The following is a 71,736-nucleotide window of genomic DNA, read 5'->3' on the forward strand; positions in this document are numbered from 1 at the left end:
AGAGTTGTTTTTCTTCTATTGGCTGATATTTTTTATATTTACCCATTTTTCTAACTGTAAATTCTCTTTCTTTTCAGATTTTGTGGGACTAAATGTTGTTACTTCACTGACAGTATATGTCTTCATGCTTCTTAAATGTTTTCATTGTTTTCAGTTCAACAAAAAACTTTCAGTGTATTTTTATTGGCCTCTTTTATGTATTTTGCTTTGCAGCCTTCAGATAGTTTTCTTGCAGGGTAGCTCAGTTCATCTTCCTATTAACTCTGTTCACTTTCTTCACCCCCTCTGACAAAGAGCTCCCTTGCAGCATGATGCTGCCTTGATCACGTTTAGCCTCAGGAATGGATGGTTTGTTCAGTGAGATGTGCGTTAAGCAAGTGTAAGTCTTTATGCAAAAGACCTGGTTGAGCTGTCACATAAACAAGCAATAAAATACACCAACATCTGTGGCTCTAATGTTATGAAATGTGAACATCTCAAGAGGTATGAATACATTTGCAAGGCACAATGTCTGACAGCTAGTGATCTTGTTGTCTCTGTGATGATTGATGCTATTCACTTGAGGTCATGCTATATGTGGAGATTTTTTTGTGCCACTTTTCAATATTTATTGTTTTAGGCTACATGAATGTTAGATATTTTACGTTATTTACATTTAGTTTATATGATAGTTTAGATTTTGTCTTTAATTCTGTCTGAATTCTAATTTAACTAATAACCCATATATGCTGTCAAAATGCTAAAAGTCATAAAACCCGCAGATCTGTTTGAGCAGAAAAGACTCAGGTGTTTGAAACCTATTGAGGCGGCGCCCCCTAGTGGCCCACAAACTTTTAAGCCAGGGGTGTTTCGGGCAGCTGTTAGTTGTCTCCAACAGCAGATGTCAAACATAAACTTACAGCAGACTAAAGATGTAAACACGTGTCTTTTAGGCGCTCGTCTGTAGGCTGTTACTTAAGATGAAATAAATCAGACCATGAAGCTGCGGAATATTTTTAAGATTATTTCATTCGATTAGGCTATTACACAATTTTTTCCTTATTATTTTTTTAAATCTTTTTTATTATTATTATTTCCATTTTGAGCTTTTTTATAAAATAGGCTACTTATCTAATTTACGTCGATTCTTTTTGTTCTAAACCAAAATGGCCTCTGCTTCCTTTTTTTTTTTTTTTTTTTGGTAGGATTTTTATTTATTTATTTTTTCAGTATAATTTCATGTCGCAACTCCAGCTGCTCTAGCGCCCCGCTGCTCTCGGTGGGGATGTTGGCTCCACAGAAGTCCCGCCTGTATTTCCCTCTGGAGGAGTCTCAGCCTGCGCTCCCGACTGGGGATTGGAGCGGCCACTTGTCAGTAAGCCAGCTTCGCGCCGTGCATGTGTGCGTGTGTGGAGGGAAACCGAGCCAGACAGTGACGGTCGGATCGCTCACTCATCAGCTGTCTGTCAGGCCAGCACGCCACAAAGAGCAGCTTGACACCCGGCCGGTATGGAGGGAGAGATGCAGCCCGCGGATGAAGGGCCCTGCGCCCCGAAGATGTGCCGACAGCTGCGGGGTCCGTACAGCACCCTGAAGCCCTTCCAGAGCAAGCGCTCCGCGGGGAAGTCGCGCTTTGACCGGTCCGCTGCTTTGGAGCCGCCTGTGTTTGGCGACGGGCATCCCTTCACTTTCCATCCCGAGCAGCCTCATCCTTTCCAGCAGCAGCAGCAGCAGCATCAGCAGCGCCTGCAGCACCTCCACCAAAGCAGCGTCGCTATCAGCAGCAGCCAGCAGCATCACCCGCTGCCTCAGCAGCAGCACCACCGTCTCCCATGTGAGGCCAGGCCCAGCAGCAGGGTCCCGACATCCACCTCAGCGGCCACGGCATCCCTCGGCTCCCAGCGGCGCTCCGGCAGCGGTTCGGAGCCCCGGTTCTCCCCGGACTGCACCTACGGAATCAGCACAGGTGGGTGTGAAACTTGTCCAGAGTGAGCTCAGTTAGTTCCGCTCCCTCTTATATAGTGTCTTTTATTTAAATAATTATACTCCACCAGTCTTCGTGTCTTCCTTAAACTAAATATTCTTATGGGAGCGTGAAATATTCCCTTTATATCAACCATATTCAAGTGTTTATGTCTTATGCTCTACCAAAAGGCATCTCCAGAAGGTGGCAAAATCGGCGGCCAGATGGTAGTAATTTTGGAGAGGCACATAAAAACCAGAAGCCAGTGGAGGGTTTTGTTATGATGATATGGCTTTCAGCCCAGGGCAATATGAAAGGGGGACACCATGAGGAAAACAAACATCTGACAGTTTTCCTGTTATTTTCTTATTGCTTATTTATGTCCATTTGATGGGAGTGAACTCCCATCAAATGGACATTTGGACTAAATGTTTTTAGCATTGTAATTTAGCATTGGACTAAATGTTTTTTTTTTATAAGAAACCAGGACTACATTTAAAGTTGAATAGTTGCTCTCTCAACAGAGGTTGGTTTAAACTACATTCTAGGCTTATAAATCTGAGTGTGAAAACAAGAAAGAGCCTTTTTAGTGTACTTTTAGATTCTGAACCACTTTGAAACACAGTTTGAATCGACTGATAGACTGCCATAGACTGAGTTATTTAGCAGTGTTTACATATGCTTTACAACTGATATTGTGTTTTTCAACACCATATGGGAAAAACATTGGATTCTCAGTTTTCTCCAAAATGTTATTTAAATATGTCCAATCAATTTCTCTTGATAGTTATGCATTTCAGTTAGCATTAAATGTATATATATTGAATTAGTTCTTAATGTTTCTATTAAGTAATCTAATAATAAGCTTTTTGGCAAAGTGGTCTTCATTAGTGAAGTGTGTTTGGATGTGTGAAAGAGCATCTCACACCAATCGAGAGCTGCGGCTGCCAGAAGCATGTTGTCATGTGGAAACCCAACATGTAGATCACACCAAAGAAAAACATTCCTTTCTTAAACAATCTCATGATCTTTTAGTTTCGGTATTGAAATACTTATAGAACCCATACTTGTTTTGTTTCTTTTCTTTTTCACCAACACATAAAATAGCCCTATAATTCTACAATTTTGTAACAATCCAAATTCATTCACCTAAACAGTAAAATCCTGGTACTTTTTTAAATCCAGGAGTATGGTGAAGTGACATAAATTCACAAAGTGGTTCTAATGAAGACATAAAATGAAGGTACATGAAACACATAGGTCAAATTTCTTTTCAATTATGTTTGATGTATGCAGCATTTATCTAGCAACAAAAGATAACATATTTACTTGATTATGCTATAAAATGGCATTGTATGGCTAGAAAGTAAATAATACCGTCCCTTTACGCACTTAACATGTCTTCAGACTCTGGGAGGATGATTATTAATATAACATTTGGATGCATGTTGTTCTCTGTTTGTAGGAGAACAAACAGAAAGACCCCAGGCTGGGATTTGAACCCAGGACCTGCTTGCGACAAGGCAACTAACTGCCCCACAGTGCAGCCTTGAGGGGTTGACTCACTGTGTATGTTTTGTACTTACTTCCTAGATGTACACTCCTAAACTGTAAGCAGAGTCAATAAGCTGAGAGAAAAAAAACAGCATCTCCTAATCCTCATATTTTCCATTTCTTCCTTTGTTCCTCCTGACAGCAGTGATTGATTTACTTGTGTAATGGGAGCAATCGTGATCGAATCTCCTCTTCATGTGCACAAAATTACACTCTTTGCATCTCTCCCCTTTTCTCTGTGCACCATTACGAGTCCTCGCCGTCATCCTGTTGAAACACATTGTTCCCTGCTCATTTTTTTTTTTTTTTGTTTCCCCCTCAGCTGCTGTTCATTAGCAGGCTGCATACAGGCAAGAAATGTGTTCCCCATGTGGAGGGCTGGTCCGTGGGACCCAACATTTAGATGAAAGCGATGAACCTTATCCTGGCAGTTTCAAAATTAAATATTAGACACAGCATCCTTTAATCAGATTTTAATCTGGTTATCTCTACAGGCAGCAGAGGCTCTTCGTGCTGTTGCATTTTTTTTTTTTTTTTGCAGCTTCACAGTCAAGTTTTCAGACATAAACGGCTGCATATTAAATCGTTTTATTGCAAATGTGTGATAGCATGTCGAAAGATCAGTTTAACCCGGTTCTGTTGTTTGCATATGTTTCGACAAGCACTTTTCATGCCAAATTGAATCTACACACACCATGCAGGATGCACACTCCTCAGGTGATAATGGTACATCAAAGTGGTTTTATCTGCACAAATGAGACATGTTATTGTCTTTCTCCTTCCTGAGAAACTGGGCGTCCCTTTTTCTGTGAAGTGCAGCAGCAGAGACCCTGGAACCTGCAATCAGTTCAACACACAATAACCCAAATTGCATGGAAAAGCCTTTCCCAAAGAGTTGTGATTAAAACAAATGGGCCTCATAAATTTGCTTCTGCCGACCGTGTTGTTTTTAATGAAATTTTATGAGGCTCTCAGCTCCCAGTGCCACAGACCGGGAGAGGAGGGGGAGGTGGGAGCAGGGGTGAGGGTGAATGATATCAGACACATCTCCACGGGTAAACAGAGACAGCACGCATATTAATAAATGCGACACATCTGCGCCAGGCTGATAGACACGTCTGAGCGAGTGGCACCGTCGCCGCAGCGGCCATCCAGTACTCATCGGATCTATTTGTGTGTTTTGTTTGCAGCTACAGTAGACTCATAATCATTACGTGGAGGTGTGTGGGATCGTTTCGCCGAGACGTGTCCAGACTACCGGGGGAAATATGCGCACTGAGGCCTGAATCTGGACTATAACTATGTGCTGATTGTCTTGGTCACAGCAGATACGGCGACCTCAGAGTTTATTGACATCTGAATAAATCACCATAATAAAGCTGACATTTCTATGAACAAAGCAGCTCTCACAAGGCTTTTTGTGGAGCACTTTAGCTCAAAACCAGAAGAGAAAGTAGGTAGCATCTTATTTAGTATGTGAGCAGGTTTTCTCTTTCTGTTGCCTTTATTTGAAGATCAAATAATTCCCAGCTTGAGTAATTATTAAGTTTTCAAATGAGTACTTGCAGCCTAAGAACATCAGCACAATGAATTGTAAGGAAAGAAAAATGCTTATAGTTCATCTAAATTTCTGCTCTGCAAAACAATTCACACTCAAGGTTATGTTATAGACTCAAACGTCAAATTACTTGATTGGAGTTTTATGTCATAAATCAATACAACATAGTGCATATAGTTAAAAGGAAGGGACATTTTACTCCGTTATTTGTGAGCCTTTGTACGTCAGAGTGGATGGGGGAAATCTCTGAACAGCAGTTTTCAGGCCTTGCTACTGATTCTCTTTCGGATTTAGAGCTGAACTTTGAGACATTCTGACAGCTGATTGTGCTTTGATCTGAAGTATGTATTTTGTTATTATAACATAATATAGTGTTATTATGCCTGTGGTTGCTGTTTTGTGGGAAGGCAAACCTCTACCACAGTTTGAAGCTGGTTTTTCAGCTTTCGAAATGACTTCTGTCAGGACCAGCCTCTATTCAGCTCTATTCATCTTACCATAAACTCTGTTGACCTTCCCTTTCCCTGCTAAAGAAAATCATTCCCTCAGCATTATACCACCATCATTATATTTTACTGTGGATGTTGTGCTTAGGACTGATGCGCAGTCTTTTCCTCCACACATAGTGATTTAAACATAGCCAGAAATTTAGATTTTATTTTCTTTTTTATGTTAACAGAGCACTCATTTTCCAAACTGTGAACTGAACTCCTAATGGCTTCTTCTCTTTCTGTTCTTTTCTAAGGCCAGATTTGTTGAGCTCAAAACTAATTATAGTTCTATCCAGATTCTCCCACCTGAGTTGTGGAACACTGCAGCTCCTCCAAAGGCCTTTTGGCCTAAGATTTCTAATCCTAATAGAAAGAGTACATACAATACTCTTTCTATTTTAAAATAACAGATTAAAAAATGTAGTGTGACACGTCCAAAGCCTGGACTGCTGTTATCTAACTCTCCTTTAAGCGTCTGCATAACTTTATTTTTTACGGCTCTGCTGTGTTCTAACTCAATTATTGACCTGCAAAGCCAGTTGTACCGAAAATGTTGAACTCCATCCAGAAGTCACATGTTTTGCACCTGTAGAGATTAAATTTATAATTTGATCCTTCAGATACGCAGATAAGAACTGACCAAAAAAACAAACACCAGTTCTTCTCTGACTTCCCGTCCTCCTCCTGTGCCACAGAGAACCGTCTCATCCTAGATGCCTTCGCCCAGCAATGCAGCCGAGTCCTCAACCTTCTCAACAATGGCCGTCTCCTGGAGCCTCTGTCTTCCTCCCTCAGCTCTAACATCAAGCTGGAAGACGGGCGAGGGGACACTCAGGGTCTCCACTGCTCCTCTCAGGGGAAGCTGAAACCCCCAGAGAGCTCCTCCACCACCGACCCCGAGGACGAGGCCCAGCAAAGCCATTCCAACCAGCACCAAACCTCTGCAGTCCTCCGCATCTTCACGGACTCCCTGCAGAGCTACCTGCTCTCTGGGCCTCAGCAGCACCTGGCTGCAGGTCTCGAAGGGGAGCAGTGTGCTCCCGCCGAGCGCAGTTCAGACGTGGGGGGATGGGGGTCCCCGGCTCCGTCAGAGTCGTACGGACACCCGTCGTCCACGCTGCCAGAGGAGGAAGAGGAGGAGGAGAGCTGCTGCCCCCGCTGCCTGGAGCTGGAGCAGGAGGTGCTGTGTCTGCAGCAGGAGAACGAGGAGCTGCGTAACAAACTGGAGAACATTCCAGGTGCAGTAATCCAAGACCACAACCTCAGTCTGTTGTTAAATCCTGTTTTTCCCATTTCTTTCACTGTTTGTTTGCGTTTTGCTTGCTCTCGTTTGCTTTTGCTTTCTTTGTAACATTTTGGATTAATTTGGAGAAAGGTTCACAGAGCAGTTTTTTTATTTTTGGATTTTAAATGACAAAAGAGAGCAGGAAATAGCACAATCGTTGAAATTCTGTCTTGATCAGGCAAAGTTGGAAATTTCTTTGAACAGAAAATGTAAGACTAATAATGGATGAGATACTGATTTTGTTAAGAGTATGGTTAGAGCAAGAATTAAACATTATTTCCAAATGAATGAGCTGGATGTTTTTCAGAATATCTGGTATCATAGGTATTCTATTTGCTTTTAATCATTTAGAATTTTATAAATAAGTTGGAGCTGATTGTGTCTATGGATCATTAATGAGAATCTTTTACTTTTCTTCTTTCTATCTGTCCGTTTATGCATTTTCATTAAAGACAAAGCATGAAAATAAAACTTGGTTTGAAATATTCAATTAAATATTAGAGAGCTGTAAGCTCTCACATTTAAAGCAATAGTAAGTAGAAGTATGTTCAAGTATGAATGACCTTTGTGGGACCAGATTGGGCCTGAGGGTCCAGGCAGACGGTCACATTTATATGTTAGCGGTGAAGAAAAACAACAAGCTTCTAAAGTAACCATAATTGAAAATTACATTTGGAGTGAAACAGTATTACATGTGCTACAATTTCCATTGATATCAAAGTCACTACCCATTCTTCTAGTAAACCTTTGGAAAAGTCACATGTGAATCGGATTATAGATCTTGATACAGAATTGAACTTTACACGACGGGCAGAAATGTCATCATAAAGTTAATTTCATTGAGTAATTCAATTTAAAAAGAGAAGTGTCTTATGAATTCATTGCAGGCAGAAGGATATAATTTGATTCTGATAATGTGCGTCTAATGAAATTCCCCCAAATATTTCTAAGACAGATATGTTCTGTGATGTCCATGTTATGATTCTGCAAATGAGTTTCTGTTACTTGAAAGAAATGTGTTTTTAGATAATAAATTAAAATTCACCTCCGCAAACAGAAATTGTAGCAACAAGCAAAATGTTTACATATTCTCACATAAAATATATTTTTGCTAAATTGCTTTAAATAATAATATGTTGCAATTGTGAGTAAGTTAAGAATAAAATAAAGATGTTAAACGCTCTTTCCCCGATTTAGAAGAGAGGTAAAGACAGTAATCTAAGGATATGGTTATAGGTTTACAAAATCAGTTCTTTTTGCTTCAGGGTTTTTTTCTACTACCGTTCACTTTAACATAGTTCACTTTTTCCCCGCAGTTCCCTGCCAAAATACTCTGGACTACTTCAAGGCTGTTCTTGAATTTCACAACCAGCTGGCCCAGCAAATGCCAGAGGAGCAGCTCACCGAGGTGAGAGACAGGCTTGTGTTTTGCTTTATAGAGGATTATCAACGTGATAAAGAGAAAAATATGACGTCATATCCTTCTTCAAGCAGTGTGACAATATGGAATTAAAAGATGTATCTCTGCAGGAGGAAGAACAAACCGTCTTTGAGGTTTGTCGTTTAATCATTGGACCATGCATACAAATGTTTTTTCTTTGTTTCACCCAGACTCCTAAGTTTAGCTCCTCTTCCCTACAGGGGAGTAAACAGCTGCTGGAGAACTACCCGCTCTTCATCACCAACAAGCAGTGGGACGAAGCCGTCAACTCCTCCAAGAAAGATGGCCGACGGCTCCTGCGATACCTGATCCGCTACGTCTTCACCACGGATGAGCTCAAGTTCTCCTGCGGTTTGGGTAAGAGGAAGCGCTCGGTGCACTCAGGAGACCCGGGCCTGGAGAGACGCCCACTCAACCCGGTCAAAGTCAGCTGCCTCAGAGGTGCGTCGCCTCGGGCTCCTCTGATTTAGGAAACTATACACTCACCATCATATTTAAAGAACTGAAGTGTGACAACTTTGTTGTGATTTTAAGACTGTTAATCCAACAGGTTTATCTGCTTTTACACCAATGTTTCATTCAATGGTTCACCATTAAGCTTTAAGAGACTACTTTTATGTTAAGGACTAATATGTCAGAGTTTTCAAACTTTTACTTGCCAGTGATTATAGTGATCTTGATTTCTTATAAATATACCATCTTTGAAATAAGAGTAAGAATCTTGCAGTAAATATTTGTAAATACTTTGGTGTCTTTTATGCATGACTTGAAGATAAAATAAGCAATCCACACTCTCTGCACCTGATTATTGTGCTCCCAGCTGCAGAGACAACAAGAAATTGTGCATTAGGCAGTTTGTTTTCGGGACACGTATACGTTCTCAAATGAAAGATGTATAAAAAAGCTTCAGAATCTACCCAACAACGCCTAAGAGCAATTGTTTTAATTCAACATTATTGCCAACATATTTAAAAACACTTTTTAATTGTGGCATTTCCTTTTTAAAAGTATTTCTTGTCAGTTGAGAGTATTTAATGCTTTTCACATCATTTAAATCCTTTTTTGTAAATTACAACAAATGACAGTAATTTTAGGATTACACAGTACCATGGTAATATAATCTTTTATGATTATTAAACTGTGGTACTTCTCAGATTTCTTTTTAACATCAAGCTTTCAGAGTGAGACATAAAAATGCCAAGCAATCAGAAGTTGAAAAACAAAAACTTAGTCAAACTACTATATATTTTTGTAACTCAACTACAATAAAACAAACATTTTTACGTTGGACTTTTGTGTTTTTGGTCATTTTGTTCTTATCTTCCTCCACCAGATATGAATTTTAGCCATCTCACTTTCAAATCCTGACTCAAATATTAACTGTGCTTTGATTTTCCAGTAAAGAGAATAACTTTGATTTACCTTTCAGAGTTTATCCGGATGCACTGTGCCTCAAACCCAGACTGGTGGATGCCCTCAGAGGAGCAGATCAACAAAGTATTCAGCGACGCTGTTGGCCACGCCCGCCAGGGCCGGGCGGTGGGGACGTTCCTGGGGAGCAGCGGCAGCAGCACCAGCAGCCTCTACATGGACGGCTTCGACGGACATCTGTCGCAGGATGAGCTGTTTCTGAAAGGCTGCCAGAACGGCCAGTCGGACTGAAGCTATACAAAAAGTGATGAACCTTAATATGTAGCTGTACAACAACATATCCAGAAACACCAACCTTTATCTAAAAACATTCCAGAGAAAGCGTGTTATACAGAATACAATTCCAGCCCTTGCTTTAAATAATTTTATAACCTTTTTGGTTGTTTTATACTTGCATTTTTTGAGTCAAAATTTGACTTTTGCTAGTTTTCAATTTTAAAAGAATTTGAGTCTTCCTTTTTGCTACTTTAAATATAACTTGAGTTTATTTCACTGTCAGTGAGTTATGTTTTGGGCTAAGTTAGTTTCAGAGAATATTTTGTGTTAAATTTATAGCATAGTTGTGTTAGAATTTCCCTATATCTACACAAGCTGCACCTTCATAATATTCAAAGCTAAAAGTAGCATTTAATCTGTTTGCATCTGTATGTAGTGAAAGCACCTTTACCTGAAATTTTTAACAGGAGTGCCTCTGACATCGAAACATTCGCTTGTTCGCTCTGCTGCGCGTTGACTTTGATTCAATCTTCATTTAATTTAAACAAAAATATGTGGGTCAACACTAGACATTAGTTCCAAGTCACAACCAAACTTTAAAGTTACCTTGTTATATTTTGGAGGTAGTTACATGTAGTTGAATCTACGTATTTATTTTTTTAAAAGCCTCCAGTCCCTTCTGCAGCACACCACACACAAAACATGATGCTGCAGCCACCACCGTACTTTATAGTTGGGATCCTTATTCACAATTTTGCAAGCAAATGTTTTTTTGCAAATGTTTTTCCATGATCGCTTTGGCAAAAAAAAAAAAAATTGACTTTTGGCAGTTTTAAAGGAGATTTTCTTTTAATTCATTGGAGTGCTTCTAAGTTACACAGTAAGTGCTAGGTATAAAACACAATAAATTCAAGATTACTAAAAACATTTAAATTTAAAGCAACTAAACAAAAATTTCATTCTTGAAATTTGTTTTTAGAAAACACTGCAATTAAGACAAGCATAAATTTCGAAGTCACTTTGAAAAGAAATAGTTACATTAAATATCAGTCTTTTTTGGGGGAGGGTGTTCAATTGTTTTGGACTTCAGGGCAACCTTACAGCACAACTTTAACCAAAGTTTTCTGTGTCTTTAACCCGTTTACAGTCCAGTAATTAGTCCTGCTGAATTGAAATAAGACTGTAGTTTGCATTTTTGTCTGAATTTGCAACAATACCGCTACTTTTTGCTCAAACACTGTTGCCTACCAGGTTTGAATAATTCTCTTTTTACACACTTCCTCTTTTTGTTGTTAGTTTCATTTTTATTATGCTATTTTTGTCAAAGGTTGATCAAAGCAGTTTTCAGAAGATATGCACAGCATGTCATGAATAGATCACACTGTCACAATAATTGTATTAAAATTCGTAGAAAATACACTATTTTGCCAAATTTGTTGGATCACCCATGGAAGTGATTAAATCCAGGTGCTCCAATTTCTTCCATATTTACAGGTGCATAAAATTTAGAACATAGGGCTGCAGACTTCTTCCTCTCTTTTAATATGCCTTCTCGTCCAACATTAGTATCTGACCTTACAAATCCACTATTGGAAGAATAGGAAACAAAAATGCACATAAACACACTTCTTAGCCTGGTGGGAGGTTTTACCAGAAGATTTCTACCTGTCATACCTGCAATGGAAGAGCCAACATCCTACTAAATACTATTTATTAAGTCAGACAAATGAAACCTTAATGCTTATTGTAATTTAACCAACTTAATATGGCAGCAGTTAGGAGCAAATCACAGGCAACAGTAAAGATCTTTAGTTTAAGGCAGTTGCCACTTTATGAAGCTTAAATGAGTAAGAAGGCATCCACATAGTACAATGTTAAAGCTTTGTGTCATCATGTGATGTGTGTTGTTCCCTGACAACGACTGAAAGTGTCAACCTCCTCTGAGAGAAAACGTGAAGCACTTGTTTATTTCTAAAGCTGTTATTTGCACTTTTTATGGTCTCACTTGGGACAAACAGATGTAAAGAGCTAAATACTCACCTCAAAAAAGACTTCATACTGAACAACTTTCTTTGCGTTATTATGTAACACTGTTTTCTTCATCTGAATGTAGCTGATCGTGAGGCCAAGTCACCCATAAAACGTGCTGTGTAAATTGTGTAAAATAAAGTATGGTTATTGTTAACGTTTTTTTTTTCTTTCAGAAAATACATTGTCTCCCTCTTTAAAAAGCCAAGTAGATAAGTGCCAGAGAAACCTTAAAACTGTTGGATTGTGCTGTTGTGTTGCTGTTCTGAATGTGTGCATTTGTTCCCATGTACTTCTTTACTCAAAGTGGCTGTAATCAACACTGTGAAACATTCAATTTTTACAAATATTCAGTAAAAGTTGTTTTTTCTTTTTTTTTATTTCCAATGAATAAACTAAAAGATACAGTTGAAAAGTGCTCGCTGCTCAAAATGTCTTTATAAATGGATCATTAATCGTAACCTTGAACTGTCACTTTTTCTCATCACATTTCACTGATATTTGATGCACAGTATCATTGACCAAGATATTTTTTTAAAGGGTGAGAATGTCAGTGATGAGTTTTAGTTGAATATTTTTTCATAGTTGTACAGTGGAGAAATGTTGCTGCTTTATTTTATTCATAACTCAGTCAAAACTCCTAAATAATTTGTAGAAATTCCCCTGAAAGAGTCCATGTCAGTGTTAGAGTCAAGATGAGATTACAGCTCCTCCATCTGGAGATTTTCAGGAGGTGATTGTGAAGTTTTTTCAGTCCGATCTGCAAAACTCCACACGGTGGCTCTGCAGTTTCAGGAAAGATGTAACTTTCTAGTAAACATATAGTCATGAAGGCGTCTGTGCAGATGATTATCGGAATGATTGCTCTCTTCACAACAAACTCGTGAAAAGTCTGCAGCGTCTTGCTCCAAACAGTGAGTTGTCCTTTAAGAGTAAAATTTGCTGTGTCTTTTACATGGTTTCACTGTACAGTGCAGCTCAGTCTGTTGTCCAGGTGAACACGGTGATATTTATGCTCCTGCATAAATGCAGTTAGCTATGAACTCCAAAAGGCTGAATGCTGAAAATAAATCAGAGCTTTCCTCAAAATAGTCTTACTCTAAGCGTGTGCATTTCCCACTAATAGCTTTGCTTGTTGTTCAGGTATTTATTTTATTTGCTTTTCAAAACCATGAAACTTTTGAGAGACATTTTTGCATCCATTCATTGCCGATGTAACCAATTTACCTCACAGTGATGTTATTGAAGCTTTATGAAACATATAAAGAGGGAAATATGACAGGGATTTGAACCAACGACCTTCTTGCTGCAAGACAATAATGACATTTAATCATAAACATTGCTGTCATGTTCTTGGTAAGATTTTGTGCAAAAACACAAAATCTTTCCAGATATTGTAGGTTGAGTTTCTAGAACTGACGTCTTACTTGAAACAAGACAAAACTAACTTACAAGATGATGTCCTTCAGCAAGATATACAAGATTGTTTTAAGTTGCTGAAAAAGTATTTGTTCAATTGGCAGCTTATGACAATATTAAGGAATTATATACTTGAAACAAGCTCAAATGTCTTGCTGAACATTTACTTACAGCCAGTCTTGTCTTTTTTTGAAGTATTCTAACATATTTATACCGGAAAACCAACAATACTTTGCAAGAAATGAATTGAACAGTTATTAATTTGAATATTGCACTTATTGCCTATCCAAACTCCACGCAGACAGGCTGCTTTCTTTGAACCTTCACGCAGCTTTTCTGTGTCTCTCTGGATCAGACGCAGCTTTGGGTGTTTCTCTTTAATTCTGCGGCATCTCTCTCCTCTCTATGCGGGCCTGCTGTGGTGGAGGAGGGCGGGCCGTGGACACACAATGAGCGGATTCCGGACCGTCAACTCGTTGATGATGCGACATGAACGGGACCAGATGATTTCTGCTCCACTAAACGTGATTTGCATTGACTTGAGTTCAAGCAGCAAGAAGCGGCTGAAACTGAAGACTGAAAACTGAGGCTCGTCGGAATTTTGGGTGATTTCCCCCCCCCAACCCCCTGCAGCGGTATTATTTTTGCGCAGCACTAATAAAAAAAGAGGGGGGTATGACCTCTCGATCAGCTGATCAGACACATCAGTGAGTGAAACTGCGTGTGTGGAGTGAAGGGGGGATCAGCGGTACAAGATGATGTCCTTGATAGATCTGGACGATGATCAGCGGTGGGTTCCGACTCATGTTAATGTCACCGTGCTCCGCGCCAGGGGGCTGCGAACCAAGGGCAAGCACGGCAGCCGCTACCTCTACACCATCATCCAGGTGGGGAAGGAGAAGTACACCACCGGGCTGGTGGAGAAGGCGGAGGTGCCCGTGTGGAACGAGGAGTGCTGCTTCGAGCTGCTGCCCGGGATCCTGGAGGAGGGCGGCCGCAGCGCGTTCCCCCCGGGCAGCGGAGACCTGGTCCTCACCGTCATGCACCGGGTCCTCATCGGGCTGGACGTGTTTCTGGGTCAGACTATCATCCCCCTGGATAAGATATTCCAGGACGGAATGTGTCCCAGAGATGAGTAAGTTCACATTTTCGTTTACTATCCTCCCACTTTTAGTTTTTTTTTAATTATTATTGTCGAGGAAGACTCTGGTATTTTTAGTTTGTGGTGATCAGTCATGTGCATCAGCTGAGCTGACCGATTGTCCTCAATGAGTTAGTTTAAGAAGGAACCAGAACTGTTCTGCAGAGAGGTCAGGGATGCAAGCTGCAGAAGCAACATCCTCAGAAAGACCTGACCTATGGACTGATGTAGCAGAGGTTCCCATAATGCACCGCAAGTAAACAAGATGAGTTGCACTTTTCACTGTTGCACAAGTCTTCATCGTGACCATGAAGGAATTGTACAAGATTTCCCTACAATCTTTCAGAGAAAACATGTCTGACAACAGCAGCCATTGTGTCTGTAATTTTCTATTAATAGCCATCACATAAAATGTTAATCATTATGCATGTGGCTGCTGAGATTTAAACACATCTAACTTTCTTATGATGTTGTTATATAACTAGGCCAAGGCTGTGACAGAAAAATACAGTTAGTTGTTGGGGATAGATTTTAAAAGCTGATAATGTGAGAATCAAATGGCTTTAGAGAACATATTGCATTAAATGGCCTTCAAGCCCTGTGATTGAACTGAGCCTCTGCTGAAGATTAGGACATAAAAACTAATATTTCCTGCAAATGAACGAGTTTACAGTCTTAATAAAAGGTGAGCCTCAAGGCTTTGCAGCCTCCATCATGTTTTCTTATTGTCCTTCCATGTTCAACTTTGATTCCACCACCTACATATTTTACTCTGGTGATGGTTTGATCTCTCATGACCTGAACACTGCCTTGCCGATTAAACAGTTTAACACTTTGTGTTAGACTGCTAATGTAACTTTATTTAAAAAAATACCTTTCCTGCTTCACTCATCCATTGAAACTATAATTGTGAGGTGTATAACTAACATTTATACTGTCAACGGTTCCTGGCTGTTTTAGTTTAGGCCGACAGTCATGTATTGATATGTTTACAACTGTGCCAAAAATATTTCTGTTTATGTAGAAAGGATTAAACAGTGCTTTGTGAAATGTCAAAGAGTGTGATATTGTTCATAAACTAACCCTTCTACATACTCCATAACAGCTGTTTTTCTTGGTCTTTTAATAAACTAGTTCTGGTTACATTGGATTTTATTAAAGGGTATCAAGGTAAAGGGGTATGAAAACAAACATGTGGCTCAATTTTCTATTTTTCTTTTAAAAAAGAAAAAAAATATTGACAATGCTTTTCTTCCTCTTTGAATCTATTTATTACCTATAAAAACACAGAATGAAAAAAATAAAAGTATTTCTGGAAAATTGATGACGAACACTACCCAACTGACAGGTTGTATAAGAGCTTGTGGATACGGTCAGTTTCTTTTTATTGGAGTTCTGCTTTAGATTACTTACTGGCTGTCAAGTCTTGGAAAGATTCAACATCGTTTTTTTATAATGGTTTTTGCAGAGTGTTAAATGTGCCTGACTCTCTAGTTCAATCAAAACACCATTAGTGGTCATTTTCCCTCCAAACTCATGTCTTCACTCGTTACCTTTTTGGCTCACAAGTCAAGAGGTACAGTTAGGCAGAAGTAAGAATCCACTTTTCTGGGTCAAGAAACCTTTTTTCCTATCATGCAGGTCTTCTGTGATGTCTTCATCGTTTACATTCAATGAAGAAAAGTAAAGTGTCATTTTCAGGTAGCATGAAAATGATCACTTTCAATGGAATGTCAGTATAAATAATATCAATTTTTGATTGTCATCAGTCTAAATGATTAACTGTGAATGAATGACCCGTGTTTAATACAACAACAGGTGACGTAACTGGCCTTTCTGTTATTTGAAACACTGCAATAGAGTGAAACAGAAACATCTGGCTTTAATTGAGGATCCTGCTCCCTCTATGCTCACTGAATTCCTGCTGTTCGTTCTGGCTATGTAGCATTTTCTGGGGTCCGCTCAGTGGACCTGAGAGGGAGGAACAGAGCGTGGACTGAATTCATTGGTTGACCCAGTTTATCTGTTAATGCTTTTTTTCAGCTGACCTTTTTTGTGCACTTTGAAGAATATGAGTTTCCATTTGTAGCTGTGAGGCCTTCAAATAATTTTGCCAAATGTAGAACTAAAACAGACACCGCTGACCTTTAACTAAAAGTTTCTCTTTTACTCAGAGACCTAACTATAATTTTTATTGTATAAGTTCTTATTTAAGCTCTCAAAGGGCAGCATTATGTAAAGTCTACTTTCTTGAGCTTTATATTATAATTTTATTCCCTCATCAAAAACATACCTGGAGTATTGTTTTTTATCTTACATCTTTGAGGAATTACCGAGAGTCATTTAGGGGTGTCTAAAAGCTTGCTCATACAAAACCTATTTACCCAAAGCTCCTCCTCGGAGCTGCAGACTCAAGTTGAGCTCCCACCCCACTGAGCAACCATAACCTCACGCATTCCCCACAAAACTCCTCAGACTAGTAGCTGCAGCAGTTAGAAAACTGCTGCAGCTGTGATAATTGTGGAGCATTGTTATGACCTGCTGAAGGTGGAGGGTTGGAAAGAGTAGAAGCCTTTTAAAGAGACAGAGGTCAATTTAAAAGTGGTCAAATTACAAAGTCTCACTTCTTTTAAGTTGTTAGTGATATGTTCAGCTGTTTTATGACAACTTAAGGTAACATAGTTACTTGATTGTGCTGTGAAATGATGCTATATGCTTGGAAAATACAGAATAATACCCCTTTAAAACAAAGATGCATTGGACATTATCTTTTTTTTTCTGTAGATGGTTCAAGCTGAACTCCAAGGCAGGTAGAAAAGAAAAGGAACGTGGTGAACTTCAGGTGACGGTCCAGTTCACCCGCAACAACATGACAGCCAGCATGTTCGACCTCACCATGAAGGACAAGCCCCGGTCTGCATTCGGCAAGCTCAAGGATCGTGTCACTGGGAGGAAAAGGGGTGATGTGGAGTCTTCCTCAGCCATTGTGCCGGGCCGCTACGCTGCATTGTCAGGGTCCCTGGGGCAACCATTTGGAAAGGATGGAGGGGTTGTGGTGGAGTCAAAAGAGGTGGAGATAACAGAGGAGAAGAGGAGCAAGATGAAAGATTTCTTCAAGGGAAGACTGCGAAAGTCATCTGACACGAGGTCGTGCTCATCTCTGGCCTCAGAGAGCAGCTTGTCTTCCATGGCCAGTGACAACCTTGGCCCTCCGCCCAGCCTGGATCTGCTGTCAGACCCTCCAAGCTCCCCCATTTACACAAGCAAAGTGAGAATTGATGCACACTATGGAGAAACAGACCTAGCGAAAAAAGGTTGGTCTGAAATTATTTGCAGAATTATTAAATTAATCAATGTTTTTAGTTAAACTGCAGATGTTTGCTGCCTCTCAAATAAATGTTAGTCTCAACAGCAACAAAATGATAAAAAATTGTACAATAATGTTAAATAAAATACATTTATTTAGATCTTATTTATGTGGTAGATATATATGAATGTATAGAGATGTCAATCTCATTCATACAGAAGAATCTTTAAAGTTTGAAAAGTTATGGTGAACCTGATCACATAAATACATTTCAAAGAAAATAGACAAATGTAAATTGTACTCATTGTACTGCAGGATAAGGCTTCTGTTTTTGCTTTGAATGTTGTCTCTTCATGTCCATTGGTTGCTACAAGGACTTCAACAGTTTCCCTGTTTTTGAAAAGTAAATACATTCCTTGGTAATTGCTTTTGGAAACATGTTATTTTGGACTGTTGGTTATGTTTCCATGCCTAAAGCAAAGAAACTAAACCCAACAAAGCTCCATTTCTGTAAAAAAGCAACACAACTGTAGCCTGAGTAAGCTTCTGCACTCAACATTAATGTTCATTAATGAATTAGTCATATGAGTTTGCAAAAATTAAGAATCAAGAAGCTTTCTCAATTTCTGAAACAGATATTTTGAGATATATTAGCAGGCACACAGAAAATGATTTTTCTAAGTTTATGGTTGTCTAGGTAATTAAAAAAAGTCAGATTATGCTGTATTATTTAGGTAGTTAAAAAAGTCAGATTATGCTATATTATCAATACTAGGGTCACTTGCCTTTATGAATTTAACAGACATTTAAATCCCAACCCATAGCATAGGATGTAATAAGATGTTCCTCTTCCATTCGCACCTGTGTCAGTTTCAAAGGAAGCGAGGCGTGAATTTATCAGAGCTTATTACAATTATTTCAGAAGTATGTTTGTGAGGGCAGACACTGATGTGGGATTTGAAGGCAAAGTCTGCTCAATTAATATAAAATGTATTTTATTAAAGGTGGCAGGTGGGATTCTTTCATGGTAGCTCATTCAATTCAGTGAATTGTTCAAAGTGATCCATTCTTTCAGAAGTGCCTGTCGGAGCAGTCTGCATGCCTCGGTGCTGGCTACACATATATCCAAAACACCACAATTTTTTATTTTTTTAATGGAAAGACCTAGTACTTTTAACACTACATCTAGATGACACCTTAAGGTTTGGTAAAGAAACTTTGGGATAACCAGGAAAAGGATCCTAAGTAGAGAAAAGGTCAAATGTGCACAACTTTCCCTGCAAGAGAGAAGAAGACCTGCATGGAAACTCCATGAGTAAACTTCTTTTAGCTGCTGTTAACATAATCCTTCATATTTTACAATTTAAAAAGTGATTATATCTCTTCTTATTTCCTTTCTGACAGTGCTCACCACCCAGCACACCACCAAGATTCTTACGCACAAGCGAGCCTTCAGCGATGAAGCTAGTAAGATCACCACAGCCTTCCCTCGATCAAATGTTGCAGTGGAGTCTCTCAAGGGTCAGACCATGACTCAGTCCAAGTCGTCTCTCTGCATAAATGGAAGCCATGTCTACGATTCAGAGCCATTGACTCCAAAAAGCCCTGGAGCACTCCCGTCCAAACTGGTTCTGCTGGAGAAATGTTCACCACTGTCTCGGTCTCTGCAGAATCTCACAAAAAGAGGAGAGGAGAAAAGTTCCTTTACCGAGGGACGGCGCTGGTCCTTTGATAAGCTGAAGAAAGAGGAAAAGGAGGAAGAGAAAGAAGCATTAGCTCAAGAGGCTCAGACTGCAGATCGCCTGTTCAGGCAGCAATGCCAATTGTATCAGCAGGTTGTTCACCTGAAAAAGGAAGGAAACTGAGAAAAACGTTGTTCTCTACAGGGAGGAGTGATTCTCTGCCTACTAAGTCAGACCTAAACCAGGCTGGTGCTTCGTCGGAGGGAAGGCTCAGAGGCTGGTTTGGCTCCGGAGACTCCCAGAACAAGCCAAGGTGAGTCAGAAATCATCATAGGTTTTCCACAGTTATGAACATATTTGGTTTCCATTTGGGGCATACTGAATAAAATGAGTGTCCAAATCAAGTATTTGTTCTGCTATCTGCTCATTTAAAAACATAATTACTTATTTTTGGCACTTTTAGAATCACATGGTATCATCATCACTATCCGTATTTTCATACTTGGCACTTCAGCATTGCCAATTTTTTTTCAGTGTGTTTTTCTCTCCAAACTGCATCACATGCACACAGTTGCTCACCCAGCACTCACTAACACTGTACCTGCAAGTGTAGTGGAGCTTGAATTGCTACTGTACATCACTTATTTCTTTCTTTGCTTGATTATTTTGCAAATGGGCTTTGCTTTTTTGTATTTATGTTTCCACAATTCTGCTTTTATGATCTGATATCTTCAAACTGAACTTAGCTGAGGAGGTTTATCCTAGTTAATGAGCTAGTATTCTGTTTTTGTAAACTGATTTTTCCCAGCTGGTAACCTGGCACATCATTAACTAAGAGGAATATTGTGCCCTATTTTCCTCTACAGGCTGGAAGTTTCTACTATGGTAGAAAGCAGCTCAGATGTACCCCCTTCCCTCTCTCCTTGCTCCCCAGTACCTCCTCCATGCTCCTCTCCTTCTGCTTCTCCCTCTGGTCACGTTTCACCTGACAATCACAGTCACATCAACCTCTTCACTCCTTCCTCTTCTCCTTCCTCAAACCCTATCTCCCCTTCCAACCCTTTTCTGCCATGTATGCAGCGCAACCCCTTTTTTGAGGAGCTTGTCGCAGAAGAGTTAGAGAAGTTGCCTTCTGTTGCACCGTGCTCCTTACCAGACTCACCCCCTTTTCATTACACCACTCTGCCAGCAGGCACTAATCCTGAAGTCAGCAGTAAAAATAGGGTTTCAATAAAACGTGAGCGTCCCCGGCCAGTTTCTAAGCAGGTATCACTGCCTGCTTTAGTGCCCAAAGGAACCACACCTGGCTCCCCGATACACTCCCCTCCTTACTCCATGTCTGAGCATCCAGGAGAATGGGAAAAATCATTTGATGCCTTTGCTTGTAGTAGACTCAACTCCCCTAAAGGTAGACTTCCTCCAGAACAGCCCAGAACCAGTCCAACCTTATCTTGTAAACGTAGCTTTTCTCCAGTGGAAAACATCAGCTGTAACTACGTACAAGAACCGCAAAGATGCAATGACGAGCCTCCACCTTTACCTCCAAGGAGACTTATAAGGACTTCGGTGAATGAAATTTTCTCAGATGGCTGGCTGCACAGAGGTCAGGAACTAGCAGTCCATAAAGAAGCCTATCTCCTCTCTCAGACTGGTGTGGCATCTTTGCAGCGTGGCAGGGAGGGTGAATCCAAAAAAGAGATCCCTTCTCCCAACACAAGTTCAAGCAGTGGAACGTCAGAGTCTGTAGGCGTCCACACACAGCCATATACAAACAACACCTCATTTGGACTTATATCCGAAGAGAACCCCAAAAGGTTCAAATATGAACCTCTGGAAGACGTAGCTGACTGTTGGGGTGGAACATTGTTTGAGCAAGACTTGTACAGACGTGCGTGCAGGGGGAATTATGGACAACAAAAACTAAACAGTAATCATTTATCAATGAGCACTGAAGAAAATACAAGGGATAAAATCTCATTCAAGAACTCAGGGTCTGATAGTGACCATTTTAGCATACTGTCCAGTGTTCCCTCTGATGTACCAAATACATCATATACTACAACAGAAGAGACAGAAGAACTTAACCCGTGTGAATCCACATGCCTCAACAATAACATATCTTTTTCACTAACACTCGGAGACCTTAACATGAATGTGAACACTTCAGATTTTGGTTTCATTGACTCAGATGGATCTTCTCAATCTGAAGCAGCCAATAATTGCAAAAGCAATCTAGAAGAGACCTTTCTACCCCAAGGTTCACAATTAGACATTTACCAGAAGGAGACCACTTCTGGGGACACATTCACATTAAAGGACACCTACATAACCACTTTGAACTCTTCTTTTGAAGTAATTGCATCTTCTAAGAAACTTTGCAAAGTACCACCTGTTTGCCAAGACAACAGCCATGACTGTCTGTGCAAACTAGCAAATGAAACATTGTGTGATCCCTGTGTGTCAAAGAGCCAAGTGATTGTTGTTCCATTGCAACAAAATCCTGCATCTAACTCACCGGATGTTGAAGCTGAACTTAGAAGTGAACAAATAAGGTGTGATGACGACTCTGAAAAAATAAAGAAAGACTGTGATGATAATGGGAACTCAGAAGACAACTTGGACAAACCTAAGCAGACCGATTCATTTTCAGGAGTTGTTAGTGCACGAATCAGACCAAAAGGAGTTTCTAGACAGAACAGCAGTGACAGCCCAAGCAGCCAAAGCAAATATGGAGACAGGGAGTTTGTGCAATTTCTATCCCTTGTCCAGAACATTTCAGAAGTCAGTGAAGGACCACTGTCTTATCAACCAACTAAATCAGTGCTATCTTCCTTGCAAGTTCTTGAACACCCCAATAAGTCTAAATTGATCTCTGTCAGTGACAAAACACACCAATTTATGTCTAACACTCCCTCATTGGATAAAGAAAAAACGACTCCAATCAGCTTTGAAGATCTTCATGCAAAAGTTGCACCATACTGCAGAACCCCTTCCAATACAAAGATTAGGAAATCTTTGCAAGAACATGAACCCTGTTCTCCCTCCATCCCTTCTACACTTCCCCTATCAGCTGACCCCCTGGTCTGTTGCTCCCCCACACAAGCCTCAAGCACAGGGCCTATTGCTAAAGTCGGCACTTCGCTGGCTTTGGGCTCCTCCACCCCCTCGCTGTTTGCCACCTGCACCACTGACCCGCCCCTGACTGATGCACGGCACTCACTTTTACCTGAGGAGACACAGCCTGCTGGCAGCCTGCCCCTTCAGGAGAGCAGGTGAGACTCCTCACACTAGGACATGACCTTTTTTAAGATCTAGACAGCAAAACATGAAAATGGGATGTCTTTTTTTGCTTAAATTGCTGTTAACATGGTTTTCTGCTGTGATGGATTGTTTGATTTTGATCACTTTCATGTTGAGATTTGCGTTCACATCCAATTTGATTGGATGGGAGCAGTTGCATTGCTTCTGTTTTTTTGCTTTACATTTATGTAAATCATCTCATGCTTTGATTTTTCTTTTTTTTTGGCTAAAAGATGTTCTGTTGCTTGCTTAAAACATTGCACTGCATTAATTTTGCTTGTTTTGCTGCTACTTTTGCTAGCTAGTAGCTACTATTGAGAATAAATGAGTGTTTCCTAAAAGACTAATGACACCATAGTAGAACAACTGCCATTGCAGATTCAAGCTTGCTCTACATACAAAAGAAAGAAATGGACACTAATATGTACAAATTAATAAGAATGATACAATTCAGGGTAAATGTTTGGGCTACTAGATGGAGGATTTAAATGAATAATATTGTATATATAAAATTTATAATTCATTATTAGCTATGAGAGTTGTTAGCACTGCTTTCGTTACAAAAACCAATGCTTCTTTTTTTTCTTTCCCCCAGACAAATGTGTTTTGGCATCTGTTGAAAACAATTTTCTTTTTACAACTTTTTTATATCTTAACGCTTCCTAATACTGAAAAACAATAACTTTGAGTTTTTCCCTCAGGAAAAAGTTCCACACTGAAAAGAGAAGTTGTCAGTGCAGCCTGATAGTGGTTAATCATGTGCTTTCACAAATTGGTAGATCATCTGATGCTTGAGTTTCTAACTAGCTGGCGATTGCTGTTTTTTTTTCTTGATGCACATTTGTTTAAAGCAAGGTGATACCAGACAGCTGATTCTTCTCCATAGCTAATTTATTTAATCCTTGAGGACTTGACTTCCTCTTCTTATCTTAAGGCTCAGTTCCAGCCAGTGAAAATGGAAAAGACAACGACTTCACAGTGAAAGGATATCATATACATACAAGCTAAAAATATAGTGACTTCTGGTCAACTTTTTCTGTATGTCTATATGTTCCAATTTAATATTTAGTTTTGTAAACAATTACTCATTATTGACTAAATGGAAGAACTGTATATAATTTTTCCCATTTTTGACATCAATTCTTTCATAAAGACTAGTGCTTTATTTACCGATGGCCTTTATGTATTCTGCTTTTTCTCGATATGTACTTATTAAAACATTCTCTGTCCTCAAGTTTGATTTGCAAAACTGAGTCATTCAAAATGCATTTTGGATTATTGTAAGCTTTGCAGCATGCTAGAATGCTAGTCCAAAGTTCTTCCCTTTTCAGGTCTCATCCAGTGAAACCATTGACATCCAGCCAGCCTGAGAAGAAAGAGGGTCGCTCAGTTCTTGAGAAGCTAAAATCTACCATAAATCCAGGACGATCCACCCATCAGGCCACACCTGAACCTGAGAAGAGTCCGGTACAGATAAAAAGATCAATTTGTTCTAAGTCTTTCATACAACACTTCTAAAGTCTTTCAGATTTTTAAAGAAACATTTGAGTTCTGATTTCAGAGCTTCTTTTTTGTGATCAAAAATATTGAACCAACTTTGTGTTAACGTAAACAAAGTTGAGACAGCATGGCTTTTAGTTTTTGGTCATTGACTTGAATGAACAGAGAGCACATCTTCAAACTACTCAGAGTAGATAATAAATAAACAATGAGAATGATTATTTATAAAACCTTTCAAAACAACTTGGATGGAGACACAGATCCTGAGTTTAGACCAAGTAATGCTCAGATAAAGCTGACAGTAGATTAAATCAAAGAGTTTCATCTTGGACTCTGCTGACCTTTTTTAGATGTTGTGAAATAAGAGATTATAAAAAGACAGAAAAATGTGTCATTTACGGAACGGAGGGGTTTACAGAAGAAAATCTTTGATAGTTTGGATTTTGCTTAGAATAAAAGGCAAAAAGTTGGCAAGTAAACATAATTACACAAATCTGCTCTCTCTGCAGGAGGTTACCGCAGACAGATTGGCTCAATATCAACATCTTACCAACATGGAACTGATCTCCCTGCTACTGCAGCAGGAGATGGACATGGAGAAGCAGCAGGCAGCATCTGACCAGCAGGGGGCGCAGCTGCAGAGGGTTGAGGCAGAGCTGAAGAAAGTGAAGGCGCAGGTTCGAGACCTGGAGGACTACATTGATAATCTGTTACTGCGGATCATGGAGCAGACGCCCACACTGCTTCAAGTACGCTCAAGGCACAAGTAACAACTGAGCCAGTGTTGTTTTGGAGATTAGCAAAGTTTGCAAAGATTCTTTCATTCAGATAGGAGGTATTATTCTGGAGAAACTCTCCATGAATTTGGACTCAAAATGATCCAGATTGTCTCACTGCTGATACTACTGCCTTGTTGATGTAGACACAATATAAACTTTTATGCATGCTGGTTACTTTTTCCGAGTTTGGCACAAACAAAAAACTGAAGACATGCCATAATAAAAGCTTCCATAAAAGCAGACGCAGATGATTATTTCACACAGCTCTCTGTAGTAGAATAACTTAGTCAGCTTTTGCCATTTTATCTTAAAAATGGCGGGTTTTGCATGCGCTTAAAATAAATGTAGACTGAAAAAATAAATTTTTCTAGTGCTTTGAATTAGCTCTAATAGAATTTACAATCAGACTCAATTTGTCTTTGAAATAAAAAGTTTGATTTCTGGCAAAACAATCTAATTTCAGATTATTTCATACCATAGAGAGTATGTTAAAGAGTCAAATTAAACTTATTACTTCTTCTGAATGAAAAATTAAAAGTACAAAAAGGGGGAAAAACTGCTTTGCAAACTCACAAATGTCAAAGCAACATTTTGTAGGTCTGAAGACTGTTAAGGTCAAAGCCTTAGTTTATGCATTTTAAAGAGTTAAAGACTTAAATATGTCTTGTTCAAGTTTTCCCTGAACTTTTTTTCACATTTGAACTGAACCAATAACGATGTTTAAGTGTTTATCATATTATGTACATACAGAAACAGTAATATTTTACTGTAAACAACTGTATTGTAAGTTACTTTACTTTTTTCATGATAATGTATTCTAATGCCACTCTGAAGCACCACTGTAGCTAGCTGCAATGCTTTATATGACCGCAAAACTGTAATAAAATAAAGTGCACATGAACACAGGTTTATATAGGTAGTTTTTTGTCTATGATGAAGTTCCATAAACAGTGTTTCATTATCTACTACAATGGCATATTGATTTGTTTTGTGGGTTTTTTAATGATGCATTTTTAAAATTTTGCTTATTCAACTTACAAAAGCAATGTTTGAAGCAAGAGTTAGGTTATCACCTACCTTTTCTGTCTTTCTACAGGCAGCAGAGCTACCACACAGGTCTCTTTGGCTATTAACAAATGGCGTACCTCTTACTGTATATTCTCTACTTACATTATTTGATTTCTTGGCATGAATCTAACATTTAAACATAACAATTTTACAACAAACTTGAAATAAAGAAAAGATATCCTTAGAATGATTCTTCTATGAGTTTGATAATAAATGTACTCATCCAAACCAAACCTGCTTCTTATAGAATAGAATATTTCTCTTCCGAAACCATTGGTTTGTCAATACATTCAGCTATAATTTTTAGCCATGCTCTACAGGTTTGGCTTCTTTCTTTATTGTTAAGCGCTCCCTCAGACAACTTAGTGCACAACTTGTGGACAGTATCTTTTTTCCAGCATCTTCCAGTTTGAGACTTGTTTATCTCAAGGTTGCTTCTGAAAATTACAACTGATTTCCTTTCATCTAATCAACATTTCGGGGCAGATGGTTGTAGTTTTTTTTGTTTGTTCTAAATGATGCCAAACTAAATTTTGAAAGTTTTCATTTTAGGTCTTTCCAAATTACTGACCTTAATCTTACTGCTGTATGAACTATGATTAAAATAAGTCTCTATGTCAGGGGCCAAACCAATTTTACTGAGTTTTGGCATCACCGATAAAATGTGGTTAGATGCATTTCCAGAATTATGCCAGAACCTTTCTGGTAACTATGGACAGTGTGTAGCTAAAGGAATGTTTAAATGAATCTGAATGTGTTTATATATGAGTCTATGTACAATAGAAAAAATATCTATTTTAATTTAAGTGTATGTCTTATATTCTATTCAGCAAAATAGTATGATGATCCCAGAGCGTTACTGTTTCTCAATAGGTTGTCAAAAAATGAACAGTAATATGACATCAACGCTGGTGCAGAAACCACACTGTTTGACTCACTTTTGTCCACTAGGGGGCGCCCCTGACTGTTTTTATCAAGGACCTGCTCGATCAGCAACTCTGTTTTGCAATCTGATTATGTAATTGATTGAAAAATAACTTGGCCTGCAGAGATTCTGTGTAGCACTTCCAACACAGGTTACATAATCTAATAGAAGACGTGCACAGGCTTTGAAATGTATAGCTTCAATGAATTGCATAGTTCTGAAAAACAAAGAAAGAATAAAATAATTGCTTTATGTGATTGTCACAAAACTATCATGCAGATGTCGGTGTTGGGCATGTGGATTTTTGTTTAATTTAAATGGCATCGTATTTACACATCTGCTCTTGCTCTACACGGGGTCAACAGAAGGTCAATTTCCATTGCTCAAATTTCTATTTGAGCACTGTTTTTTCCATGATGATTTTTTTAAGATACCAAATATTTAATTAGACATTTTTGTTACAATTCTACAGATTGTTTTTATTGTTGTGAGAACCCTTTCTGAATTTATAATTGAACTACACTAATAATAATTAAGAAAAGGTGCCCTCAAAAATTAAGAAATCTGTATAATTGCAGTAAAAATGTAGACGTTCTGCACAGACAGAATGGTCTTAAGAATTAAGGCCATTCTGTCTTCATGCAAAACCTTTTAAGGACATGTTTTGCATTAATTTTTGGATGAAACTTAATGTAAAAATTTTAACTTAATGTAAAAGTTTAACTGATCAGTATAAATCTCAGAAGTTGCTCCTGGAATCTTTAGGAGGATATTTGTGTGTTTGTATTTGGGCCACACCCACTCTGTTTTTGGATGATGGTTAGAACAGTGCTCTATTAGCTGTTCAGAGTTTGTGATACTTTTTTAACATAACATCACAATTTTCACTAATTAGCTCCAATAAACTTCAAAGACTTCAACAAAACAATCAGTTGGCTTATTGGTTGCACTGCGTCTTATTTATTTTTCCCCATTTCACTTCTACAGTAAGGTTGGTACCATTCAAGCGGTATTATATTTTTATCACTCCAACACAATTCAATCAACTCTGCGATTGGGTTGACATTGAACTGAATGAAAATGAGAATCCTGGTGATTCATATCACTGAATGGGGTCCAGGTCTAATTATCGCTTCTCTGTGAAACCACGCCTCCTCACACAGCCATCACAGGACCAACCTGACACCTATATCTCTCCCAACATCAATCCGAACAGTTATGCAATGACTTTCAGCTTATCGATTATTTGGGATGTGTAGTCATGCGCATCAACTTTGCCAGTGTCAAGGCAAAGGAAAAAACTACAACTCCCGGCTGGCGTGGGGGCGCATCGCTTCGCCCGAGTTGCTCACACACACTGACTGTAGTTCGCTCGACTGTAAAAATCCCTTCTAATTATTCAGTTCGTAATTAAATAAAAAGAGTTTGGCCGTCATGGCGGAATCTGCAGCGTGTCCCGCTTTCCAGCTCGGGAGACCCCGCTACGATCAGGTAGGAGTCCTGCGCTAACCTCCCGGTTTCTTGACATTTTGTTATTTAAGGCTTTCGGTCGAGGGGGGAAAAAAACATCCTGTTCCTCCGCCCTCATCGCTTCGCTCTGGATGTTGACTATGCTGCAAAAGTTGCCGCTGACGTGCATCAGGGATTGTATTCATTCAAAAACTCTAAAACTTCTGAATGATCGGATCAGTAGGAGTTTGTTGCACTAAAGCGAAATATTGCTCTATTGTCTTCAACTACTGTTTAGTCTTATCCTATCAGGTAGCCTATCAATGCAGTGCTTGTGTTTTATTTGAAAACGCAAACAAAGCACAATCATTCATCTTAATGCTTGTTAAATAATGAAAATAATGTTTTCATTATTTAACAATTTATGTTTTATGATCAAAGTTTTTGTATCTATTTTTTTTGTTGTTGTAAACTCTGATTTGAATGTGTCAAATCGAGAGTTGACATATGAGGAATAAAATTGGTGATTTTTCTCCTCATTTTTGCAAGATTTTCAAAATAAGCTCAGACCAGTTCAAACTGAAGTTTCTGTGTAAATAGAAAGTTTACACAGTGCCTGGCTTCAGGTCAGCAGTCCCCTGCTGACCTGAAGTTTCATGATAATTTACTGTGATGAAATAATTTTATGTCAGTCACCACTAATAATGCAACCTTCACGCCAACTCAGGTCGCTTATTAACCTTAGAAGTGTCAGAGCAATTTGTAAAACAGCAACTTTAGGCAAATCATTTAACACATGCATAATGCAAAATTGAGTAAATGGATATTGTTGAAATAAGAATTTTAAAGTAGCACAATAGTACATAAGTTAACTTTTAGGTTAAGATAAACTTAGATACAGATCCAAACTGGGACAGCTGGTGACTCTCACAACTTACAGAAATTCCTAATCAGAAAACAGTCTTAGACTCCTTGGATCTCTTTAGATAGGGAGCCTATCTGCCAGGCAATTAACAAATTCCTGAGCATGGTTCAAAAGTTCACTAGAATCTTAAAACTTTTATAAAGTAATTTTATCTATATTAGAATTAACTATATTTCTTTAAGCACGTTTTTAATTAGTTACTTATTAGATCCAAACTTATAGTCATTATTTAGCATTACATTGTGTGCAAGCTTGGTTAAAAATACAAACTACTTTCTTGTGGAAACATTTTGAGGCAGAGATAATACTGCAGCTGCAATCATATATCAAACTGGACAGCGGCTGGTACGAGAAGGGTTTCCGTATATCTGCTTTTGGGGCTCTTTAGCAGGAGGTAATAAAATTAACATTAAGACAGCCCACACAAAGGAAAAGAACACACCTCTAATGCATATATTTAAATGAGGAGAATACGCATTCTATAAAAAATGGTTTGTTTCACAGCAGAAGTTGGAATCTCTTTGAGCTGGGTGAGAGTTTCCCGGAGGATGCATCTTCTGTTATTCTTTTGTCTTTTTTTACTCAGTTCTTTGTCTCTGTTTGTAATGTCTTGGACTTTTGATAATCTAGGTGAGATGCTTATTGTAACATTCTTCTTGCATTGATTTTCTCTGGATAAAACTCTGAATATCTGAAGTCTGACATCGTATGATTGCTCTTTTCTCTCTGCACACTTACACAGACACAGAAATTCGGGACAAAGAATTAATTAACGAGCTAAATCAAGTTATTCCTCTTTTTAATTCTTAACAATATCTAAGGCTATCTTTACATTTTTTAACTAACTGGTATGTTTGTCCACAAAACTTCTGCAGTGCCATTTTGGCTACTTATGTGAAAGTTTGAAGTGGCATTTTGTACTTATTTAAGGCTTAATTGAACAAAACTCCGTGGCCACAATTGATTAATGGGAAAACATTGTTTGTTCCAGAACTTTAGCCTTATACCTTTACAGGTGAAGATTTTAAAGAGGCGTTCCTCTTGGCACATTTTTTAGATCAGTTCTTTTTTTCTATTTTATTGGAACTGATCAACATATCAATTTGGAATTGTATACCAGTAATATTGATATCAATATATAAATTCCTTCCATATCATAATTGCTAAGTCATGTGCAGATGCAGCATTTGGTTGCGTATTAGACTTTGAAAAACTCTTGCAATCAAAGTTTATACTTTGATTGCCAGAGTTTTACACTCAGTGCTACTCTTATTAAAAATGACATAAATGCGGATGCATATTTGTGCTTAATTTATTCATTCTGCTGTTTTTTATATTTCTGTAACATTTTTGATCAAATATTATACCCCAAAACACTGAAGTTTTATTTTGAATGAGTTGCAAACTGATCACTAAGGTTTACAAAATTGCTGTAATGACATGCAAAAATTATCACATAACACACACAAAAAACCCATAAATTAACACAAAAGAGCTCTAGAATCTCTCGGGTTCCACATACAATAGGTTGAAGTCAAAATCACGCTCAAAGTTAAGCACAAATAGTAAAAATGATTCACTGATTATCCTGTTTCATTCAGGATGTTTAGATCATATTTGTAAGAAATTATTTCTGTTCACTTATCTACAGTTAGTTCATTGATCACAATAATGCTATTTCTTTCATGGTTCACTGCTTTTGTGCTTCTTTCTGCTCCTGTGTGCATTTCTTTGTTCAATACCAGTTGAAGAACTTCAAGACAAAACCGCTTTAATCATCTACCTTCAGTTTATAACACCTTGACAAAGTTGCGTAACACTTATTGGGTCTTCTATCAAAGCGCAGGAAATCAGGCCAGCTCTTGAATCAGCATAAATCTTGCTTGTTTTTTTTGTCTGCGCTTCGAGCCGGATTCCATCTTTGCTAGCCTAGTTGTGTTCTCTCATGGGAGCTGAAGCTCATGCATAATTAAAGCCGGCTCCTCACATGGCTCCGCGCTCTCTCCACCTCTCTTACAAAACAGCACTGCAGCACATATGGCCTGTCAGAACGGGAGATATGCAGCGACAGAAAGGCAGTGATAGAAAACCCAGAGCAGGGAATGATGGTCGATAGTGAAGACTGAAATAATGTTCCAGTCATTTCAATTTGGATATGCTCCTAAGGAGTTAATTATAAAAAGACACTCTGTTTCCGCTGTGTTTTCTGCTCTTCATAACTAATAAATATCTCAGAGGGAATCTGACTGAATCTTGTGCCTTGTTTTTGTCTAATGAGGTTGGCAAAGAGGCTCCTGGCACAAACTGTTAGTGGGTCTTTTCAAAGAGCTGGCACACAAACTCAGCAATTGGCATGCTGACGCAGATGGAGAAAAACAGAATGCTTGACCACAGCAGTTTAGAGCTTTCCCCTGAAGTGTGCTGTAATATTTTGTTCCTGCTTTTCCCAAAGATATATACTAATAAATATTAGGATGAGTTTCAGTATGTAGCCACTGGACATCAAGAGTAATTTATGAAGTATGTGTGTATATAATTTCCATTAAGAACACAATGAGATTTTCAGATTTATTAAATGTATGTTTTGATATTGAGTAATGTGGAGTTGTTTTTACTTAACCCTTTAATAATAATTGTCAAAAAAAGACAATTTATGCTGTCATGTGTTTTCTGTATTGTTTTTTACAAAACAATAGTGTCTTCGGTTCTCCATCACAGATTGTTTTTCCAACTGTTTTGAAAATATTGTTAACATTCCAGACATTTCACATACTAATTTTAATTAAATACCCTGAATGTCGAGCTTTTCATTGAAATAACTTTAGCCTCACAACTGGATGATGTTTCCTGCAGGACATAGCAGAAACATTTTCACAAAAAGCTGAGTAATAATTTAACATTTGTGACATTGTTTTGACTTTTACACTTTTAGTTTAGACAAATATTTCCAAACATAAAATCTCCTAAAGATACTCATTCATGTTTTCTTTTAAAAGAGACTAAAATTCACCTATGATATGATGTTTTCTCAGAATTTATTCCTTGGACGTCTGAGACACTTTGTTGACATCATTGATCCCCGCACCCTGTTCGTCTCAGAGGTAAAGATTCCTGTTAAAATGCTTGTTTTGTAAGTATTTATATGTTTGGCATCTCTTTAGTGTGCAAAGTTCTGTTATTCTCTTTTATTGAAACAATCTGTTATCTGAATAAAAGGACAACTTTGGTCTCTAATAATATCAAACATTTGGGTTCTCTTTTCATTGTTGAATATCACAATTTACTCCTGGATAATAAAGAAAACATATTGAACTTTAGTGAGCTTAATGCATATTTAGAAATTTAAACTGTAATTTTAGAGTTTTCAGTAATTTCTGACCACTCACGAGGTCTTCGGTTCAGAAGGCAGAAACATTGCTCCTATATTTGGCCCATTTTGTCATAAAATATCACATAGCTGAAATGGATTGTTCAGCTGTATATCCAATGAAATAATGTCTTCCAACATATCCCAAAGACTGCAGTGATCTTTAGAATACAATCAGCCAATTGTCATCTGGGATTACTTGAGCTTTCTGATGGGATGTCTCATTTTGCTGGAAATAGGCATAAAAAAACTTGTATAAGGTGGCCAAGAACAGTCTGCTTAGTCTTAGTTTATATTAATCCCAATTGGTACCAGAAGGCCCAAAATATGCCAAGAAAATATTTCCTTTACCATTATATGAGCAACACTAGCCTGAAAAGTTAATAGAAGACAAGATGAAGATTCCTCATAAAATTCTAACCCTGCTATCTGGATTTTGCATCTGAAATCAAGACTCATCATAGCAATAACAATTATACCAGTGTAGCTAATCAAGTAATAGGTTAGTGTGTCCATCCATCCATTTTCTGTACACCCTTGCCCATAGGTCAGTGTATTTATTGCTTATTTTATTTCATTTTTATTTTATTTTTTTCAGAAAAAGTTAAAAGAATGCATCAAACTCCTTGATGACTATAAACACAACACACTTCCTCCGGGAGTGTCTGCAGATCAGGTGAGCGTTTGCCAGAGTTGATGCAAACTGTGTTTCAAAATATGTTCAGAAGGCTTGGAATAATATAAGTAATGCAACGAATCATTCCCCTTTTCTGAAAGATTCAAAGCTGATGAGTTAAATGAAACACACATGCAAAATTCCTAATTGGTTCCTTTATTTCAAAACGAAAAATTAGGCGCATTTGTCTTTGGAACACTGTGAGAAGTTTTTAAAGCAATTTCTTGAATAATTAATTTATAAAGTTGATTGCATCATAAGATATGATGCAACCTATGGTGAAAAATGTGAAAATGGAAGCTAAAGGATGACATTCCTCCTTTAATGTCAATCTGGTTTTGCTGTGTAGTTGTGGGAAGCCCAGAAGATTAAACAGGTAAGTCTAAGTTTCTTCATCTTAAATCCAGTTTCATCCATTCATCCCTGAGCTGGTGGCAGCATGAGGAAGCTCTCATGCTTTGTGTCACAGGCCATCATTCACCCTGACACAGGAGAGAAGATCTTCATGCCATTTCGAATGTCAGGTATGTCCTCAGATGAAGATCTTTGTCCAGATTTCCTCAAACCGAATCATTTTTCCCATCGCTTTTATGCTGAAAATCATATTTCCACTATGCAGGTTATGTGCCATTCGGAACACCAATTGTAAGTCAAACATACAACCCATGCATTATGAATGTAAGCATGTTTGGGGATGAAAAAAAATGAAACTTTGGACTTATTTTTGTTCAAAAATAAGCTCTTATTTCCTGGTTTCATTTAGGTCATTGGCCTTCTCCTCCCAAATCAGACTGTGATGTCTACCATTATCTGGCAGGTACTGAAAATAACTAACAACTGTGGCGCTTTAAAGTATCCAAAACCTTTACAGTCATTTATATTTGTGTATAAATATGATTTTTTTACGATTTGGGGAAGTGGTGAGAGAAGGTGCCCTGATCAAAACCGAATTTCTTGTCCTGCATGCAAATCTTTGAGCCAGAAAACTAATAGTGAACATCTCTAGTGAAACTGAGGAGATTGGAATAAACAAAAGTTTTAGTCTCCTGATCTCCACAAGTGATAGAGACATATTTTTAAATACTTGCAAATGTAATTGCACTTATTTTTTTTTCACAAAATGTTAACGAAAGAAGGCTCAATGTAATTTGATGTTTTCAGATTTTCATTTGTAAGAGTGAAAACCATAAATATTTATTTTTCTGATCTGCGATGAGGCACTGCCTTATTTTGATCCATCCAATTTATTTAATCTGCTTGTTAAAATCTGAGTCAGAATATTACATTGATTGCATCATATTTATGCATATTTATAGGAAATACTTAAAGGCAGAAAAGCCACATGTTTTAGCACCATCAGATCACAACATCTGTTATCCATTTTGATCATCTGGTCAGCTTTGCCACTGTGAGAAACTTGCCTCTTTTCTCGCTCCTTCCTCATAGATTATGGATCATTTGTGCTTTGTGTTTTGTTTTCTTTCAGTGGCTGAACCAGAGTCACAATGCCTGTGTGAACTATGCCAACCGGAATGCCACAAAGGTAAAAACAACTTCCGATTCACGTTTTTTGTAGAAACTGAATAAATAAAACTGACAGCTTTCATTTTTTTGTCTGCAGCCTACTCCTACATCTAAGTTTCTTGAAGGCTATGTCGGAGCTGTGACCAGTGCTGTCTCTATTGCAGTAATTTAGCTTTCTTCTTCACCAAAGTTGATGTCATTGCTTGTGATATTCTGTAATTCTTAGAAATCTTGGTTACTAGTTGCAATTTTTAAGTTAAAATTAATTAGATTAGTACACTGAAAAAAGTACAAGATTTAGTTTAATACAACTGCATCAGTTGCAGCTTTTTACTTTTTCTAATTTGTATTTTTTTTTTTTCTTTAAAGGTGGGACTGAATGTGCTGATTCAGAAGGCCAACAAGCTGAGCCCTGCCACCAGAATGATCATCCAGAGATTTGTCCCCTTCCCAGCTGTGGGTGGGTTTTCAAAAGACCCTCTGTCACAATGAGACTTTTATTATATATCACTCTGCCAGTTAGAGCTGCACACTCATAGAAGATACATTATCTTTATTACCCAAATAACTAAGAAGTTCATAGAGTATCTAATTTAAAATCCTGCTGTTTATTTTTAGCAAAAATTGTATTGTATTCTTATTGGTGTTTTATGTTTTATAAAGCCTCCTTTGCTCCTTTGTAGCAAGTGCAAACATCTGTAACGTAGCCCTGATGAGACACAACGAACTGTCTGAAGGTATCGACGTTCTAGACAACAACGGCAACGTGGTGGGGTCCTCCAAAATCGCTGCTCGACATGTAAGCTGCTGTTTTGTATTGTATGACTGTGAATTTAATGTTCAATATTATGGTGGCTAACTGGAGACTTCTCATTTCCTGCTTCGCTCGATTCTCTCAGCATCAGATTTAATCACCTGTCCACAATCTTTGTTGTTTATTCCCAGGCAATAATGGAGACCGCCTTCACACGTGTGGTCCTTCCTATGCCGATCTTTGTGCTGCCGCCAATCATCATGTCCTACCTCGAAAGGTTTGTGCAGAAACACACAAGTGAAAATAATAATAATAATAAAAAAAATTATTGCATTTGAGAAATCAAATAAAACAACTAATATGTTGTATTCTTGTCAAAGAGGATAATCTTTGCTCATCAAGTCTATATAACAACCACTTTAATGTATTGATATACCAACAATTTTTGCTGGTAGGTTTTCAAGAAAAATACTTTTCAAATTTACTTTAAAGCTACTGTTCACATTTTTACTACGTCTGCCAATAAATGTGGCAGGCTCTGTATAAACCTGTAGCAGATGCTGCTTGAAACAGGAAAAAAAAGTAACTCACTCTCCATCTATTTCAAAGTTAAGAACAGAAAAAAAAATTACTTGCATCAAAGGTTTACTTTTTAAATATCCAACATATAGGATAATTTATGTTTATTTCATATTCATTTAAGATTAATACAAGATTTTCCTTCTATTGAATATTTTATTGCTCTATTTTTATTCATTAGATTTTAATAATTGAGTCACAGAATATATAACAGAAAAATGACTTGAGGAGAAGATAATCAGAGTTTTGAAATAGCCTGGTGCTAAATATGAAAGAAAAATTGTGGGCTGACATCTGAAGAGGACTCCAGGGAAAAATGTCCAAAATGATTTGGATATTTGACCTTAGATATTTGCTATAATTTAGGAGTGTCTCACTTTTCACCTCACACCTGACATTTTAACAGGGTCTGCAGCTACACTTTTTAGACCCGCTGAATCAAATGAACCTCTTGTAATTTATGAAAAATATTCATCAGCTTTGAAGGTTTGAAACTAGTCCATATAATTGTGCATGTACCAAATGGGAGCCAACATATGCTGTGCCCTGCGGCCAATATAGTGGAGGGAAATTTTACTGAAGAAGACAGAAATGCAGAAAAAGGGAAAAATAAACTTAGGATTTTTATTTAAATAACAGAAGAAATGTGCCATCTGGTTAATTAAGCTCCATCCTTCTGAATTTCCCACCCTCTAATTGTGTGAAACAGCTCCCCTAGATCTGCAAACGATCCTAAAATAACTCCAGGCGTTGCAGTAGTCAGCCAGGATCAATCCACGCTGCAGGCTCATGTTCCCTTTTATCCTTGTCCTAACTAACACAGGCTGCGATTCCTGCAGAGAAACCGCAGACTTCTGCTGCCCATCCACAGCGTTGTATGCCTGGTTACGTTCGGCCTCTCGCTGCCTGTGGCTATCAGCCTCTTCCCTCAGATGTCTCAGGTACGGCATGTTCAGCTGCTCTGAAGGCCAGATGGCTCATGGAGCAGCTGGGAAGATATTCACATTAAACATACTCCACTTAACTCCCACAGCTCCTGCAGGCTTTTGTTCTCCACTCAGCTCTCTAAAAATGACTTTCAAGGTGAAACCCAGAGGTACACAGCTTAATCAATTCAGTATAATTTTTTTTCTTGTCTATTTTTTTTTGGCAGATTGAGGTGTCTCGCCTTGAGCCGGAAATTGCCATGGCAACGGATTGCAAAGTGTTGACCTACAACAAAGGTTTATGATGAAGATGGGACTGGAGCTCTAAACTCAGACTGCTTTATGAAGGACTGTAACTGCGACCCTGCTGCAGGGTTTTCGGGGTATCTGACATGTAATTATTATTAGAGTTGTATTTACCCAACATTCCTAGACCTGTTCTCATACAGAAAATGCTGCATTCACTGAGCCAGGGTGAATCCTCTCAATAGCCCAGAGATTGTTGCCTTCACTACAGCTGTCCAAGAACTGTACCTCTATAACATCCCTTTTTGTCAATAATGTCAATAAAGTTTCTGTTACACCATCAACTTAAATGCTGATCCATTAAATTCTGATAATGAGATTGTTCAAATATGCCTTTCCTGGACTGTTTTTGAGTCAGATATGTTTTGTGTTTTTCTCATGTTTCTTCATATATTTTTGTCCCGATGTGTTGAGCTCTGGAAGCTGATGTTATGTTTGTTTTTCTGTCAGTGGAAGCAGCAGGATGAAAGGGGTTATTGAGTTTTTGTAGAGCAGAGAGCAGCTGCAGAGTGTGGGGATTCTTCCCTGTGCATTAATATTACTGAAGGCGCCTCTCAAAATACACTTAATAGACAACCCCCTGCACATTTATAGGCACCCCAGTGGAAATGTAGAAATGCCTCAGATGAAATTTCTTTTATAGCAGCAGCCTATGTTTACACTAAGAAATGTTCCAACCTTTAAATTTGCTAGTTCTTTCAGTAATTTATTTAGTTCTTCTTCTTCTTCTTCCCTGCTGTTGAAACTTTGAACAACCTGTTTTGGCATAAAGGACAGGAAGACCTCATTGGTGACCCATTTCATGTTCAGTAGTAAAGTCCAACAGGTATTTATTTAAAACTGGACCACAGCATTGTAGGGACTCAATATTTGCTACCTGTAGACATGATTTACAGATTTGTCCTCCAGTGCTTTTTAAACTAGTCCTACATGTAGAGTTTGTTGCCAAAAACGCAGTTTTATGCTGATTAAGTTTCATCCCTCAACCCTCATACTTTGTCATTATTTCTGCTGCATGAGGGGACGGTAGGGAAATTTAAACATATTTCTTTTTCAGAGGCATACTTGGAGCAAAGGGACAAAATAATGTACAAAGAAATTTAGTTTATGTTATTTGTAACCTTACAGAAATATATTAATTATTTCTAATTGGTTAAAAATACAAAAAGATTATAAAATAATTCTTAACTTAAAATGTTTTACTGTCACAAACATACAAAATTAGATTTAGTCTTTGGCTTGTTTGCCCAAAGCACACAATACCAATTAATTGATCTTTACTAATGGTGGATGTGCTGAAATAAAATATTTTGTTGATCTATTTGTGCTAATAAAGGTGAAAGGTATCATGACTACCTTTATTCAGTCACAAGGCTGTTCTGTTGTAACATAAGCTAGAGTTGTGATATAAAACAGTAATTTCTGACGGGTATTATCTAAAAATCATTGAAATGAGTCAGACTTTGTGTTGTACATCTATATGTTGGAGCAGTCTGTAAAAATCTAAACTGGTCACATATTACTTGACCAGTTTAGATTTGTTTTAGCTGTTCCTTTTTACTGGGGCTTAATGAATCTCTGCTGCAGATATTTGCTGATTTATAAACTGATAAATATGAACAGAGCACTTTTTTTTAATTTCTGACATTGTCTGAACTTTTTGTCTTAATATTTTTACACTATTGACTGTTATTCAACTTTAACTGCAGTTACATTAGATTTTTTTTCTGTTATTTTTTTGTATGTGTAACATATATGAGATGAAATGTATTGTTTATAAATTCATTCCTATTAAATGTTTGCTTGTCAAAAATGTAATATCTGTGTTTGTATTATTGTAAATTATATATATTTCAGTCAGTTTGTAAGGTGTGTGCTCTTGGGAAGCAGCTTTTATGTTTTCGTTTCACTTTTTTGTTCAACTTACTCAAAAATTGTATTAAAATTATCCCGTTTCTTAATTAGTTTATAATTTCATTGTATCTGAATTTCAAAGGAGTTCACAGACATTCTTCTTATATCCTTTGAATTTAGGGGCTATCTTATATCTGAAGGACTAATTTAACATGTTTGATTGCTTTTATAATTTCAGTTTAGATTTATGAGTAAAATGGAAATTAAGAAAAGAAAAGAAAGAAAATGTGCTATTCATCATCCCACCAGGAGGAGGCGCTGCATATTTTTCTGTATGGTTATCTCAAAGGGTTGAAAGGGTACATCTGTTGTCAAACATGGCTGCTCCCGTGGATGACATGTTTTCCCTCTGTGTGGACCCGGGTAAAGTCACCGGCAGCGTGGAAATCCAGTTTATAGACAACATAAAGGTGAGACTTTCCTGCTTTGTCACATTTAAACAGACTGAAGTTGTTCTGTGGTTTTGTGGCGCCTCAGAGGAGGAGCCGTGCTGCTCGCCGCATGTCGGCTGCAGCTCACTGCTGCATGACATGACGTTATACACTGAGCAACAAATAAAGTAAGGCGGCAGCGAGATCACATTTTAGTTTAAAAGGTTATCTATTATGTTGGATATTATTGCATATAATGCAAACTCATTGGTTTTTCTTTGTTTTCCTTCCCACGATTCACTGAGACCCTTTAGTGTCGCAGCGCAGAGGTTAACAGCTGCCTGGAGCATTAAAACATCTTTGTTTCTAGTCAAATCATCAACATATTGTATTTTGATTAAACTGGAATAGCTATGATGTCATAAAGTTCAAACTGTTGAGTTATTTAATTCATTTGGTAATTATTACAGCTTATTAAACATTAGTTTTATTTTTTTAATAACCTTTTTTTATCAGCTGTTAAGAATTAAAATGTGGAATAACTTGATTTAGCTCGTTAATTAATTCTTTGTCCCGAATTCTTGTGTCTGTGTAGTGTGCAGAGAGAAAAGAGCAATCATACGACGTCAGACTTCAGATATTCAGAGTTTTATCCAGAGAAAATCAAGCAAGAAGAATGTTACAATAAGCATCTCACCTAGATTATCAAAAGTCCAAGACATTACAAAACAGAGACAAAGAACTGAGTAAAAAAAGACAAAAGAATAACAGAAGATGCATCCTCCGGGAAACTCTCACTGAGCACAAAGAGATTCCAACTTCTGCTGTGAAACAAACCATTTTTTATAGACTGCGTATTCTCATTTAAATATATGCATTAGGAGGTGTGTTCTTTTCCTTTGTGTGGGCTGTCTTAATGTTAATTTTATTACCTCCTGCTAAAGAGCCCCAAAAGCATATATACGGAAAACTTCTCGTACCAGCCGCTGTCCAGTTTGATATATGATTGCAGCTGCAGTATTATCTCGCCTCAAAATGTTTCCACAAGAAAGTAGTTTGTATTTTTAACCAAGCTTGCACACAATGTAATGCTAAATAATGACTATAAGTTTGGATCTAATAAGTAACTAATTAAAAACATGCTTAAAGAAATATAGTTAATTCTAATATAGATAAAATTATTTATAAAAAGTTTTAGTGAACTTTTGAACCATGCTCAGGAATTTGTTAATTGCCTGGCAGACAGTCTAAAGAGATCCAAGGAGTCTAAGACTGTTTTCTGATTAGGAATTTTCTGTAAGTTGTGAGAGTCACCAGCTGTCCCAGTTTGGATCTGTATCTAAGTTTATCTTAACCTAAAAGTTAACTTATGTACTATTGTGCTATTTTAAAATTCTTATTTCAACACAGCCCTAACTAAATCATTGTGGTAAGGGCTGCAGTGTATTTTGCTTTATTCATTCCTTTTTTTCTCAAGCTACTTGTTTGAATGTTTGCAGGGTAAGGGGCTCTTTGCGAAAAGAAGCATCAAGAAGGGAGAGACCATTTTTATTGAGCGGCCTCTGGTTTCTTCTCAGTTTCTGTGGAATTCCTTGTACAAATATAAAGGTATGAAGTGCTGTTCATTGTAGTGAAGTTCTTAAATGTAAAAACTTAAAAAAAAAACATCAAGATGCATACTCTTCAGAATTAAAGCAGGTCTGAAATTTTTGTGGTTGTTTTGCATAAACTTGAACTTAAAATATTTTAAAAGTTCATATGTTTCTCCTCTGTTTTTTGCCTTTTCCCAGCCTGTGAGTACTGCTTACGCGCTCTGGAGACTGCAGAAGAAAACGCCCGGAGACTCAGCTGCAATCCCGCTCTCAGCCTTCCCCATCCCGAGCTCTGCCACGTCCGGCCTGAGCTCCATCAAGCCTGCCCTCAGTGCCAGGCAGGTCCACTCACTGTCCCTCTGCTGCCCCACATCACAAGCTTCAGTGTTTTGCTATTTTGCATTGTTATTTTTTTTTTATTGGTATAAAAAGAAGCTATCTGCTTGCTTCTTACAGTGTGTGTTTTTAATCAATCTAATCTAACATGTATCTACTTTAGAAATAGTTAGTCTGTTATTTTGTTTTCTTTGTTTAGAAACATAGGGGATATTTTGTTCTCGTTTTGATAACTGATGATTTATTTTCTACTTCTGGTATGCTGAAAGACTGAAGTGATATATGGTTTTATCTCCCTCAGTAACATATTACATATCAGCATTATTATTTTAATTTATAATACAACACACAATGTGTTGTATTTCACAAGAATCAGCATCTGAAAATAAAAATGGGAACTCAAAAAAAATAGAAGTAGAAACAGGGTTTAATATGAAGTTAATTAAAATAATATTCAAAATCAAATTAAATGATAATTTTTTGTATCAGTTTTGCTCCTTAATTCATGAAAATGCTCCACTACGAGGAAAATTAAGTGACAGTACGTCTCAGTAAATTACTACAAAATAAAAGCAGGAGGGAAAAAATGCTGACATGTCGGTGGATATATGGTACCAAATTGATGAGGTTAAGCATCTTCATCCGTTGAATGGATGGAACTGTTTATTTATATTTATGTATCTATTTATATTCAAAAGTATGTACTACATTTTCATAATTTAATTATTTTATAAATGCAATTATTAATTTATGCATTAACAATGGTGGGATTTTTCAGTTTTGATGCATTTTGTAAATCTGATTAGAGCCCATGAGCTAAAATGGGGCGAATCTGATCTCTGGACAATTGATGGGTTTTTCTAACGATAATAAACTGAACAATTTCTCCAGCTTTAGATTTACAGTTAGGTTTGCAGCTTTCCTTTAGCAGTTTAGCTGTTTTAAATTCACGGGTATTACATGGGGGTCACAATGCAGAAAAAAACCCAACAAAAAAACAGCAAGTTTGTTTTAATTTCTCGAGATCTAAAGCCTGGAGTTACATTTTTTATCATCAGCATCTGAATAATTTAACTCTGGAGTGTAATGAGTTGTTCGAGCTAAAATTTGGACATGAACATAACATCTTTTTAATATTCAGTAAATCACATTTTTTATTGCAACCAAATTACTTGCCCCCTGCTGGTTAGTTGCTCGATTACACATTTCTCATTTCCACACTTTTTTTTTTGTTTTTAAACATCAAAAAAACTCCATGCATCATTTTATACAGGTTGAGGAATAGCGTATGTTCCAGAAATGTTTCAATACTTTTTAGAATTAGATTAATTTAACCATTTATAAATATTTACACATATTTCAATGAGCTAAAAATAAATTTGGTTACCCAAGAATTTATTAGATGCACTTGAAACTCACTTCCCTTCGCATGCTTGAATATCTTCTACTTGTATTTTCCGCCTGGGAGATGACAAGACCAATAAACTTAACAATTGCTTTCTTGATTACATTGTGATGCAATCACTTGATTACAAGTGATGCAAAACTGTTTATCACTTTTTTTTTTTTTTTCTGCTGCTCTGCAGGTGATGTACTGCAGCAGCGAGTGTTGGCAGGTGGCTGCAGATCAGTACCATCGGGTTCTGTGTCTGGGTCCCTCTGAGGAAGATCCAGACCACCCCATCAACAAGCTTAAAGATGCATGGAGGTGACGCAGACTTTAACTCATCATTTTATCTCCTCTTGTGTCTTGATTACATTCAGACATGTTTGTTCGCTCGTAATTAAAAGGTATCGTTTGCTTTTAGGAGCGTGCATTATCCCCCAGAGACGTCCAGCATCATGCTGATGGCCAAAATGGTCGCTGTGGTCAAACAGGTGAGTCTTGAATGACTCAAACATGTCGAGTCAGATGCTGCAATACAAAATGTACCTTCTATGGATGTAATTAGATTTTCATCCTGCATTGTTTCATAATTCAAACCTTATTGTTAAATCAGCCATGAAATGAGTTTTAAGATTGATACAGATGGCCTTAATGAGAAAGTTGCTTCATAAAATGTTTGAAATCAGTCAGGCAGGTTACAAAATTAAAGTTTAATCAACATATTAACTAAACCAAAATTAATTTTCAGTTTGAGCTTTTTTTTTTATTAGACATGAATTAAACTTTTGTTTGCCATTTTAACTAATAGACCCCATGATGTGAATGTTATCCAGGCCAAAGATAAAGCACACTGGCAGAAGCTGTTTTCTCACTTCTGCAGCCGGGCGGCGAACGAGGAGGAGGAGATCGCCCATAAACTCCTGGGAGAGCAGTTCAGGGTGAGTTAGCTTCCTGTTGCAGATCTCAGGTCACAATGTGCGTGTGTGAATTATTCTAAATCTGTCAGTTCAAAAAGAACATCAGAGTTCTTCACAACTCAGCGGGCTGCTTTGACTTGAACCCCCACTGTGGCTGCGTTTACTTTATGAAAGGTTCTTGTTCAGTGGGATCTAATTTTTCTGTCCCTTTGTGTTTGTAGGGGCAGCTGGGCTTGTTGCACAGCCTTTTTAAAGAAGCACTTTATGATGAGCATCTCAGTCGGGTCAGTATTCCTCACATCCTTATCTTTTCAGTCTGGCAATCATTCATTTCTGATAAGCAAAAAAAAAAAAAAAAGCAAAAAAACTACAAAAAAGCAAGAATTTTTGGGGGGGTTTTCAGAGCTGGTCAGAAGTTTACACACACTAATAATCGGAATGAAACAGGAACGGTGAACAGTTTTTTGTTCAAGGTGGATTCGTAAAACAAAAATGAATATTGGGGATTTTTTCAAACCCATGCATCATCAAATATGTTCATTAAACCACCAATAATATTCAGTTAAGTTTCTCTTGGCAATTTTTCATATCCTTTAACAATTTCTTACCATAAAATTGTCGCCATTAAACTCAAATGAAATGTGCAGCTGCCATGTTGGATGAGTCGAATTTTGTCTGGAGAAATATTTTGTGTTCAGATGAGACAAAGATTGAGCAGTTTGGGAGTTCAACCCTCACAAGGTGGTGGCAGCATCATACTGTGGGGTTGCTTTGCTGCCACTGCACAAACTATATGGAATGACAAAAAAAGGATGACAAGCTTAAATCCACACTTAGATCATAAGTTTTCAAATCCACATGAATCTGTTTTTCTGAATTACCTCCTCAGTTTCAGTCAAGCTCTCCATGGTCTTCCTAATGATCTCATTATTTGACTGAAGTGTGTTGAAGCAGAGACGAATGTAAACGTTGCAGGTTGCGGCCCTGGAGGACTCGATTTGAAGGCCTCTCAAGGATGGTTTTAACTTGAAGGGAAGAAGGAGTTTCTGCAAACAATGATCTTATTCACGCATTAAAAACTGGTTCTGGGAAGGATTAAGTGGGCTGACATATGATTTGTGAACAGGATTACCAAAGCCTGGACCTTAATCCTATTGAAAATTAATGAGCTACACTTTAAAGCTGAGTCAGGAAACGAGTCACTATAATAAACTCAGTGGATTACTAGCAGCTGGTGAAACGGGGAGTATATTTTCACGCAGCTGGCAAACAGCAGAGATGTGTTTTTTTCCCTCTTGAAACAAACACCTGTGAATCTACTTCATTCTGCCAAAGGTGTGATCGTCACTTGGTTGACCCAGGACAGGAAGTATTCAAAATAACGTAGACCTGAACCTGCATAAGAATGTGGAGATGGTAATGGGCTTTGTCAGAGTTTCATGCAAAACCTCGTTCCTTGCTTTCCACTTACTGTGGATCCCTTCACATTACTGAGATCCACCTTTTCTCTGGACCTGAGAAGTTTCAGAACAGAAAACAATCGCAAACAATCTTCTACTACGTGTCACTTCAAACACTTTACATTCAGAGCTCAGCAACTCAGTGACAAACAATGCAGTTTTTTTTATCTTTCATACATTTATGTATGTAAATATTTATGCCAAAAACAAATTAAAGCCAAAGTCTTTGCTGGTTTGCACAAATTGACTAAATAGGTGTAACTGGGAAGGGATATTTATCTAACTGTGGTGGTGAATGCTTTGTTTTAGAACTTCAACATTTGGTTGTGAAGTTGTTTGTATGATATTTTCATAATTAAAGACAGACTGATTCAAATACATAGTTTTAAAACTATAGAAGTAGAATATGGGAAGTTTTTATTAGTGCTACATGTATAATTTAACATGTTTTAAGCGCTACTTTTATCCCATGCATGCAGCATTTTACAGAGGATGGTGTTTAAGTACATGTGTTTTTAAAGAACTTAATAAGTTGCAGTTTTTTTCTGATTTGTTAACAATTGTAGATTTTACTGTGACCAAAAAAATAGATTGGATTACTTTTCCAGTTTTTTCTGCTCAGTTTATTCTCAGTGTTGGAGTCAGTATGCCTTTCTAAATGTTGCTTCTCTTATATAAAAATATTGCAAAATAACTCACTATGCGACTCTTATTCAACCAAACAGTTACGGTATTTGTAATCTGAATGAAAGTAGTAGCTGTGTATCTGTGTTGCAGTGGTTTGTTCCTGAGGGTTTCCGCTCTCTGTTTGCGTTGGTGGGAACAAATGGCCAGGGCATCGGCACCAGGTGAGCCTTTCCCCTGCTCCTTCCTTTAACTGTCCACATGCTTGCTTCCGGATCTGTTTGAATGTAATTTTGTGTCTAATACAGCTCTCTGAGTCAGTGGGTTCATGCCTGTGATGCACTGGAGCTTCCTGACCAGCAGAGGGAGCAACTTGACTCTTTTATTGACCAGTTATACAAGGACATCGACAAAGGTCACTGTTTTATCTCAGTACTGCAGTAATTTCTGAAGTAAATAGATTTATTCTCTGCTGAGGAGATTTGCAGCTGTCATATTGTCTCAATGAGAGCTTGTTCTAGTCTGTATTGCAGTTTTCTGCAGTGGATTCATGTAAAATGTGTGCAGATACCAACAGAAAGTCGAAACTAATGAACATAACTTGTGTGTTTCTGTGCAGAGACGGGAGAGTTTCTGAACTGCGAGGGTTCTGGACTTTATCTGCTGCAAAGCTCCTGTCAGTGTCAGCGATGTTCTTTGTTTATCTCCAACAAAAAGGTTCTAGTTCTAAGAGTAGATTAAACCAGAAAGATTTCCATGTTTGATTCTTGCAGGTAACCACAGCTGCATCCCAAACGCAGAAGCGTCCTTCCCCAACAACAATTTCCTGCTTCACCTCAATGCCCTGAGTGACATCAGCCCAGGAGAGGTCAGCTGACACTGCTGGATTCACAGTGATGTATTTTAGTCTGGCAAAGACGGGACAGAACATCCCTCTATAGTCTAGCTTGGTGTTCTCCCTTGTCAGACGGTATTAGAAGGCTGAGACGTCCAGAATCGGAGTGGGTTTGTCAAGCTGTCAGAAAGATTGAGAAGGCTTGCATCTGCATGGCACAGTAATGTCACAGAAGCTGTGCTACTTTCACAGCAAATCTCTCCTGTGGATGTGGGGGAAAATATGAAGAAACAGGGGGATTTAACTTACTGCTGCATTGTGCACAGAACAAAAAAAAAAAATGTTCCTGCATCGTGCACCGACAGGAACATATCATTTTCTTTTTGTTCTTGGTAAAAATAGCCCAACTTTTCAGTGGTCCCCACACAATCTGGAAACATGTAGAAATTGTAGATTTGAAAGAACCTGTGTCAAAATAAGTTGCTTTAATTATAGGATGTTCATAATTGTTCATAATTCAATCTGCTCTGTCCATTGTCTCTGTTTATTCCTCCATTTTTACATCAGTCTGTTCATATATCTGTTCGTCCAATTATCCATGCATTCATCTGCTCATTTGTTTTCTATTTCTACCAAGACGTAGAAAATTTATTGAAAGGAAAGGCGTAAGGAAAATACGTTGGATTTTCTTTACATCCATCTGTTTGCTCATCATCCATTTATTCCTTTCCATTCATGCAGTTGAAATTTTTGCATGGAAAAAATGTGCTGGAAAAGTGAAGCTTGTGTTTTTTCCAAGAGCGCGGTTTCTGGTCTGGGGTCCTCAGTTCAATTTCATCTTCTGTGTTCAGGAGATCTGCATCAGTTATTTGGATTTCTGTCAGCGGGACAGAAGCCGACACAGCAGACACAAGATTCTGAGGTAAACGCACGTAATCTTTAGAATAAATCATTTAAAGGCGGGTTACACTCTTATGGATTAAATGTGGATCAATAAAAAAACCCAGCAGGCTCTGAAGGGCAGTCCTGAGGCAGAAACGGCATAGCTGCTGCTCATTGATCTGCTTGATGTCAATCCATCTTCAAATTACATTCAGTCTCAATAACCCCTGAAGTCTTAATGCGATCTGCTTATTTCAGTTTTTAAAAAAGTGCATTTCCGCCCTTGGTGAGTGTTTATATCATGCTAGCTGATTAAATTATTTGAAGTATTCACTAAAATAGTTGAATTCATTTCCCTATCTGTCCATCTCTTAGTACCTTCAGCTGTTTCTGTGGGTGCAATATCTTGACTGAGTGTTTTCTTCACAGAGAAAACTACCTGTTTGTCTGCTCGTGTTCAAAGTGCACGTCCCAGATGGACGAGCTGGACGTCACATCTGAGGAGGAGGAGGGCGAAGCAGAGGGCGAAACAGAAGGGGATGAGATGGAAGATGAGATGACAGATGTTTGATGAAAGGCTCTGCCATATTGTTCTCAGCTTTTCCCGTCCCTCTGAAACACGAGGCCAAAAAGAATAAAGACCAGCTGAGACTGTGATCTGCATATCCAGAAGCGTGAAGTGACACATTTCACTCTGTATTTTAGAGATCTGTTGTCAGATTATACAGAACTACAAGAGAGCAATGGAAACTGTTTCACTTGGTTGCTTTAACTCAAAAGTATTTTTTAAATAGCTGGAAATTTACCTCTTGATGTTGCATTTATAGTTTTTTTTCTTTATTTGGTTAAATCTTCTGCGAATGATTTGATCAAACATTGACACGCTTATAAATCCAAACAAACAGTGAACAAAATCAGTATTCCAGATGGATTTCTCACAGTCAGCAGGTGGGCAGAAAAAGTTGTAGGGTTCGAAAGTCTTTTATTAAGTTCTCCTGTTTCATTCTTTACTCAAGTATTTTTGTAGCTTTTGAAGGAAAATCTCACCTACTATTCATATTTTTGTTGTTTTTGTAAGATAAAACAATATGTACACTCTCCATATTTGTATTTGGTTTTCCGTGATTTTTAAATTGATATTTAGAAATGCTCAGGATTGGCATTTGTTTCTTCTAGGTTTTTATAATTATCAGTTGGAAAAATCTGAACAAAGATAAATGTTAACCTTTTTTCAGCAGATCTGATAGATTCGTATCTTCAGAGTTATTTAGCTCTTTTGCTTTCAGTATAAATCAGTCTGGTCAGTGTAGCATCAGACGCCATGTGGTCAGTGTTGATGGATGTCCTTCCAAATGCAGTGGTTGAGCATTAATAATTAAGTGCTTTGAGATAAACGGTTTGTGTTGCTACTCTTTTACTGTGTGACAGAATCAGTATTAGGACTACCTTATACTAAATAATGTTCCATACATTTTGACAAATGCTCAATTCACTATAGTCCATTCATGCACTTTTCAAAGCATGACGACATTAATTATGCTGACATTGCTGGATTTTTTTTCCTGGTTATTATTAAGCTCATCTGAAACATTCATTATGGATATATTATCAAAACTCTCATCATGTTCTGCTTTGATTCTGCGAAAGCCTTCATGTTACACAGGCCTGCCACAGGTAAAAGTTGAATAAGTGAACCCTGATAGTTTAGCTGTTTGTAACTGGTTGCTAGTTTCAGCGGCACATACGAGAACAAGTGAATGTTACCTGTTCTCGTTACGAGGTTTTCATGTTTTCTTGTCTGAGCAAACTACATCCGTTATTTCTTCTGGAGATTCTAGCAGTTGAAAGCTATGGAAGAGGATTAGGGTCACTGAAAAAAACAAAAGCAAAACCAAAATAATTCAGACTTTTTTATCTATTAGTTTAATCTCAGACTTCTGACTTTAAGACAGGTGGGCAGCTGGAAGCAAGCAGCTTCAATGACAGAAAGAAAATTAGACAAGAACTAATTTTCTTGAGGAACATGTTGGATTTATGGCATTTTTTCCATGGTTGATTAAAGTAAAAATTATTTCATTTTTCAGTGACTCTAATCCTCTTGTGAAAAGCAGAATTGTCTGTTCTGAATTTATTTCTGATTCAAAGCTCTTCATCAGCAGAGCAGAAAACCAAAAACCTACCACAAATCTTCCTGTGCTGTTAGAATTGCAGGCTCTACCAAAGAAGCTTTTCTCTTTAGCCAACCTTGACAGAAAGCAAGGAATGTTTAGCTTTCTGCCCTTTTAAACTTATTTCATACCTGACTTTAGAGTATGGCTTTTATTTCACAATAACAACCTTGTAAGTTGAAAAGACATACAGTGAAATACAGTTTGGTTTTCATACCACGATCTATGTGTTCCAGTTAATGCTCATGTAATGTATTATGGAGACCTTGAGTGGAAAATTGCTCTGTCAGTTACTGTTTGGCCTTTTATTGAGAGCTGTATATCTCGGTTGCACATGAGCGAAATGGCTGCTATTGCCTCACATCAAGCGATATTTCAACAACTGTAATCACAAATCTGAACATTTTCAGCTGCTGAGAAAAGAGCTGAAATGCTTAAATAAACCCTTCTTCTCAATGCGCATTTATCACTTCCAGCTGGTTGCATACGTTCCATGCAAAATGTGTTACAGCAGCAAACCAGCAGTTGTCGTTTTTATTGCACTTTCATAGGCTGCTGAAATTGGATGTTCGTTTAGTCATTTATCTGCCTTCATTACACCGAACAGAAAGGCAAATATTTAACTCCATCCATATTAAATCTAAATCTTTACTGAAACTGTTTTTTTTCCCAATGGAGGATTGTATTGATCTTGTTTCACAACAGAGTGTAAAACGCAAATAAAGCAAAGGAAATTAAACAAGAAACAGAAACCTGAATTAAACTATAAACCATACCTCCAAAATGTCCCTTTAAAAAATAGCTTTCTCATAGTATGCATATTATTACTTTATTTTGAAATTTATCCATGAGCAGGCCCAAACAGACAGTAGAACTTTGACTATAAATTTGAGATTAAGACATGGCAAAAGGAACAAGTAGATAAATATAACATGCGTAAGAGTTTTTGAGTGTCCCTGTGGGGCGTTGAGAGACTAAAGGAGGCATTTCTGCTTTAAAAAAGCCATTTCACTAATTTGCAGCGTTTCATTTCACTAACGCACCTGTTGCTCACCCAGTACCACTACAGGCTACTCGCAAAAATTACCAGTGCAGGGGGCCGATTTAATCAAGGTCTGGAGGAAGATGAGTTTCTTTTTGACAAATTATTAGAAAAAATTGAGGGAATAAATGTGATGCTGAGAAGTTCATATTCAGTTCATTTTTCAAATTGGCTTTTTTTCCCCCCCACATACACAAGTCAGCAAGTTAAATGTCATATTGATTGAAACACTAAAGTGATTTTCATTTATTAGGTGACAGTTATACGCACTCCTTGAGTTTTCTGCTTAAATGTCAGTGATTAAAAAACTGATTTAAAAGAGCTGTAAAAAGTAACTGTCAGAAACCGTAAGTTCTGAGTAATAAAATAAAATGTTAATTTGTACAGCGCATTGCAAAAGTATTCACACCACATGTCTCAGCATTTCACTTTTTGCCACTTAACTGAAAACTTCATTTTATTGGGGTTTTTTGTGAAACACCAACGTAAAATATTGCATACCTATCATTGTGGATGAAAATTTGTATTCAGTCAGTCTGAATACTTTGCAGAACCTTTTAATTACATCTGTAGTTCTTCATGTCTGCCGCAGCTTTGCACATCTGGAGAATAAAGACGATCTGGTCATGTTGAGCTTGCTTCAAAAAGTGCAGCCTGAGGCCACAAAGATCACAAACAAGTAGGATTTTCAGCATTGTCATTTGCACAGTCATTTCAAAGGATCCCTTAATGATCATCTTTGCCATCTGTTATGATTGATCCAACTGCATAGGCATTTTATCAATAAAAGCACTGAATTAAAAAAATATTTTGCCACAGTCTTTATTTGACCTAAACCATTACAATTTATATTGATCCATATCCAATACTTTTGAATGTTGTTTCCATAGCTTAACTTTGTTTATACTGGCACAAATAATGCAAACGTTTAAAAAAAATTGTTAATGGCAATATTTCAAAATGTGGCCTTAAATCCTTTCATATACATCAGCTGAAGTATTCTGTTTTCAGCTAAAAAAAAAAACAAAACAAAAAAAAACATGCAGTTGCTTAAGCAAATCTTAACTAGCTTACTTAATAAATCTTAGTATTATCAAACTTACAATTTGAAGAACATTTAACAATGCTTTTTTAAAATTACACTTAATGCACGTTTTAATGCACATAGATGAATAGGAAAAATATGAAAATATATTTTTACCTTTATACTTTAAATAAAAGTATATGTATGACTGTTCTTTCAAAATATCCTTACTTCACTGTCAGATAAAAAAAAATATTCAATGTAAAAAAACAGGCATAAAATAAAGCCCACCTGGGAGTGTCAGAAGTTTGGACCCTCTGGACTGATCCTGCTCTTCAAGTTCCCTCACTTATTCGTCTTGCTTTAAAGTTTGCCAGACTTTATGCAGGAGCTCCGTAACTTTAGCAGCAGCGTTGCCACAGCAGAATTCTGCAGGGGTTACGGGGTTGAGCTGGTAGATTTGTCCACACCCAGTAGACCTCCACACAACACAGCCCATCTGCTTCAAGTAGCAAACACTGAAAGGCCAGTCAGTTTTTCCCTTTTTCTCTGAAATATAGAAGTTTGGTTAAAAATTGAAGGAGTAAGAAGTGAGAGACGCATGTGAGGGGAAGAAGACCGGAAGGAGGGAGTGGGAGCTTTTGTGAAGAACCATTATGAATATGAAAAGAAAGGGTCTTTTATTCGTGCAAATCAAGCAACAAACACTTCAAATGTGTTTGAGACTAGAAGTGGCACATTACTGTCATCACCATAATATGCTGATGGAAGATAGAAGAGTACTTGACTTTTTACACAAAATAGAAGACTGCATTTACAAACTGCTACAGTTAATGGTGGGATCAGGAAATATGTGATATCTGTTATGTGGAAGATGGAACTAGGATGGAAAACTTGATGTTCTTTATTTCTAAAGTCTTCAACTGAGCCAACAACTAGAAGATGCACATTAACTATACATTATCTTATGTTTCTAACATATAATCAAGGATATATTTATTACATTTGTGATATTTTTGAAATACCCAGGTAGGGAACATTGATTAATGATTAAAATAATAATTAAAACCAATTTTTTTATTCAGAAATGTAATAAAAGCTTGTTGAATGGACTGTTAATGTGATCCTTCCATAATTGTCAGGGATCCTATTTGCCAAATCACAATTCTTCCCACGAACAATCACCATCTTAATCCCATCACTAATATTTACCTCAGTTGAGCCACTTATATCCAAGATCCGTGTCTTTTGGACACAAACCAACATTTCTTAAACAAATATCACAATAAGATAATTGACAGAGGCAAATTAACTACTTTTCTTTCTTACTCAACTCTTTCTTTTTTGCCGTTACACACCTCAGCAGTGCCTGTATCATTTCATACCAAGTCCCCCCTCTGTTAATACATCCCACCATCAACTCAGAACAAGACAGAAAGATACTTCAGCTCTGCCGCTTGAGGCAGAGTCTGATCTCTGACCTAGAGGAAGCAGTGGTTGCTCTTTGAAGCAAAGCATATACCCTTCAGATGTGAACTTTACCCTACAGAACTGCTTTTATGATGTTCCTAGCAACCCCAGGCCGACATGCCGGCAGATTGCGACGAGTATTGGCTGCATATTCACAGAGAACCATGCTACTTCTGAGTGTTCATAATCTGCCTCTTTGAAAGAAAACATTACGATGGATATTTACAAATTATCCCGAATCTTTGATTTATTGCCATTTCAAAATGTTTTTACAACTCAATGTCTAAATGTGCTTCACACTTGGCAATGTATTTGTAATCCTCAAATTAACACCTCATAATATTTTTCCCATGTTATTCCTGATAATGTACCACTAGTAAAAACAACAAACTGGGTAATTGAATCCCATTGGACAGAAGTTATTCTTTCTTGAGAGCACACAGTGTCTCACTGTTGATTTACCCAGCGAGGTCAGAAGGGAACTGTTTGCTTATGGCTGATGCTGCTGCTGCTGCAAAAGTTGTCTTTTTGGATGCTTGAAGGGAGCAAACTGTGAAATAACAGCTGATATTTTAAAGGCACAAGCAAAGCAGCTCTGCATGAAACAAGCCCCATATGGAAACAATCTCCAGACTACATTAACTCTGTCCACATCAGTTACCCCAACAGGCACCATTGCTGCCTTGCAGCAGCGCTCCGGAATTAACTGATAAATGACTGCTTCACGTAAAATCAGCCGACCTGCAGAGAAGTTACTGCACTTTAGCTCACCCTGAATTTAAATAAACACAGAAGAAGTACAGTTTCAGGAACACAAACATGGCAACTGAGTGACCTGATGGCGTTGATTGATGGTTGAAACGTTTGCGGTTTATTTCTGCTGAAGCCATTTTCTTAGTTCACATCAGAATATCAACTTGTCAGCAGTGCTTCTGCTGTGTGGTTCTCTGGAAGGTTTTTAAAAGTTTGTGGGCAGCTCAGTACTTTCACATTCATCTTTAGTACAAAATGCTTAAAGCCTCATTGGCATCGTATAAATCTTGCTGGGCTGCCTGGGATTAAAGAATGAAAAATGAAGAATTGAGCTGTTAATCATTCATACTGAGGCTGCTACAGGGAGGGTTTTGTGGGCAGATTCCTTATTTTGAGTAAAAACAACCTAACAAGGAGGTGAAAGATGAAGGAACGTTTCAGCAGACTTCCCCCATTAGGCAACTTTGTTTTACATACAGAAAAATGTTTAAATAAACCACCAGCCAACACTCTTAACTTGAAATATGCAGCGCTCTGGATGAAATCTTTAGGTTGTCTCAGGTAGTTTTCAAACAGAGTGACAGTGTGAAAAGTATTCATTCAACTTTATTTTGCCCTGAATGTTACTGGGATTTTATCCGATTCGCCAACACAAATGAGATCAAAACCAGAAAGAAAAATGATAAGTGAAGTTGCTACTATGAAGGACCAAGTTTCACTGTTCACAGCTGCAAAAGTCCATCAGGGTATGTTCATCTCAGAAAAGCTTCTTTAACCCCGCTGTGTGTTCCCTCAGCATGATGCAACCAGCCCTATGTTTTAGAATGAGGATTGTGATGAATGATAGCTTTCCTCATGTAACCTATAGGGTGGAAAATTTGAATTTATTCTAATCTGACCTTTCATATGCTTGTTGAACCCCCTTAATGTTGCTTGTTAAGGCTTTTTTTAATCATCCGCACCTCCATAAAGGCCATAATTATGGAATCTGTTTCAAGCAAATGATCTCCACTGAGTTGTGATTCTTCAGTTCCTTCACAGTTACCATGAACTTAGCGATTTCTTCAGCTGTATTGTGGCTGACATTTTTTACGTAGCACATGCAGAACTACATAAGTGAAAGTTCTAGTTATACTGTTTGGATTGGAAAATAAATTAAGGAAACAATGAATCAACTGATAAAAATGTACAAACATTACTACAAATTAAAGTACAAACACATTTGAACGCAAGTTCACGAGTTCGGCTATTTAAATTTGGCCGCATGTAGAATATCGTTTTAACCTGACTGCAAAATTTGAATTTATTTTTACTTTTTCATTTTCGGTTTTGGCATTGTAAAAATGTCCTATTCTCTTTCTTGCTCTGCGAAAATCAAAGGCTTTTGGGATGTTAACTCTTTTAACTTTCTGAATTTAATGCCTTAAAAATTAAAATAATACCACTGTGTGATATGTGAAAGAGGTCATCTGTGATCAACTGTGGATGCCTGGATTAATTTTTTCTTTTTAAGGTCATGCCAGATATTCCCACTGAGACCAAACGTGGTCTGACTCATGTGGTGCAAATGAGGCATTTGAAACACTCTCCCCATTCAGCTTTATCTTTTGCTATCTCTTTCTCACATCTCTCGCTGGACATTCAACACATCTTTGCTGGATGAGACTGATGCTTTTTTTGGATCGTGGCCTTTCAAAATCTGGGATGCAAGAAGGAACAACAGTGTCCAATTATGTGCAGCTTATTCTCACCAGTCAGAATCATAAGCATGCAGGCGAGATAGCTGAACCAGATAAGACACTTTTCAATATCAAGGGCTTCTTTCACATCCTGTGGGCAGCTGCGTAATGGACTGTTCATCACACAAAAGGTCACATCTGTGCACCAATTACAACAGGAATCTATCTGTACAGAGCTAGACGTAAATGAGATAAGATATTTCTGTTATTTGGCCAGATCTTCAATTAGGTCTTTGAAAGCAGACAATGATAAAAACGCTGCCTTCACAACAAGTGGACACAAACTCCTTTTAGGTTTGTGATCAACAGCATTACCTAAAAAAACAGCATAAAGATACATAATATAGATTCCTCCTGTATTGACTGAAAGGCTTTTTTAGACTTCAAATTGAATTTTTGGTGATAAAAGTGAGCCATTTAGTTTTCCCGATTCAGCATATATATGAGTGTGTGCGTAGTAACACAGTCTTTAGGCTTTTATAGACCAGTCATTAAATTAACCCTATGGTTCTAAGATTATTTGTCTTTCCCCTAATCTCTGATAAGAATGGAGCCACTGTGAATCTACTCCTCTAAAGACTCATGGCCTTTGTATTTAGATTAAAAGAAAATGATCCTTCATTTCTAAATTTTTCTGGTCAGTCCCAAATGAATTAGCCTCCGTGTGAAAGTGAGCCAACGTTCCCTTCCTCCCACATCACCATAAAGCCTGAGGACACGCTCTGACTACCATTGGGGGGCTTTGATGGGGGTGTGGGGTTATTTGAGGACCTTGCCATTTCCATTGATTACACATAAAAAGACCACAGAAGCGCCTTGTTTTCAGAAGGCCCCTTCATTATAATTTTAGCATGACAAATCCCAGTTACCGTTTTGTTTTGTTCATATAAATGCTACATCCATAAATATCCACTAATTATGAAACTAAACAACAAATTAGTAAGAAAGGGTAAAGGTGAGCTTGAGTTTTGATCCCTCAGAGGTTTCCTACTAAATATTACTGGTAAATTAATATTTTGTTAAATTTATTGCACCATGCCAAAGAGCCTAATTCACAGGAGTAATAGTTGGTAGACATCAATATTTGCTTCATGTATGAGTTAATTACATTGTGCCATTGTAAATGAAGAAAACAATATGCAAAACCATGTTGTTAAAGGTTTTAACAGCATGGTTATGCACATTGTATTTCAGTATTTTTTAACTTAAAAATACTGAGAACCAGGGTAATATCACAGATTTTTTAAATGTATTTTTTGTTTGTTTTTTTTAATCTTTGTTTTCATATCAGTTCCTATTGAGCATATCTTTTAATATATGAACATTGGGACTGCCATGGGTGTATATCTTTACACTAAAACAATTGTGCAGCATCAAAAGCATATTACCTTTACAGAAAATTAGGATGAAATATGATTAAAACCATTTTGTCACTGGTTCTGTTGAGGTAATAAAGGTTGTCATGATGTCGGCATAGAGATGATCTGGCCTCGTTGGGGAGTCTCTGCAGATGATATGGTTTTTCTGGCGTCTTGACACCATGACGTTCAGCGTGGACTCCAGTGTTTTGCAGTCCACTGTGAACTGGCCAGGAGAGATTGGGTAATAGTGTGATGGACACTTGAGAGGCAAAGACGTCTCTGTTGCGCTGAAGAGAAAGCCAACCCAAAAAGCAACTTTCTCCATATTCCTGTTCAACACCTGGTCAAGCTATTTGGACTGGGCTAAATATAAATTGTTGCATAGGTAGAACTTCTGCTCATATGAATCATTAGGAGTCAGCTGAGCTGGTTTGAACATTTGTTTAGGGCAGTGTTTCACCATCCTGGTAATAAAGGCACACTGCCCTACATGCTTTAGATGTTTTCCTGCTTTAACACAGGGGCCTGCTATCTTGAGTCTTCCTGATTCAAGAAAGCAGTTCAGAAACAGTTCAGTAATATAGCATCAATCGAAATTTGTGTGTTGACTCAAGAAAATACCGAAAACACGCAGAGCAATGCACCATGCAGGCCAGAATCAGAAAACACTGGTTTAGGATGCCTGATGAATGTTTCTAGGCACACCCTATTGGAAGACACCCTTGGGCAAACAGAGATCTTGCTGTAGGGACTTTACTTCCATTTTCCACTGAGAATGCCACTGGACCCCCCAGAAAAACCTGGAGAGAATTGCTATTGGAGTATGTATAGTTTCCCTCCTGGACTTGTTACCTCTGCAACCTAATCTTGGATAAACAGAAGACTATGTATACATGCATCGATCAGGCAACAGTTATGCAGACTCTAGAGAGTGTGTATTTGATTTTCTTAATGTTGCCACGTTATACCTGGTGCGTACCTTCCACCTAAACAAGTTTCTTCAGCAGCTACCATTTCTTTTGCTAGGGAAACCCTTGCAAATTGCTTTTTCCTCACCTTTCTGCAAGGTTAACAACAATTACTACAATTAATTGCACTAGAGACAGTAAATGCAAACAAAACACGAGTGCAGTTACATTATATGAATTATTTAGAATTGAAATAGCCTCAATATTTTATAATGCAGAAAATGTGTTAAATATGCCTTCATTTATTTTGATACCAGCACTGTGTTTTAATGTGGTTGAGAGAAGATCATGCTTATCACTGCTGTGCATCATATTTATACCTTCCCAGAATGTTTTCACCACATTCAAAGCTTACAATAGGAGTTATGTATAACAAAATTTCCCCAAAGGAATGAGGAATCTTAATCACTATTTTCCATAAATAAGTCAATCAACAGCTGAATCAGATGAACCTTTATTTAGCCCGATGCAGTCAACGTCTTCTTCTCAAGCCAGATGTGCCTCTGAAAGTCTGTTTTTTCTGGCTCTGAGCTTCACTCCAAAAGTTTTTTGAGAGTTAAATCCACCAGGACAAGAAGCAAGATCTAAAGCAGAAACTGGAAATGTGATTAAGGCCTGAACCTCAGTGGAACGAAGCCACTCAACAAATCCCATAAGCAGCGCCATATTTCTGCAGTGGATCCTCTGAAGACATTTGGCGTTTTGTTAGCATAAACCTGTTTAGTGCGACATGGAATGAAGGACCCTGAAGTGACAGATGTTTCTCTTAAATATGATGGGAAATTGCTTTTTTTGTGGGTGGAGAGGATATTGTGTTGTTGAGACACTCTGGTTGCTTTGGGGGTGTTTGAAGTCTTGGGATGAATCTGGACTTTTTTTTCTGGTTGAAGCTTGCACATTGTAATATGCTCCTGTGAAACCAAGTGATGTGCTAGACAGTCTCTGCTTTCCTCTTTCTATTGCACAAGTTGTCAGTTAAAAGTTTTTGTGATAAGAGTTGCTGTTTTACTTACCTTAGGTGATTTAAACGTGATATAATTTGACATAGAAAGAAAATAAATCTACAATTTTCTTTAGGCTTTTTAAAAAGATGTTTAAGTTTTCTCTCCTGAAATTTGAGAAGACACTTTAAAACTGTTAGAATATCTGGACTGGAAAATAGTGAATGGAATACGTAGTTTACTCGCTAATTTGATTTGTGGAGCAAATTTTGCTATTCAACCATGTTGTAATGAGCTCCAGCGTTGTGGATGAGAGCCAAAACAAAGGCTTCTCTCATGAAGCTGGTGGTCTGTTTGTGTGGCTGGTTGAAAATACTTTAGACACCAGAGGGAAATCCATCAGACCGTCAAAGGAGCAGTGCAGTGGAGGATTTTGGCAGACAACTGATTTGGACAGCTTGCATTTGTATAACAGAACCCCGTTTGCTTATACAGATGAGCAAACTCTGCATTTTCCATGAATCCTAGCAGTGTAGACCTACACATTTGCAAATGCAAAAGTATTTCCTAAATTCTGCACATAATCAAATGAGGTGGTTTGATTCTCTGGCTCAAATCTGAGTACTCCTCCAGAAAGTTGTGTTTAGATTTGTACATCTAAATCAGAAGATTTCAAATATGTATACGTTTTTCTGGATTTGTGTCATTGTCACATCATGTCCTTCTTAGAAATTATCTAGGTAGTTTTGGATCCTAATTACCCACAAGAAGTGTTTATTTGAAGTCAGTAAAACTGCATTCAGTCAGTACTTGTATCCCACAGACTTCGCAGTTCTTTGGCAGATCTTTCTGCTTCCTGCATGTTCAGGAAGCAGATGGTTGTTCTACCATTTTGGCTTGAATTACAGTATTAAAGAGTGCAGATTTGAGCTTGAATTTGACTCCTGTAGGACTGGATTTGGGCCCCATAACCACTACTCCAAGAGCAGAATAACTGCCTACCTCTACAGACACCATTCTGCAATATGTCCAAAAATCAGTAGGTAGCAGTCCAAAATGTTTCAATTTCTTTTGTTAATTATGAACACGTCTGTTTTTACATATCTAAATTTTAAAAAATTGACAATTGTTCAGTTTTTTAAATGTCATCTGGCACATATGAGACACAGAATGAGTTAAAACTGAAATCCAAATAGCAGGTTTTGTTTGAGAAAGACTGAAATTGGGTCGGATCATTTCACCTCTCACATTTGCAGACTTGGGTCGTCACCTCTTCTCAGACTAACAGATTTTTATCTGACTACCATATTGACTGGCCATAACTGCTCCTGACCATCAGAGAATTACCCCGACTGGGAACAGGGGGTGAAATTATGCAAAAAAAAAAAAGAAAAATAATAATTTAGTCTGTCGCCAGCTTTACTCTGACCTGACCCAATAGCATACTCCCCATCATCCTCCCATTAATCCAGTACTAAATTAAACAAGGATTCATTACAAGGAAAATGCATTCTTTGTTGATGTTATTGGACTTTTTGTTCAGTGTTACACAGTTTTTTTTAAGAAGCAGCAATAAAGTAGCTTATTGTGAGTGGAGAAATAGGAGAGCTAAAAATATACATATATGAAAGGCTTAACTATTCCTCATGTCAATGAATATAGATGTGGTAATATGGCGTGATTCTTTTGAGCAAAATTCATGACTCAATATTTTTGTCACATTCTTCCATTTTAACAGTACGGATATGTATATAAGGTGCATTTGAATTAATAAATGTATTTCTGCACCAGGGCAAACACAGTCTCTCTCCTACACACACAGGAAGCAAATGAATTATAGATGTAGAAACAGGAAATTCCTTTCCTCACCCTCTGTCACTCAGACTGTGACCTTGCACTAAATCAATTAGTAGTGCTGTGGGCAATCACCAGACCTCCCTGGAGGCCCAATAAATGTACCCTTAATTCATCAGGTCCGGTAAGACCTCTCTCCACAGTCCTTACCTGATGGGTGGCCCCAGCTATGCTTCATGAAAACGCTACGGTCATGTCATGCTGTGCAAATCAGAGCAGGAAGGGTGAGATTGTTGTGTTTTTCTCTTCAGGATCCTGTCTGATAAATAGAAGAATCTATTGTGTGTGGTTAGGAGGGTCCAATTCCATTGGACGGTCTTTCTAAATGTTCCTCATTTCATTCCATTGTCATGCTTCAGGTAAAGAGGTCATTATTATTTCTTTGAGGTGAGTTCTGAAACCACCTTTCTAAACTGTTTAAACAAGTAAAAAGGTGCTGAAATGTCCTTAGACGTTAACATTTTTTTCCAAAAGATATTCATGTCACATTTTTCTAAGTTGATTTTTAAATAAACGTTCCAATGGACACCTCAAATATAATGGACAATTTGATTACACTTTAACTTATCAAAAAATGGCAGTACTTGAGCATTTACTTTGCCACAATATAAATAAAAAGAAATAAATCTTTCTTTCAATTTACTCCTACAACATTACTTTTAATCAAATACTAAAATAGGGGAAAATATGCCTATATCTTATATAAATTCTCAGGCATATTTGTAACACCCAGTGATCACCTGCTCAGAGTGTATATATCGTCTTCATTGGCTCTGTTGTGCAATTTAGTTACCAAAACTATTAGGTTCTGGTTAGAAGTCACTTAAATTAGTTTATTGTTTGTTTATTTTCTGTTGTGGTGGATTTCTTGATCTGGGACCTGAGCCCAAATTTCGTACCGCGAGCTATCTAGGTGGTATGACAATAAAACAATCCTTGAATCATTGAATCCTCCTGACTGACAATGTGGTGATGAATGTTTAATTCAACTTGAAAGGCAATAATATAATTGCTTTGGTGCGATAAGAAAATATACAGTGAAAAACAGAGATTTCACAGTTTAAATGAGCCTCAGGATATTATTGGAATACATGTTCTTTAAAAATACAAAAAATGCTACAAAAAATTGGTAGTCTTTAATAAGAATCCACATAATTTGAGCAAACTTTGCTCTTTCTCCAACATTTGATAGAAACAATACTAAATTATGTGCAGAGCCTAATATGTGGATTGAAAAGTGAAAGTATAAAGTGAGGTTTTGATTATATAAGCAGCGATATTATATAAATATATATTGTACATGTTAAAGATTTCTTTTGAAAATATCTTTAATGTCTTTAATTTATAATTCAAATGTCATTTGGAGAACTTTAAGGAAGGAGAAAAGCTCAAAACTCAAAATGTTGCTGCTGAAAAAAGTAATAACACCAGACCACACAGGCACCGAAAAAGACATACAGTCCAGGTCTGTCACTCATTAAGTTCATGTTTCCATGAATTACATTCCATTGACAAAGTTAACTGAATGATAGGCAAATTGTGGAAATTAGTCCTGCTAATTCCATATCCTACAGGCTTATCTGTAAATCCCACCTGCAGGGCTGTGAACTTCATCCCTGACTGTCTCAGTGTTTCCGTTCAGGGAACCTGACACTTACTGGAGCTTCCAGCCATTCAGTGTTTATCAGCAGGATCAATGAAGCATCTGTGTCTGTCTCCCCATGAGACTCTAAGGGATGTAATCCTTCTTTAGCCGAGCGGATCCTGAATCTTCCCATTCACTCTCACTCCCCAGGAGACCGGGCACGTTCTTCCTGGATCTCAGTAACTGCTCGCACTGTAGAATGCGGTCTGATGTTCGTATCGCTGAAATCCTCTAATGCTTCTATCATTGTCTCATGATAGATGGTGACTGCCTGTTTGAATATCATGAATGTTACCACAGCATTACACCTTTGTTTAAAGAATCACCTTTGAGTTATGCATGGAGGGAAACTGGATCGATGCTCAGATCAAATATAGTGTCGTGGTTTTCTTGAGATTAACAGAGATTTAGTAAAATTTCCCTCAATGAAACCACAACATGGATGATTCTTTTCACTTGATTTAAGAGTAAATAAACTAAGTAAACTTTTTTAGAAATTGTTGAATGTTTTTAAGTGAATGAAAGGTTTGAGTTTGATTTTGCCATTTTAATTATTCACACATTGTACAACGTTTGAAAATTTTTGCTGCTGAAATCTAGCTAACCACAAAAACCCTCTAAAAGCACACAGTATAACAGACAATTGTGTCTCAGTGTGAGATTCGTAACGGTAATATTGTTAAAGCCGAATAAAGCTGGCGACTTTTTAGAGTTTGAGTGTTTTAAATGATTAATGAAACATTCAGTGCCTACAACTTTATATTGGTATTCTTGTGTAATTAATTTAAATAAAAACAAACAGACAGAAAAACAAGTACAGCCCACATTTTTCACCACTTGTCTCACTTAGTGGTTCGTCTGTAATCATTCACATCTTCTAGTGTCTTGCTTTGCTGGTAATGTTTTGAATTAAAGAGGAGCTCATTAAACCATTCAATTTAACCATATAACGATCGTGAGAGCAGTGTATAATGCAAGGTAATCTTTTGAACAACCTTTCACACAATAGCTGCAGTTTTCATGTGAATTTCTCTCAATAAATCAAATAAAACCCATGCAAAACTTTTTCTCTGCTCATTCAAGACGTTTAATAGAGTTTACATTTTTCTAACAGAGACAAACTAACATATCAACATTATAAGTGGCTGAAAAATGTCTTTTACTCGTGTGTTTGGTTGTTTGTGTACTAGAAGGCCGTGCATACGTTTTGAAATGTTTAACTTTCCACACCTCCTGTCAGAGGAATATAAAATGGAGCTTTTGGCCAAAAATCATCCTCCTCATTGTGAAACATGGTGCCAATACAAATGTTCACCACAAGTTTAAGTGTATTTGTTAAAAACAAAAGCTTTCTTTTTTAAGCAATGGAGATAGTTTACTAGATGTGAATAAGAATTGTTTGTACAGCATATTAAATACTTCTACAGGAGTCCCAATACACATTTTCTCATGTGTTTAAAAATGCAAATGGAACAGTTTGCTATAGTCATGATTTCCAACATAACAATGAAATGCAGGAATTACAGTAGAAGAACTGAGACTGCAGAGCTGAAGCAGTTATGTATTAAAGTGAGACGGGATGGCACCCACAGCAAATTGCCTTATTATTTATAATGCTTGCTGCGAGTTATGTGAGTCGTTTTACAATGGCAGCTTATGAGAGGCGCTGCTGTAAGCAGAGTTGGGTTAAAATCATGACATGACTTTTCATGTGCTGTTAACTGAAAAGTCATTTATTTAGGATTCTCCAAGTGATTTATGGTATTTACACTCAATACTTAACAGTGACTCACTGTTTTTAGAATAAAGGAATCTTTCTGCATTGAAATTTGCTTTTTCATTTTGCACAGAAGGATGTGAATGGGAAATATGATCTTTCTGAAATCATGAACGATGTCTTGCTTCATTATTTACTTCACATTATATTTAGTTGTCCTAAATGAACTTTCTGAACTATTTGAAATAGTGCTTGTTGCAGTTAGTTTTTGTTAGTTTAAATTTTGTATTTATTTTACATTGACTTTTATACTCCTATTTGCGCTGATTGAACAAATGAACATGTTTGACCAAACTTATAGTTATCAGTATATTGAAATGTGGTACACAGGTGCAGAGTTATCAAATAAATTTGTTATTTAATACAAGTCTGTATTGTTTTTTTAAAAAAAGAATCAATTTAAATCAATTCTGTGCTGTTTTTCTTTAATGTATTGATATAAGCGATTCTAATCCTCATATATCTGTATCATTATCAGTGGATTAGTGTATCCTTTTGAATGAGATCAATTTTACACAGGTAACATGTTACTGCATTTTATATTATGTGATAGTTTTAGAATAAAGACGGTAGGCTGAAGTCAAGAAAAAAACTTGTTTTGTGGTAGTTTGAGACAAATTGACAGGTAATTTATAAAGTTTGTGTTGTTTCTTATGACAAAAAAAAAACAAACAAATATGCATATACATGTAATTTCTTAATGGATTTGTTCTTTTTCTTACAAGATATTGAGGCACACATGTGCCCAGAGTGAACCAAGTTAAGTTAATGTTTAACATGAGGCAACCACGTTGTGTTTGACCAGAGCTCCATTGTGGAAAACGTTTGGACTGAAACTTAACGAGACTGAAGAGCCCTCAAGAAAACAAATTAATTAATCCCAATTTCCCACTTCCAAATGTTTATCCTTCATTTGGGTCGAGGTTTTGCTAAATAACATAAGCTGTTGTAATTATGTTCTTCACTGATTCATTGGTTTTCTTTAAGGATTACATGGTCCAGTAGTGATTAGCGATTTTACATTATTTTCAGCCTTGACTTGAGTCTTTCTGTGTGTTTTTTCACCAAACGGGATCCAGATAAGTCAGATGAAACAGCAGCTTTCTTCAGGATTGGAGGATTGTCTTGTAGAGAACCACCTTTGGATGGTGGGAGTTTTTTTATGTTGACTTAGTTACAAGAGTAACTTTGAAAAAAAAAAAAAAAAGCTGCTGAAACTTTATTTTTTTATTTATGCTTTTATGTTTACATGAATGTTACAAGCAGGACATGGTAAAAATTTTAATAAAAATTTCCTACTGAACTAATTTCTGGATACTTTTCAAATTGAGCAGCTTTAATGAAAGAAGAAAAAAAAAATTTGCAAAAATGCACAAGACACAAATGCACACCTAGAGTTGACATAAAAGCGTGTTGAAATAGTGCTGCTCTTATTTGACCATTTTTGGTCCTGAGCTCACATTTTTCCTAATCTGTCTAATAGCTTATGTTATTGGCACACTTCATCTGTTTCAGTTGGGAATAGATGGATAAAATTACCAGGACACGTTTGATAAAAATCTAAACATGAATTGAGTGAGAATTTCTAAAAAAGGCAACAGGTCTACACACATTTCATTTTAGAACAATAGAGTAAAACCACTTGAATGATCAGTTGATCACCTTACATTGAATTGAAAATTAATCAAAAGAACTGAAGATCAGACTGGATAAAAAGGAACAGGAGAACTTTGAAGTTTTAATGTGGTTTATGTAAAAGAAAGGGTAAAAGTTACACTGAGAAATTCATGTGTCTACTTTCTCCCTACAGGAGACATCTTAAAGTTGTGATTACTAAAGGGTGGACAAAATAGTAAATACAAGTGTGTTCAGTCACTTTTTCCTTTATAGCGTCAATATTTTATTCATAACTTAATTTGTGGATTACTTTGCTTAGATCTTTTATATGTTATCATTGGGCTGTCACCAACATCTGGTGCAAATTTTATGTTGAAAGAAAGCTTCACCCTGAAAGCTTTCTTTCAACATAAAGCATTCCTTGCTCAATGCTAAGGAAAAAATTAATTGACACATTTCTATTTAACAAAAAATTTATATTGCGTTTTGATTTTGACAAATGCATATAGAGTTTAATCTTAAATTAGTTCAAGAAAATCTCACTGAATGAATTCTACTCCTCCTCCACAATCCTTATCTATAATTCATAAAGTAATTGGATACATTCCTCACTACATGGAGTTTACTATAGAGCATTGTGTAGTACAATATTCATGAAGACCTCAGGCAAGAATAAGAAATGCAAGAGTGTATGAAAAAAGGTATATTCTCTGAAGGTTTAAGGCCAATATCTCTGCTGTGGCCCTGAAGGACAAAATCAACAGGCGATCTGAAGGGGCCACCTCATGATCAACATTTATCAATATGTAAGAAAAATACAGTTATTCAATATGCAGTATATACAATGTTGTATATGCAGTTATAACTTATAATGCATTAAATACAATTTTTTTCTCACATTATCAGGATTTAATTAAACTAAACTGACTGTTTAAGTTGGTTTGGTATTTGAAAGGGTTAGAGACTTTTCTCTTACTGTGTACTTTTTAAGAAATGGGGAAGCCCACATGATGATGTCATGGCTTTACAAGCTCCATTTAGTTAAATGGAGGCAATCCCATGGATGTATCTTAAAGCGCCTCATCAAACACTCCTATGTGTCCTCTTGGGAAAACCGAAAGTAATCAGGCAATTGACAGTCTCCATTAGTCTGATTCATTCTTGGTTTCATCAAAAGCACACAATCTATATCTTGTCAATGCACCTCAAGACAAAGGTCTGCATTTTTGAGACATGCCCTATGGTCTGATGAAACTCAAATAGATGTTTGCTCATAAAAACCAACATGACATTTAAAGGAAAAACAAGAATTCGTAAGAACACTGTGTTAACTGTCAAGCACTGAGGTGGAAGCATCATTTTGTGAGGGCATTTTGCTGGAGGAGGGAAAGTGCACAACATAAAATAAATGGAAAAATGAGCAAAAAAATTATGTGCAAATATTGATGCAACATCTCAATGTATTATCCAGGACATTTAGGCCCAAATGGGTCAAGGAAATGAAAAGATCACTGAAATGTTTTCCCCAAATCATACAATGTGGAAAGCAATTTAATCAAATATCAAAGACATTTATGAGTTTTTAAAAGAAAAAACAGATCTATAAAAAAATATTATTATTCTGACAAATAGAAAAAAAATGTTGGTTATTTTAATAGAGCTGATTTAATGAGACATTATAGCAACAAGGGTACATACATCTTCATACGGTGTATATGGCTTCAGTAGGAATACTTCTTAAGTCCCTGTAGACACGTATCAACAGACAGCATTGTCACATCAACTAGCACTTGGACAGCTTGAAAATGACTTTGTGTACTTTCAGCGTTGCACCCATCCGCACTGCCAAAGGAGGCTAATTTTCTAAAAAAAATGAATTCATTTTCCTGATGAAAACTGACTCTAGAGATCAGTCGCTCACTTTGAAGCCTATTAAATAAGGACACAAAGTAAATTAATACTTCGGCTTGTTTCAGTAGCAATGACAGTGATGATGACAGTACACGGTCTGGGACAGAATGAATGAAAAATGAAAATCTATATGAGAAACCTGCCTGTGCTGAAACTCTCTTCAGCTTTGTCCTAAGAGTGCTGGCTTTTTAAAAGAAAGAATTAAAAACAATAAACCTGTGCTGTCAAAGTAATTGTGTTTTCAGTTTAAACCACTAGAAATAACACCACTGCTCAGCTGTTTATTTTACAAGAAACATTGTGAAAAGCATTAGTTTGTATTTTAACCTTTGTCCTTGCCAGATCTTGTCTTCTAATTAGTCAAATTGTGGTTATTATGTCTCTGGGGACACAAATGACCTGTGTGGACAACATCAGTGAAACAGTGTCCAGGTCAGGTCAGTGTCAGGACACAGCTCATTGTCTAACAGGAGTCCATTTTTTTATGCGATCCAGTAATAACTGTTCTGCACAGCATACTGACTGGAATCAGCACTCAGGTTTCTCTGGAGTTTAAAAAAAAAAAAAAAAACAAGAAGCCTGTGAGGTGAGTAAAGGCTGTCATTACATCTTTCAGATTTTACACTGTCATGTTAGACTGTTCAGAGTTTTTCTCCATTTTATTCACTGTTGATAATGTGAAAGGAACTTTTGTTTTCAGCTTGTGCAAATATATACAGCTTCAGTCAGAAGCTTGATACAATGCACCAATGTGTCATCACATTGGTGCATTGTAATGACTTATCTCTTTATTGCATTTTAACAAGACATATCAGGTGCACAAGTTTAAATTTACAGTGGATTTTCTCAGTTTAAAGAAACAAACAGTGTGAAAAACTGAAATTCTCCCTTTGATATTCAAATGAAAGTCCCTTAGAAATTTGAAAAGAAGACAATTATTTCTAACAACAAAGTTGTGGAATAATTTACCTGGATGTTTGACCTCTTTTTTTAACTATGATAACATACTTTCAATACATTTAGTTTTTTAGCTGTAGTTCAGGAACTATCAACAGGACTGGGGTAAAAACCATTCTAGGAAAAAATAAAAACAATAATAATAATAATGATAATACAGACCTTTGGGCACTTAAATAACTTAGAAACATCATAATATGTAGGAGAAAACATAAAATACAGAAACCCTTCAGCTGTGAGTTTGACAATGTCTGATTTTAACTGGGATTCATCATACTGTGGTGGTTTAAAAATGTCAAACACTTCATCCAGCTTTCACACATTGTCAAAAGAAGGAATAAAAACATCTGAAAGGCTTTCAAAAGGCCAGTCCTGCTTGCACAGCATTTTATTTATTTACAGGAGACAAGATTTCAAGTCTGCTTCATGAAATCTGATATCCTTATAATGTTCATCTGAGACATATTTAAACATTCAACGTCACTAAAGTTTCTCTCCTTTGTGACAAATGGTAATAATGAACACAAGAGTGAACATAATTCAAAATTACACAAAGAACCCTGACTAATAAATGAACATCTGCTACGGAACTGAGGTTTGACTTAAAAGCATGGCTTCCACATAAGTCAGCCAAATGCCTTCTGGAGAAAAGTTTTTGGTTAACTAGGACAAGGATATTTGGCTATGGTGATAAAGAAATAAGTCTGGAGTCTATATGACACTTTCAAACCTAAGAAAGTGTCTTACCAATTGTCAATCATTGCAGCGTCTCAATCCTGTTCCTCAGTGTCTCCTGCCCTGCATATTTTAGATGTGTTTTTTCTCCAGCACACCTGCTTCAAATGATAGTATTAGGTCCTGCATGCCATCAAGTGCTGCAGAAGTCTGTTAATGATCAATTTATTCAGGTCAGGTGTGTGGCAGAAGGGAAACATCTTAAACATGCAGGGCGGTGGTCCCTGAAGACCAGCATTGAGAAACAATGTCATAATGACATGCGCCACTGCTGTTGGTATTTGGTGGATTGCAACAATTTAAAGTGCAATAATGGAAAAAATTCTTTAGCTTCTCTTCAAATAGCTAGATGAAAGAATCTTGGACACAGTTGGATGATTCAAACCGATAATGATCTCAAACAAACATGAGAACTGGTTTTGGTTTGGGTAAATAAGACTGACATCAAGCCTCTGGAATGTCCTTCATAAGTCCACTTTGCACATTTTACCAATTCTATATTCTTTCTTCTGAGGTGACCCTTCAGGTTGTGTAAGTAAACTTTTTAATTTAATGAATCTTTCAACAGGATACTGAAGCCAAAAAGGTCATATCTATGTTCAGAATGAAACTAAAGGCCTAGATTTATGATAAGATGGGCTACATGTTGAGTGTATGAAAAAAAGTGACTGTTATTGTAATGTATGTTATTGTAATATCCTGCTTAAACTGCAGATGTTAGGACAACTTGCTATTAAAGTTGTTTTTGTAGCCCTTAAATAAATAAATATTCCTTTACAAAGACTTGGAATGTGTGTGTAAAACAAAAAAACAACTTTTTATCCTAACACAAGGAGGCATAAAAAGACATGGGATGTGATCAAAAAAATAACAAGTCAAAACTAATATTATGCTGCTCTAAGAAGCCATTTGGCAAGATGTAGCACTGACAAAAATATGGCAGCACATTTCACATCTTTCAAGATGAGTGGATAAGCCAAAAGAGTTGAGGTTGCATTGAGAAAGGCATTTAACAAAAAAAATAGTTTCCAGTCAAATTTCCAACCCAGAGGGTTGCTCCTAAAAAAACATGTGGTCTTTAGTTATGTCTTAGTCTCGTTTGTTCTGTCAAGCAGCGAAATATAGTTTAGTACTTGGAGTTTCCAAGTGCAGTACCTTCAGATACAGTTTCACAGTGTTGAAAACTCTTTAACTTTAAACACACTGCCCTAACTCAGCTCACTGGATTGTATTTCATTGGTTCAGGGTTATTTACAACATGGTTGAACACATGCAGGTGTTTTCTGTCTGATTTCCAACAGCGGAGAAGATAACACCCGAAAACTTAACAGAACAATGTTTTTCAGGTTTAGTTACTTAAAAAAAAACCTTAAAGATTAAACATTGTATTTTCTCATTTAAATTATTCATTCTATTGTCACTTCAACTTTCCTACAAGTAAAAAACTTTCATTCTATTTAATGAAATTAGAATAAAACCAGCATTTAAATAAGTCAGTCACCCTCGGTGGCCCCATCAATTGGTGTTACCAAAATGAGATGTGGCAGCTGAGCGTCAGAGCCAGAGGCGAAGAGATGACAAGCACAAGCTTAAATTCGGCCTAATCAAGTTTACTGAGGTGCTTTTGTGCTGGAGCACATCTCTTCTCATTCTTCACATCCATTTTAATTCCTTAGCCTTTTCTACCCACAATGAAAACACCAAACATGAAGTTCACTCTGCAAGTCAGGAAACAAGATGTCACAGTTTTTAACACAGATAAGTTTAGTTGTCAAAGAATTTCAGCAATTCTGAAAATGTCTTGCTTAGCAGTGTAACAATTTTTGAAACATGTCAAACTCAACAAAATCAACCTGAATAGACAGGAAAAAGCTAAGATTTTA

At 37.2% G+C, this 71,736-nt stretch overlaps 4 protein-coding genes across 6 annotated transcripts; all 4 read left to right on the forward strand.

The window, feature by feature from the left end:
- Positions 1-1,408: 1,408 nt before the first annotated feature.
- LOC129360253 (BEN domain-containing protein 4) lies at positions 1,409-12,327 on the forward strand. 2 transcript variants are annotated; one of them, XM_055030354.1, is made up of 6 exons: positions 1,409-1,945; positions 6,241-6,783; positions 8,147-8,238; positions 8,322-8,384; positions 8,472-8,712; positions 9,701-12,327. In XM_055030354.1, exons 1-6 carry the CDS (start codon positions 1,489-1,491, stop codon positions 9,931-9,933), a joined length of 1,629 nt encoding a protein of 542 aa, XP_054886329.1. In that variant the 5' UTR covers positions 1,409-1,488; the 3' UTR covers positions 9,934-12,327. The 2 variants fall into 2 exon arrangements, with proteins under 2 accessions (XP_054886329.1, XP_054886330.1); XM_055030355.1 differs by having other exon boundaries at positions 8,325-8,384.
- Positions 12,328-13,747: 1,420 nt separating this feature from the next.
- LOC129360468 (uncharacterized) lies at positions 13,748-25,979 on the forward strand. Its single transcript, XM_055030716.1, is given in 7 exon segments — positions 13,748-14,500; positions 17,291-17,820; positions 19,218-19,597; positions 19,600-19,808; positions 20,362-22,767; positions 24,127-24,262; positions 24,805-25,979. Coding segments are annotated over 7 exon segments (4,302 nt in total). The 5' UTR covers positions 13,748-14,120; the 3' UTR covers positions 25,066-25,979.
- Positions 25,980-28,293: 2,314 nt separating this feature from the next.
- Positions 28,294-39,380, forward strand: sfxn5b (sideroflexin 5b). 2 transcript variants are annotated; one of them, XM_055030717.1, is made up of 14 exons: positions 28,294-28,558; positions 32,474-32,542; positions 33,407-33,484; positions 33,834-33,860; positions 33,954-34,008; positions 34,104-34,129; positions 34,248-34,301; positions 34,971-35,027; positions 35,106-35,171; positions 35,378-35,468; positions 35,692-35,807; positions 35,954-36,039; positions 37,165-37,282; positions 37,495-39,380. In XM_055030717.1, exons 1-14 carry the CDS (start codon positions 28,502-28,504, stop codon positions 37,570-37,572), a joined length of 978 nt encoding a protein of 325 aa, XP_054886692.1. In that variant the 5' UTR covers positions 28,294-28,501; the 3' UTR covers positions 37,573-39,380. The 2 variants fall into 2 exon arrangements, with proteins under 2 accessions (XP_054886692.1, XP_054886693.1); XM_055030718.1 differs by lacking the exons at positions 33,954-34,008; positions 34,104-34,129; positions 34,248-34,301.
- A 400-nt stretch (positions 39,381-39,780) lies between these two features.
- LOC129360280 (histone-lysine N-trimethyltransferase SMYD5-like) lies at positions 39,781-48,778 on the forward strand. Its single transcript, XM_055030386.1, has 13 exons — positions 39,781-39,897; positions 41,358-41,466; positions 41,649-41,788; positions 43,373-43,494; positions 43,595-43,664; positions 44,007-44,111; positions 44,312-44,374; positions 46,328-46,398; positions 46,483-46,589; positions 46,794-46,850; positions 46,948-47,042; positions 47,861-47,931; positions 48,321-48,778. The coding sequence occupies exons 1-13, from the start codon at positions 39,805-39,807 to the stop codon at positions 48,460-48,462; spliced, it is 1,245 nt and encodes a 414-aa protein (XP_054886361.1). The 5' UTR covers positions 39,781-39,804; the 3' UTR covers positions 48,463-48,778.
- The last annotated feature ends 22,958 nt before the right edge of the window (positions 48,779-71,736 follow it).

This window comes from Poeciliopsis prolifica, unplaced genomic scaffold (assembly GCF_027474105.1).
Source record: "Poeciliopsis prolifica strain line A6 unplaced genomic scaffold, Auburn_PproV2 SCAFFOLD006, whole genome shotgun sequence".
NCBI lineage: Eukaryota > Metazoa > Chordata > Actinopteri > Cyprinodontiformes > Poeciliidae > Poeciliopsis > Poeciliopsis prolifica.

Coding starts and splice junctions, on each gene's coding strand:
- sfxn5b (XM_055030717.1), top strand. CDS start 28,502: ATGGCGGAATCTGCAGCGTGTCCCGCTTTCCAGCTCGGGAGACCCCGC. Junction 35,028..35,105: donor CCAACCGGAATGCCACAAAG/GTAAAAACAACT, acceptor TTTTGTCTGCAG/CCTACTCCTACATCTAAGTT. Junction 36,040..37,164: donor ATCATGTCCTACCTCGAAAG/GTTTGTGCAGAA, acceptor TAACTAACACAG/GCTGCGATTCCTGCAGAGAA.
- LOC129360280 (XM_055030386.1), top strand. CDS start 39,805: ATGGCTGCTCCCGTGGATGACATGTTTTCCCTCTGTGTGGACCCGGGT. Junction 39,898..41,357: donor AGTTTATAGACAACATAAAG/GTGAGACTTTCC, acceptor GAATGTTTGCAG/GGTAAGGGGCTCTTTGCGAA. Junction 46,590..46,793: donor ATACAAGGACATCGACAAAG/GTCACTGTTTTA, acceptor GTTTCTGTGCAG/AGACGGGAGAGTTTCTGAAC.
- LOC129360253 (XM_055030354.1), top strand. CDS start 1,489: ATGGAGGGAGAGATGCAGCCCGCGGATGAAGGGCCCTGCGCCCCGAAG. Junction 6,784..8,146: donor CAAACTGGAGAACATTCCAG/GTGCAGTAATCC, acceptor TTTTCCCCGCAG/TTCCCTGCCAAAATACTCTG. Junction 8,385..8,471: donor AAGAACAAACCGTCTTTGAG/GTTTGTCGTTTA, acceptor TCTTCCCTACAG/GGGAGTAAACAGCTGCTGGA.